General features: G+C 40.0%; 3 protein-coding genes across 5 annotated transcripts; 2 read left to right on the top strand and 1 right to left on the bottom strand.

The window, feature by feature from the left end:
* Nucleotides 1-13,593: 13,593 nt before the first annotated feature.
* Nucleotides 13,594-34,493, bottom strand: RNASEH1 (ribonuclease H1). Its single transcript, XM_081330301.1, has 8 exons — nucleotides 34,164-34,493; nucleotides 28,409-28,530; nucleotides 26,161-26,346; nucleotides 22,346-22,445; nucleotides 21,210-21,264; nucleotides 18,124-18,208; nucleotides 14,045-14,169; nucleotides 13,594-13,743 (listed from the first exon to the last, which is right to left on the bottom strand). The coding sequence occupies exons 1-8, from the start codon at nucleotides 34,286-34,288 to the stop codon at nucleotides 13,657-13,659; spliced, it is 885 nt and encodes a 294-aa protein (XP_081186427.1). The 5' UTR covers nucleotides 34,289-34,493; the 3' UTR covers nucleotides 13,594-13,656.
* A 3,148-nt stretch (nucleotides 34,494-37,641) lies between these two features.
* Nucleotides 37,642-46,897, top strand: RPS7 (ribosomal protein S7). The gene is made up of 7 exons (XM_081341488.1): nucleotides 37,642-37,706; nucleotides 39,527-39,608; nucleotides 40,719-40,790; nucleotides 41,956-42,099; nucleotides 42,707-42,771; nucleotides 44,453-44,603; nucleotides 46,583-46,897. Exons 2-7 carry the CDS (start codon nucleotides 39,534-39,536, stop codon nucleotides 46,658-46,660), a joined length of 585 nt encoding a protein of 194 aa, XP_081197614.1. The 5' UTR covers nucleotides 37,642-37,706; nucleotides 39,527-39,533; the 3' UTR covers nucleotides 46,661-46,897.
* A 1,497-nt stretch (nucleotides 46,898-48,394) lies between these two features.
* Nucleotides 48,395-67,265, top strand: COLEC11 (collectin subfamily member 11). 3 transcript variants are annotated; one of them, XM_081314863.1, is made up of 7 exons: nucleotides 48,395-48,420; nucleotides 54,082-54,231; nucleotides 61,967-62,038; nucleotides 63,157-63,228; nucleotides 64,746-64,799; nucleotides 65,781-65,876; nucleotides 66,027-67,265. In XM_081314863.1, the coding sequence occupies exons 2-7, from the start codon at nucleotides 54,102-54,104 to the stop codon at nucleotides 66,434-66,436; spliced, it is 834 nt and encodes a 277-aa protein (XP_081170989.1). In that variant the 5' UTR covers nucleotides 48,395-48,420; nucleotides 54,082-54,101; the 3' UTR covers nucleotides 66,437-67,265. The 3 variants fall into 3 exon arrangements, with proteins under 3 accessions (XP_081170989.1, XP_081170988.1, XP_081170987.1); XM_081314862.1 differs by lacking the exon at nucleotides 48,395-48,420 and having other exon boundaries at nucleotides 53,332-54,231; nucleotides 66,045-67,265; XM_081314861.1 differs by lacking the exon at nucleotides 48,395-48,420 and having other exon boundaries at nucleotides 53,332-54,231.
* The last annotated feature ends 4,568 nt before the right edge of the window (nucleotides 67,266-71,833 follow it).

Here is a 71,833-nt window from a genome sequence, read left to right as displayed (position 1 = left end):
TACGGTCGCAAGTCCGGGTTTTAGCATTTCGGATCACTTTTCCCCTCCCCGCAACATTTATTTATTTATTTATTTATTTATTTATTTATTATATTTTTATACCGCCCTTCTCCCGAAGGACTCAGGGCGGTGTACAGGGCAATAAATACAAAACAGGATACAAAAGTTAAAAACGATTAAATAAATGCCCAAGGTTAAAACAATAATTAAAACGTATTTAAAACATCCCATCACGAGTTGTCTTGTTTGGCCTTCGCTTTGTGAGGTCTGCTGCGGGAGGGGAGGGGTTCACCTCATGAGGCGTGTTACCTCCTGCAGTTGCTTCTTTTGAGGGCTCCTTGAGAACAGGTAGTCCTCGGCTTACGACCACAACTGAGCCCAAAATTTCCGTTGCTAAGCGAGACAGTTCTTGTCTATGGAGATTCTCAATCATCTAGGTCAGGGTTCTTCAAACTTGGCCCTTTTGTGACTGGTGGACTTCAACTCCCAGAATTCCTCACCCAGGCATGCTGGCTGAGGAATTCTGGGAGTTGAAGTCCACCAGTCACAAAAGGGCCAAGTTTGAAGACCCCCTGATCTAGGTCATGGTTGTCTCAAAGGTGCTTTTTCAAGAGGCAACTGGACTTTCTCGTTTTTTTTCTTTGAAGACGTTTCGCTTCTCATTCAAGAAGCTTCTTCAGAAGAAATGCTGAAGAGATTTCTTGGATGAGAAACAAAACGTCTTCAAAGAAAAAACGAGAAAGTCCAGTTGCCTCCTGAAAAAACACCTTTGGGACAATGTTAAGTGAATTTTGCCCCATTTTACAACCTCTCTTGTCATATAGTTGGTAAATGAATCACTGCAGTTGTTAAGGTAGTTACATGGTTGTTACCTGAACCTGCCTTCCCCACTGGCTGTTTGTCAGAAGGTCGCAAAAGATGATCACAGGACCCCAGGACACTGCAACTGTCATTATTATGAGTCAATTGCCAAGCATCTGAATTTTAAACCATGTGACCATGCAGATGTTACAATGGTCGTAAGTGTGAAAAATGGTCAGAAGTCACTTTTTTTCAGGGCCGTTGCAACTTTGAATGGCCACTAAATGGAACTGTTGTAACTCAAGGTCTACATATAATTTTTTTAAAAAAAACAAAATTAAAATGAAGCAAGTAGAATTGGGCACAGTTATATAAGAGACGCGCGGTGGCTCAGTGGGATAGGACGCTGAGCTTGTCGATCAGAAGACTGGCAGTTTGGCGGGTCGAATCCCAAGTGCCGCGTAGCAGAGTGAGCGCCTGTTACTCGTCCCAGCTTCTGCCAACCTAGCAGTTCGAAAGCACGTAAAAATGCAAGTAGAAAAATAGGGACCACTCCGGTGGGAAGGTAACAGCGTTCCGTGTGCCTTTGGCGTCTAGTCATGCCAGCCACATGACCACGGAGACGTCCTCGGACAAGCGCTGGCTCTTCGGCTTTGAAACGGAGATGAGCACTGGCCCCTAGAGTTGGAAACGACTAGCACGCATGTGCGGGGGAACCTTTACCTTTACCTTTATATATGATTACCCAACATCTTTTCAGTTCCAGACCTGGCTGTGAGAGATAACATTCGCCAGGTCCCTCCCAGCTAACAGATTTCCCCATCTGGCAAAGCAGGATTCCAGTGGAAGTTCTCAGGCAAGCAGAGGGGGGAAAAGAGATGCCTGGAAAAGGTTTTCTCTGATGCAAAAAGAGACAACACCAGGCACTGAACGAGGGAGACTTCTAAGCCCCAAGAAAAAGATTTTTCTTTCCCAAAAGATGGAGAGACACTTAGTTCCTTTCTTCCTGCAAAGAACTGAAGAGCAGAAGGTAAGGGATGAAGGAAGAATGTAGGCTGTTTAAATTAGCGAAGGGCACAAAATGCATTTTGAAACTCTTCCACAACTGTTTGTTGAGGGCAATTCTTACAAACTTCTCCATAGCAGAAAAGAGTTCCCTAATAATTTCTCAACAGCAGGATTCCCCCTTAGGTGCCAAGAGTACCACCTCTACTGAAAAAGCCTCTTGGGAAGCATTCCACGTGGTGGCTTCCCTTGAGAATTCAGAGATGTGTGCACAACAGTGGAGCTGCAAACTATTGGAATGACAAATGGACAATGGACGGTAGGATGATCAAACATAGTCCTGGGCCGCCTTGTATGGTAACTCAGGATGGACAACTTTTGAGCAGTTGTGGATCCCAGCCCAACCTCCCAACCTTTTGGATTACTAAAGGAAGCAATAAGGATGTGGCTGAAAATATTCAGCATGTTGGACAGCACCACTTGAGAATGGAGAATGGCTTTAAACGGGCAACCTTCTCCCCTTTTTGTTCTTCAAACCATCCGTCCTAGGAACCCAAAATTACAGCAAAATCACTGAACTTCAGCAAAGTCTTTTTGGACTGTTTGGGAAGGTTACAAGTAGGAGTGGTTTGCCTTCCAGTGGTTTCTCATTCCAATGTCTATCCTTTCAAAATAAATGTCCCCCCCCCTTGACCATTTTGCTGCCAAAGTTCAAGTGATACATGTCTATAGAGGTTCTCAGTCATCCAGGTCATAGTTATCCCAAAGATGCTTTTTCACGAAGCAACTGAACTTTTTTCTTCAGCTCTGAGAAGCGAAACATCTTCAAAGAAAAACAAGAAAGTCCAGTTGTCTCGTGAAAAAGCAACTTTGATTCAAATGATATACGATACTCTCAGAGTGTTTTCTTGCTGATGCTATTTCAAGCCTTTTGGGTGACACACTTTTAACAAAAGAATAAATGGAGCAAACAGATTCTAAGAAAAGCAACAAGAATAATCAAGGAACTGGAAATTAAATCTCATACTGGGGGAACTAAGTCTATTTAACCTTGAGAAAAGATGACTGAGCAAAAAGATGCAAAAGTACTTTCAAGTATCTGAAGGGGCATTAGACAGAAGAAAAGCTTTTTTTGTTTGTTTGTTTAAGAATGAGAGTATGGAAGAATGGATTTAAATTATAGGCAAGCCTTCTGGCTAAATGTTAGGGAAAGACTAAGAAAGCAGTTCCACAGAGGGGATGAAAATCAAAATTTATCTGGTGAAATGAGCTGCAGTTCATAAATGCTTCTGCTTTTTAATAAAATTAGTTAACTTGAAAAGATGGCACCAGACTCTTGGCTACCACAGAATAACGCAGCTGTCTTCCTACCTGATGGTGTTGTGTTCTCCCTTATTAGATACGTTTAAGCGTACACATTATGTAAAGACCTACGGTATCTCTCTCGGGAAGCAATGGTGCTAGAGAAGGTGGAAGGAAAGAGAAAAGGGTGACCAGGAGCAAGATGGATGGACTAAGTTACCATGGCAAGGATGAACTTTTGGAAGATTTGAAGTGCCAGGTAAGGGAGAAGGTTAGAAGCCCTTCTTGAAGGGACTGAATTTATTTATTTAGCGTATGGCTGTTCACACACAGAATTAAAAGCACTTCATATTTACAAGTTAGAACAGTTAAAACAATTTTTTTTAAAAAAGAAGCAATTATAAAACCTAAGAGGAAAAGAGAAATAACATTTCAGAGTTTAATGTCGAGTTTGGAGATCCAGTCAGTAGCTGCCATTGTTACGCAGAGGAAGTCCTTAAAATCTCCTGGGTATCTTCTATTAGTGCATTTCCTCACTATATGTTGGATAGTCTGTCGGGGAGCCCCGCAATCACATTGTGCTGAAGGTGTCTTTCCCCATTTATACAGAGAATCGGCACACACCCGATGAGTCATTCTAATTCTATTGTATGTCGCCCATATGTGTCAGGGTGACTGAAAACACAATGAAACAGCACAGAAAATACTTTACCCATTATGTACTCCCACCTTATTTCTGTTCTTAGCCAACCTTGAACCAAACTTGGAAATCCTTGAATCTCCACAAGGCACGTTTCTGTTACAACTAGGACTTCTTAAATATGTTTAGGGAGGGAGATTCATTTTGGGCATCCATAGTAGCAAATAAACTCTGCTTTGTTCTGTGAGGCTTTCCTCTGATTGAGTTGACATACTATATTCCCTATTCCCCAATATTTACATACAATAGAAGCTAAGGTCTGCAACCTTTTAAGTGCTGTAGGCTTTCACAAGGAAAGCAAGGGTGGAGGCTAGAAGCGGGCCAAGAGACAGAAGCCGGGTAGCTGTGATGCCAGAGGATGGGATCAGATTGCATCCCTTTGCCGAGGAGAACGCCGAGGAGAACGAGGAGAAGGGTGCATGTCAATGTTTGTGTCTGTTTGATTCCACTTCACATAAGCAGCCAAGCAGAAAGCTGGTTTTCATCTTGGGTCTCTTTCCAGAGGAAAATTTGGGTAGCATTATTGCCTTTTCATCTAGCAGGGAAGAAATGGAGCATGTTGCCAGTCTGTGTAGAACCCCAAGAATTTATTGTGCTTAAGGCTCAAGATACACGCTTCGCCTTGAACATTAAATTCCAGACAGACACCGCTCACAGCTGGAGCCTAAGGAAACACCAAATGTTGCATCTCCATTGTGTTTGCTTCTTTCTCAATTATTTTTAATTTAGCTCCCCTCTTGCTTATGGATTTCCAAGCATATGTCAAGCACAGCTTGCCACGTATCAAATGGTTTTTAGTTTGCGGGTGCATCCAAAACTGACACAGGGCAGCATCAGAAAGCAATCAGCAGGATTTTCCTAAACTTGCCTGCTCTCACGGATGCCTCCAGGCCTGCATTTCCTCCAGTTCCCAGGACTGCAGGAAATGCACCTCACGAAGTGCTCCAGCAAATCAATTCTGAGTCAGATGCTGCTCTAGGCAAAACTGAAGGAATTTCTTCTAAGCTTAAGCAGGCCAGTAGGCTGTCTGGAAAAGACAGATAGGCAGAGAGAAAATGAGTTCTAAAGGTGCAGGTAATGGAAGACTTTGTTAAATGGCTCAGCTCTTGCTGGAAGATGGGATTGAGTAGCTGAGCAACAGCTGTCAGCATTAGGCTATCTGATTTTTCTTCTAGTCTGGTAGCTCGAGCGGTGAAAGTTAAATGGTGCAAGTAGTGAGACTTTTAGGCCAAGAGTTTTAGAAATATAAATATTATTTGAAATTTAGCTTTGACAAAATCCAGAATCTTACAGCTCTTGTGAAAATTGATGCACTTATCACGGCATCAGCTTTTTGGGTCTAAAGCCCACGATATAACGTGCCTGAGAGTTAACAGGTAAATGGGTGATTGCCAATGATGCCTATTCTCGAATGAAATGGAGACTTTGGTGGAATGAATTTCCTTCTTTTCCCTACAGCTCCCATATATCTGTCCAAAAATGGCTCCAAACTGTAAAGGAAATAGTCGGAACAGATACAGGTACAAGAGGAAGAGAAGTATTCATTTATTTCTATTCTATATGATCAGATTTCACTTGGACTACAGGTAGTCTTGGACTTATGGGAACACAACTTAGCCTCCACTGGGCTGTGGGAATGGTTGGCGAGTGCACGCACTCACCCCCCACTCATGCTAGTGCTGCCATGAAGGGGCTAACTGCCACGTGGGCACTAATGGCCCTATTTGTGCATGCACGTGGGCGCTAGCGGCTCTGTTTGTGCATGCACGTTTAGGTTAGCATTGCCTCCCTTTCCCTCCTGGCTGCCAAACGGGAAAGATTCGGGACCTCTGTTCTAGAAGACAGAAACAATGGTCAGAGTTACAATGGAGTTCATTTTGCTTGGGCATCAATAACAATTTCATATTGATAAATCCTGTACAGCAGTGCAACAGGCTGTCTGAAGAGGTGATGAACCCTCAAGGCTCAAGTAGGCTGGATGGCCATCCATTGGTAAGTCCAAAGAAGTGGGTCCCTGTACTGGAATTGGAATAGATTGCATTCAGAATCCATCCTTGTCCTTATACATTGTCATTTACATGCAGGTGTTTACTCCAAAATAAGTTCTATGAGAATACAATTTACTCCATTTTTTCATTCATAGTATTAATATATAATTTATTTCAGTTGCAACTTCTAGAGATGTGCACATAAAATAATAAAATACTATCCTCAAATTTACAAAAGCAATCTGACGAAGTCCACTTGTTGCCTATTGTCCAGTCCCAGTGGTGACAGTCCCAAATGCTGTGCTGAACAGCATTGGCTTTCCTAAATGATAACAAGATGGGCCCCAATACAATCCTTTCTTGCAGAACTTCCCATCACATATCATCCAAAATAAGGAAGAAGGTGTGTTGAATATGTTCGTTCATCTTGAGTTATTTGTGACAATAATAAAGGTAAGATTACAAATAAAAAATGAGTAAATAAACAATCTGTTCTTCCATTTGTAGAAGGCACACTTAGCATCCATGCTATTAATAACTTAGCTGTAGTAGGGACTTGACTAGTCTTGTGCAGATGATGTGCAAAATGTTGTAAACCTAAAGCCATTTCCATATGCATTCCCTGCTTCTTTCATACCTGTTGTAGTTATTTATGCTTGTCCCATGAGATACAACCTCTCTTACTAACTACTTCATGGGTCCTTCAATCATTGGCAGCCAACATTAGTTGTTGTTAAAATAGACTGTGATGGTGGTTTACAATTGGTTATATTTTTCCTGTGCAAGAAAACAAGAAATCACTCAAAAATCCTTTGGTCCTTTTAAAAAATGTAAACCTTTGAACGAATCCCCTAAGAATGTAAACATGCATACTCTTTTTAGCACTTTTGGGGCTCCCTTTGCCGAGTTGTTCACAGATATGGAAGATATGCGATAACAGTAAAATATTTTTTTCTTTTATTGGCAAAAGATTTTATGTATGCTAAAAAAGTGAATGCTGTCTCATCTGAAAGATTAAAGAAGCTTTGGTTCTGCTAAAACACAACATTAAAAGTATGCAGAGATTTTCATCCATCCATCCTGATCATAACACACTGAGTTGGAAGTGAGTCCAAATATTTATTCATTTATTTAAAAGATTTGTATAGCTGCCTATCTTAAACAACTCTGAGCGACGCACAAACAATAAAAACATTTTTTTTATTTTGATCAATAGCCAGTCAAGTATGCAATGATTCTACCAAGCTTGGAAGTACATAAAGAATTCTTATTAAATTAGGAATAAAATAAAAATGAAATGCAAGTACTAGTTAGATCAGGGTTCTTCAAACTTGGCCCTTTGATGACTTGTAGACTTCAACTCCCAGAATTCCTCAGCCAGGCACGCTGGCTAAGGAATTCTGGAAGTTGAAGTCCACAAGTCATCAAAGGGCCAAGTTTGAAGAACCCTGAGTTAGATTATACAGTATTGCTATTATACAACTAAAATTGTATAATTTGAGGGGAAATTAGCATTTAGTTGGAGTGAAGCAAAGAGGACTAAATATGGTCTATTTGCAATTAGCATATCTTATCTCTAAAACCCTGGTCTTGTTCTTTTGTTTAGGACTCCAGCAGACCAGGAGTGACACTAAAGCAACCATGCTCAAAAGGGAGTGGGTGGGGGAGGGGAGCTGTCAATGTTTACATATGAAATCCACTCCAGTGTTGTTGCTAAGGCAGTTCTACTTCTGTCATAGGCATGAAAACTGGCTGGGTGACCTTGGGCCAGTCAGTCTCTCTCTCAGTCCAACTCACCTCACAGGGTTGTGGTGGTGGTGAAAATAGGAGGATGAAGGTGTGTTGGGTATGTTCACCTCCTTGAGCTGCATCTTGGAGGGCCAGGTGGATTTAATTTGGAAACAGAAGACCTGGTGGCATGGATGGATCAAAGAAGGCAAATTATTGACCGCAAACTCCTCCTGTTTTAATGGCTATTAAGGAATAGAAGGGGACTGAGCTTGAATCACACTGTTACATCTACCATTTGATTGATTGATTTCTCCACTTATATGACTATCCATCTCAAAATCATGGCTTAGGGTTACTAACAATATTTTAAAATAGCATAAACCATTAAAAAAAAGAAACAACAGACATATAAACTCAACTAGGGTAAAAACGATCTCACTGACAAATCAACATAAGCATTTGATGGACAGCCACATCTTCTGAGACCCAGACCGGTGATATTTTGCCTTTTCGGACACCCCCCCCTCCCCAAAGATAAAGGGGCAGCAGAAGGAAGATTTGTAGACTAAGATAAGCAATAACATGACACCGGGCTGGATTATTTGAGAGACCGCCTGTCTCCAGGGACATCTACCCATCCCATCAGGTCCAGCAGAAGAGACTTGGAGCGAGTACAACTAGAGAGTGTCATCTGAAAGGACCCAGAAGGATGGTCTTCTCTGCTGATACACCCACCTCTAGAACATAATTCTATAAAACATCATTCCCTCTGAGGTCAGGCTCACCCTGATCCTGCTTTTCTTCCAGGAGAACATGAAGACCTGCCTGTGATGGCTCCCTTGGGTGCTGGCTCAGACGATGAGGAAGAGGTGGTTCTGGGGACATCCGAGAGGGACTATGGAGAGCACCAGGGGGATATAGAAGACTCCATGGTAGTCAGATGGTTGAGGCAAAGCAGTCTGACAAATGTTGGGGTAATCTAGGAAAGAGCAGCCAGACAAACAGCCGGCTATGCAGTCTGGAGTAAGGGAGCACCTGCAGCCGGTCAGCACAGAAAACCAACTGGTTGCAAGGTCTGGAGAAGAGGCATAACAGCAGTCGGTCAGCAGATGACGAGGAGTTGTCACTGCACATGCGCACACACATGCACACACACACACACCCCACTCGATCTAAGGTCACAGAGAGCTGAGCGGAGGTCGGCACAATGAAGGTTGCCAAGGCTACTTGTGAGGAGGCAGTCTCCCCTCCTAAAGAAGCACACCAGTTGGCACCTATTTACCTCAGTGTTTGAATCTGGCGGTTGTCAGAGACAGCTGTCCATAATCCAACTAACTGGGGAATACTCTTGACTCGTTGCCTTGAACTTGTGGAGATTGTGTTGCTTTTGTCATACCTTGGAACCGCTGGAGTTAGGCTGCTTCGACCCTGGCAAGGATATTATGTGGCATTGGGAAGTGGCTATGGGCCAGCAGGAGTAGCCAGCAGGTGCTCCGAAGTGCCAACAGTCAGAGAATGCTATGGAATATGAGATACCTGTGACCTCATATTCTGAAGTGGGGCTCCTTGAGAGAAAAAGTGGCAGGGGCAACTTACTGGAATGACTTGCAACATCCCTGCTGGCTTTCCCATTGACTTTACTTGTGGGAAGCTGGCAAGGAAGGTTGCAAATGGTGATCATGTGACTGTAGCTCACTGCAACATTGTAATCGTGAGCCAGGTACCTGGGATGCAATCATTGACCAGGGAGATGCTGCAATGCCACCACAAGTCCTCCTTATTTGCTGCCTTCGTAATTTTGAGCAATAGCTGAACTGTTCAAAACTGTATTGATAGTCCCCATTTAACCACCATGGAGGAATGTTGTCCATAGGGTCGCGATGGGTCGGACACGACTTCGCAGCTAACAACAACAACAATTTAACCACCATTGGGACCAGCAACTCCATACGTGACATGGTCATTAAGCGACATCGGTGACTGATATGTGGGTCACAATCTCACTTCTGCTAGGGCCACGAAGCCTTTGCCCAGTTGTTAAAGCAAGACATCACATGACTTTGACTTGCGCTTTTACAGCCAGTTCGTCCATTGATTCTGCTTGTTAGAAGCTTGCTGTGAAGCGTGTAAATGGTGATCACATGTGGGATGTCAGTCATAAACACCCACCGGTTTTGCATACTATTTAAATCTCCACCATGTGACTTCAAGGACACTGCTCCTATTGTATGAGGACCTGTAGTCAAGTTACTTTTTCAGCACCATCATAACTTTGAACAATGCTACGTAAGGCAGTTGTTAAGTGAGGACTCGCTATACTGTTCTTGAATAAATGTGCTCTCCTGGTGACTTGTGTTGTATAGTTTTTTAAAATAGCTTAAATTTGTCTTTAACCTTGGTATTGTTGGTATGGTTATTTTATTTTCTTGTTTGTTTTGGTAGCGTTGATGCTTTAATTGTAAGCTTCTTTGGGACTGTAAGACTCTATAACCAGAGCCATGAAGGTGGGATGAGTGGTTATAGCAGGGGTGTCAAACTCAATTTCATTGAGGGCCGCATCAGCATTGCGGTTGCCCTCAGGGGGCCAGGTGGGTATAGCAAGGGTGGGCGTGGCCTACTGGGTGGGCATGGCTAGAGTGCGTATGGCCTACTGGGTGGGCATGGCCAGCTATACATCATTCGCATCAAGGGTGCCTATGGGGGCCTGGGCAGGAATGGGACAGATCTGAGGGTCTCTGGCAGGAGGAGGGTCTCTGGGCCAGGGCCAAGGCAGTGGGGGCCGTTCCCTCACTGTTTCCAGGATGGTTTCGCGGGCCACATGAAACCACTTCGCGGGCCACATCCGGACCCCGGGCCTTGTGTTTGACATGTCTGGGTTATAGGAATGGAATACCAATGTAACTGCCACAACTGAAGCTAGATTTCTAAGTTTTTTTCACTATTTGCACCCTCATCTGACCAATTGTCTTGCTCAAGTTTTCAAAGTACGATGAAATGCTTATTATGCACTTGACTTTTCTCAACGTTAAGCTTGTGTGATATTAGCTGAAATAACTCCTACCCTTTCCAGTTCCTAAGTAAATAAAAAGGTATTTGGCAAGCGAGTGGAAAAAAAAATATTGTTTTTGCAACTGCCTGAAGAAAATAATCCCTGCAACCTATCACAACTTACCTACTTTAAGACTAATCCATTAATGGCTGTATTTCTCCTGCTCCCAGTTTGGAAAACACCCCCCCCCAAAAAAAAAACCCAAAAAACAAGCCCTATCCTCAGCAGAAGAGAAGGAACTAGGAGGGAGGGCGGCCATGCATGAAAATATCTGTTGTAAATTCTGTACTATCCCTTCTCAGGGAGATCAGCAAATGACTTTTGGCCTCTTCAGTTCAAGGAGAGGCCCATCAGCAGAAGTACACTCTGATGGATGAAGGGGATATGAAAGAGGTCTGGTTGAGAGGGGTCATTAATAACCTTAAGAGAACCAGTTCACCATCAAAGTCAAATTGCAAGGCATTTTACAAGAGTATACTGCTTCAACCTACTTCCAGCCTAGCTCTACTCTTATTTCCATATAAAATCTGCCTATTGCTCAGTTAGCCATGCATAACAGGTTTCTAAATTCACTAATTTTTACCCAATATTTATGTAACAAAGTGAAACCAGAAAACGTGTCCCCCAATCACTTTCCCAGATCCTTCAGAAGCACGCTGAACTATTCAGAATAAAATGGCTGTTTGTTATCACAGGGATATGGCATTTCAGCTTGTATTTTTGCACTCCTTTCAGAGCAAAATCAAGGGAATCTTATCAAATTTGGACAAACCTGTCTCATAATGGGGTCTATAACTTCTTTTTAAAAGCTGTAATCTGCTAAAATGGCTCTGTGATTAAACTACTATTGTATGGCCGTAAAGTCTACAGCATATAATGATCTGTTTTGTGCAAGCATATAGAGTACAGCAACCTTGTTTTATAATCCTGGAGAATCAATACATATTTAATTTAGAAATGTTGGCTTATTAAAGCAACATACTCCAGACAAAACTCCAGAGCAGGGGTGTCAAACTGCCGGCCCACAGGCCAGACGCGTCACGAGGAAACCACGCCCACCCCATTGCCGGCAATGGGGGAAAAGTTCCGATACGTCACACGACATCGCGAGTTTGACATGTCTGCTCTAGAGTATCTTACACCAAAAGATGGCTTATGGCTTTCCAAAGGACATGCATTCATGCAGTGATAGGCTCAAGCATTTCTCAAATTGATCATTCTCCTTCTGAAATAAATACATTTTGATGTAAATATTTTACATTTTTACATATAAGTACAAAATTTGAATCTCCCTGGACAGATCATCAAGAATCTCCATTATGAGAGCTTAAATATGTGCACCATGAAGGCAGATGGTGAAAAGTGACCATTCTAGTTTTCTGTGATGGTGTAAGGCAGCTCAACTAGAGCACCAAATCTTGCTTACCTATCCCATCTCCTTAGAAGGCATAACAGGCACATGTTCCAACTCTACAACCTATAATAATCAATCATTATAAGAATAGATGCTATCTTCCTACGCAGATTGTTTTCTGTCAGAGTGTGAATGGAGCAGTGTGAATTTTGGAGGAAAAAGGATATGAGTAGAGTAAATAATAAAACACACCCAGTGTGTTTTAACTTTCTGGACTTGGACCTACTTGATCTAAATTCAAATCCATCCTCAGTTACTGAAAATCATAGTGTGGTTGGAGGCCAATCATCCCCATTTACCTCACTACGTAGAGTTTTTGAGGGGTGGGGATGAAAAGTAGAAATTTTTATGTTAAGTCACTTGAAACTCCTTGATAAATAGTGGAATATGCATGTAAATAGCAAACAGGTTTATTGTTCCAGCATTATATATTAGGTATGCCAGCACCAATGATTATTTTATTTATATAAATAACAAAGCAATCTGCTCCAAAAGTATAAACATCTGAATATACTTTGAACATTGTCTTACATACAGAGTTTGCACCATATTACGTAAGGTTATCATGATTTAGTGATTTTGAATTGTGCTGTACTTTGCTTTCTGTATATTTGTACAGACAATAAAATCAAAATTAAAAAATCCCTTAAGAACATATTGTTGTCCAATGTTTGTGTGTGTGTGTGTGTGTGTGTGTGTTTTTTCTGAGGTTTTCGCGGGTGTTTGTATGTAGATCTTTGGCCATTTGGGTTTTTCCCCACGTAGAATTGGAGGTATCAGGGCAACGTTTCGACGAAATCTCATCCGTCATCCTCAGGCTGGTGACTCACAAAGTTTGACTCAATTCAAACTTTGCAAGGGTTTTTTTTGTGAGCAGTTTGAATTGATTGATTGAACTTTTTGAGTCTCACTATTTTTTCCGGAACTGCACATGGTGGAGGAGGACTGAGAGACGCAGGAGACGGCTCTGGCCAATGAGCTGCAAATGTTGCTGGGCTCTACCAGCCCACGTGCACTTGCCTCCTACTGAGCAGGTGCTCAGCCGGGCCGGCGCCAAGGTGGTGGGGGCCGGACCTTGGTAATTTCCAGGAGAGTTGTGCGGGCCGGATTCGATCGTATGGCGGGCCGTTTGTGGCCCGCGGGCCTTGTGTTTGACATGTCTGCTCTATCGCGTTTAAGCTGTACTGCGCCTGCGCGGTAGGACTTTCTTCATTCGCAGCCCATCCGGATGACGTGTCACGCTGGGAGCTGCATCTTCTGTGAATGGCGATCCCGGAAGCACCGAAGCCTCGGCCGCGCGCAAGTCCTCGGTAAGTTCTTTTTTTTGTTGTTCACTGGAGTATAAGCCGAAGTGGATTTTTCAGCCCAAAAAGTGGGCTGAAAAATTCGGCTTATACTCAAGTATATACGGTATATATATTCCCAATATTATGCTGTTTTACATAACTAATATGATGCAAACATTCAACTCTTGGACACAGATTGAGAAATGGAAGAGATGCTCTGACAACATATAGGATACATAAAAAGCATTTACATTCTTCACCATTTAAGCCAAATATCGGTCTCATTTATTCTAAAACATATGGAGAGTCAACAAAAATTAAGTTAAAACAAGCTTAATCTTTATTCTTATCACTAAGTGGAGTATTTGGGTTATAAAATGCTAAGATAATGATTTTCCAGCTCCTTCTTTTGCTAATCGATCAGCTGCTTCATTTCCAGGAAAGCCAGCATGACCGGGAACATGCATCTGTTGATAATAAGAGTCCAAATTAATTACTCCCGACATATAACAATATGTGTTCTACAACTATCTGCTATATTCACTTATCTTCCTCTATGCCTTATGGTGCAGCATTCATAACAGAGGGTCCAAAGGAATATACTAAATGGCTTGGTACAGTACATGAACCCAGCTGCAGATTTCAAATAAATCTCTTTCCTCTGGGTTGACATAACCCATTTTACACGTTGCTATTCATCAGAGTTACGTTAATCAGCAATCTGTGAATTTCTTTAAAACTTCAGTCAGTTTTTAGAAGATCACTTACCCACTGGATGTCCATGCCTTCTGAAAGCTTAGCAAGCCTTTCAAAATCTTCCCTGTTTGTTACTTGTTTTCCTGCACTGGTTTTCCAACCGTTAGTCTTCCAGTTTGGAATCCAGCTTGTCACACCTACCAAAAAAGTGATTGCTACTGTAAGACTGCAATTTGGATGACTGCTTCAGAACTTCTGGGGCTATCTGCTGAAATTCTCCTCTGCCTCTCCATCTGAAACAATCCCATGTGACTGAGCTGATCCAAGAGGCGAACCATTTGATAAACCAAGCTGGTCAGTAGATAGTCCCTAATATTGGCTCAAGCCAGTTTGTAACTGCAATCCAGACAAATCATATACATTCTACTTGATTTGTGATCTTCTATCATTTAGTTAGTGGGACGCGGTGGCTCAGTATGTCACTGAATGTCAGACCATAGAGTAGGACTGAATGAAGGCAAATTGAAACGTGACAAATCCTGACAGGTGATAATGCCTGGCGAATCTCAGGCCAGGGTGGTGGTGAGGGTGGGAAGTGGGGCAGGAGGCAGAGAGAGAAAGAGAAACAATAGCAGTAGCCTCCATTCATCCCAATTCTACTGTCAACAACATATATCTTCACAAAAGACTATTTGCTGCTTTTAACTAAATGGAAACACAAAATACACATTTATAAATAGTATTTAAAGATATCTTATACGACAACCCAAACCGTATCTTTAGGAAATGGCAATATTTATTTATTTATTTATTGATGGGATTTATATCCCGCCCTATCTCCCGAAGGACTCAGGGCGGCTAACAACAAAACATATAATAAGTACAGAAATCAAGGTAAAAATAAAATTGAAATCAGCTGTGCAATAAATTAAAATTAAAGAATTAAAAAATAAATTAAAAATTCTAAATATAAATTAATTAAAATGCCTGTCAGTCCAGGTCAGCCTGGTGGAACAGGAGTGTTTTGAGGCCGTGGCGAAAGGATTGGAGGTTTTGGGCCATCCGAAGCTCAGGGGGGAGCTGATTCCATAGGGCTGGCGCTCCCACAGAGAAGGCCCTCCCCCTGGGGGTCGCCAGCCGACATTGCCTAGCTGACGGTACCCTGAGGAGGCCTTCTCTGTGTGAGCGTACTGGACGATGGGAATTTGTTCCCGGCAGCAGATGGTCCTGCAAGTATCCCGGACCTAAGCCATGTAGGGCTTTAAAGGTAAGTACCAGCACCTTAAATCTCACCCGGAGGGCAACTGGTAGCCAATGCAGCTCACGCAGGAGGGGTGTAATATGGGAGTATCGGGGTGCTCCCATCACAACCCGTGCAGCTGCATTCTGCACCAGCTGAAGCCTCCGGGTGGTCTTCAAGGGCAGCCCCATGTAGAGAGCATTACAGTAATCAATACGGGAGGTAACGAGTGCGTGGGTGACTGTACGTAGGGCATCTCGGTCCAAAAAGGGGCGCAATTGGTATATAAGACGAATCTGTGCAAATGCCCCCCTAGCCACGACTCCAATATGATCTTCAAAACTGAGTCGTGAATCTAGGAGGACGCCCAGATTGCATGCTCTATCAATGGGAGGTAACATCTCTCCTCCTATAGTCAGAGATGGAACCTCTTGGACTAAACGAGATGACGGTATGTACAGCCACTCAGTCTTGGCCGGGTTGAGTCGAAGCCTGTTTTCTCCCATCCAAATCTGTACCGCTTCCAGGCAACGGGACATCACATCAAGGGCATCACTGGGTTGGTTCGGGGTGGAGATGAATAGCTGGGTATCATCAGCATATTGATGATATTTCACCCCGAAGCTACGGATGATCTCTCCCAGCGGCTTCATATAGATGTTGAACAGGAGGGGCGAGAGCACCGAACCCTGAGGCACTCCACAACTAAGAGGCCTAGGGCTTGACCTCTGCCCTCCTGCCAACACCGTCTGCGAACGGTCCGAGAGGTAGGAGGAGAACCACCGCAGAACGGTGCCTCCCACTCCCAGCCCCTCAAGACGACGCAGTAAGATACCATGGTCGATGGTATCAAAAGCCGCTGATAGATCTAATAGGACCAGGACAGAAGAATAACCTCTATCTCGGGCCCGCCAGAGATCATTCACCAGTGCGACCAATGCCGTCTCCGTGCTGTGCCCGGGTCTGAAACCCGATTGGTACGGATCTAGATATTCAGCTTCTTCCAGGTTCAAAGGGAGCTGTCGTGCCACCACGCTCTCAACGACCTTCGCAAGGAAGCGAAGGTTGGAGACAGGACGGAAGTTGTTTAAAACAGCTGGGTCCAATGCCGGTTTCTTGAGGAGGGGCCTTACCACCGCCTCTTCCTCAACTTACAACAGTTTGTTTAGTGACCATTCAAAATTACAACAGCACAAAAAAATGTGACATAAGACAGTTTCTCACGGTGACGACCTTTACAGCACCCCCATGATCATGTGATCAAAATTCAGATGCTTGGCGCCTGGCTCATATTTATGACCGTTTGCTGTGTCCCAAGGTCACGTGATCCCCTTTTGCGACCTTCTGAAAAGCAAAGTCAGCGGGGGATCCTGATTCACTTAACAACTGTGGCGAGAAAGATCGTAAAATGGGGCAAAACTCACAAATGTCTCACTTAACAACAGAAATTTTGGGCTCAATTGTCGTAAGTCGAGAACTACCTGTATACAGTTGAAGTTAAAAGTAAAAAAAAGGTAAAAACTTCCTCAGGTCCAGCTTAAAATCTGGTGGCTAGATGGAGAAGTCCATCAAAAGCTGTTAGGATAGAAATATAATTTTTACCTTTATCCGTGCAATAAACTTAAACTTAGGTGTAACACCAGTCTGGAAACTATCAATCAATTTCTCTGTTCTGAACTCAAGGACTAATATGAGCGTTAATACTGCCAATCAAATTCTTGAATAATCTGAACTACTGCAAAAGGAATCTGGACTGTCTAAAGTTGCAAAAATGGCAGAATACTCAATCAAAACCTCTTGATTTTACAATTTGGACTAAATGCATCAGCAGCAACTGATTCCTAAATTACAAACAGCATTGAGTTTGGTTTTGATTAATGGTCTTAACAATAATAAATGTTTTTTTTACAAAATTAAGACAATTCAACGAAGGATTTTTTTCTGTAATCATTAGACACCCCAAAGAATGGTTTAAAATAATTGTCTGTCAAATCCACTGTGCCAGAAAGACAAAGGAGATGTCTTTCTCATTTAATATAGGCTTGTTCCGTTTTGGTGTAATATTCAGAAATCTATTAATAGAGTTTTGGATACAGCAATACACTTTAAAAGCACGGGTATGTTTCTTATTTATATATCAAAATTTGGTATTTAACATTACATGTATAAATAAATAACGGAGACTAGCCAAAACCAATTAATTATTCTTTTACAATATTGATATTTGTTTTCTGTTGATGAACTAGCTCTCTGATCACACAATGGAAACACTGATTTAATACTACTTTCCACGGTCAAGATTTAATGCTATATTTACATGCAGAGCCGTGCACTTTTTTACAGCAATATTCAATGACAAGGGAATACTTGCATAACTATACATTCTGTTTCATCGTATTTTACTAGTATCTGCAATCTCACTTTGCTGGCGGGGGTGGTGGTGGTTGTACAGGAAGAAGAGCTGCATGTTTAAATACAAGTAAAGGAGGGCCTGGGTCTGCTTGAGGAAGCAATGCAGCTCATTAGAATCTGCTCCTCAAAAGATTGCAGAGGTTTTGTACATAGCCCACCATCTTGGTCCAAATATAAAAAGACACTACAGCAAGGGCTCTCTAAGTATGACAACATCATACAGAAAATTTCATCAAGGCAATCAACCATAGCATACTACATTTCAGACCCCATCTCCTTGTGAGAATATTATATATTCTTTCTCTTTTGATTTATGTTGACGTGTTTTAAAAAAAACAAGGAGAAAAATAATTTCAAACATTTTTAATTGCAGAAAAACTAGTTTAATGGACATCAATCATGTTTGGTAGGACAAGAGAATGCATGCCTTCTGTAACCTGTTATCATTTTAAGAGGCGATTTCACCTTACATCCATTTGTCAGCAACCAAAATGCTTACCGTTAATGGTGAATTTGCTGTCAGTATAGATTGCCAGTTTTGTGATATTTTGACTCTTTGCTTGTTCTATTGCCTTGCAAGCTGCCTGAAGAAAACATTTAGAGAACATACTTCAGGAGTGAAGAAGCTGAATAAATACTGATTTTAGTTTTAGAACTGTAACCCACAAAATTGCTGCGACTCAATTGCAGTACAGGACATTTTATCTACAGATATGTGCAAGTTCCCTCTGAAGGATTCTGATACAAGAGAAAGTTTGTAGCTCAGGGTTGAACTGCAGATGTAAGCCATGTTTGACTATTTACCGTGACATTTATTTCACATAAATATTTCATTGGCTCTTACATCTTAAGTGTGACTAGACATGAATTATCTTGCTGGAGATGGATGAAATGAATGTTTGTGTGACTACTAGAATTCAAATTCCAAGAAATTGTAGTTTTATTTCAACAACAACAAACACATCAGTGGACTAGATCACACTCAAAGCATTAAGAATGATCCACTCCTGTGGTAAAATTCCCACCCCAGGGCCTACCTGAATAAAATCATTTTTTTTGAACACCTGTGGGGAAATGAAGATAACATTTTAGATCTGAAAAGGGGCCTTGAACCACTTGTTTGCAGCTCTTTTAAACAACATGCATCTTGTTTTAGGAATTGTGCAGCAGCTGTGAAAGGCCATGTCATCCCAGGAAAAGATTACACTGATTTAAGATGTTGCAAACAAATGCTCTATTTGTATATCCACATCCATTTTCCCCCCTTGACTTTAAAGCACAGCACAATCATAATGAGGCAGAACCACTGAAACCTCTCTAGCCTCAAAATGTCTGAGAGAAGCCAGTAAAAATGTCCTTTCTTATGTTTCTCTACTATATCTCTTAAGTGGCAGGACAGAAGGATTTCCAGGACCCTTAAAGCCTGGAATGTGTTCTTTCAAACAGCCCAATTCCATGTTGTCTGATTTTTGTAGGAGAAAACCAACCCTCTGAATTGCGCCCGTTAAGAAACCTTGGGCTATTTGGCACTGAGCCTCGGACAATAGCCTTGGCAACCAGATGAAATTGGCTGGTTGCTTTTCAACAGTAGCTGCCCACAGAAAATATTTCATTAATCCAATTAAAGTACTTGTTCGCATGGCCAGCTCTAACATCTCCAAAGACAACTTCACTGGGCACATTAGTCTATAACCACAACCGAGCTAACGCCATACTGAACCTTCAGTATAAAAATCAATAGCTGTAAAACATAGCATGGATTGGGAATGTACCTGGACAGTAATTTCAGGTGCAGAGATACTGAGTAGTTCACAGGAAAGGCCTTCCACAGGCTGATGCTAGTTTCTCACACAGTTTTAACTGAGTCTGTTTGATATCCATGATTCATGCGTGTTGGGTATAAAAGCTTTCCAAAGCTATCCCAGGACGTGCACATGCCATGGAAGAACACTGCAGACATATTTACTGGCATCTATCCCAGGAAGCCTTGCCTGCTTATTTCTCTAAGTATTTGCTTTTCATAACGCTTACCATGATCACACTAGCTTTCAGCTCTTCTTTCTTGGAAACCTCTCAGAGACATTAAAGGAGTGAAAGCTTAAGAAATATACTAGAGCCTTGGTGGGCTAATGCCTCCTTAAGTAAACACCAGCTGCCTGCAATTAGTGTAGATTCGAGTCCCACCAGGCTCAAGGTTGACTCAGCCTTCCATCCTTCCGAGGTAGGTAAAATGAGGACCCAGATTGTTGGGGGCAATTAAGCTGACTTTGTAATAATGCCGCTTGGGGTGTGTGTGAAAGCCCTAATAAGCAGGCATATACATAGAATGAAGGCTACTGCTAAGCTTGTAAGCCGCCCTGAGTCTTCGGAGTAGGGCGGGATATAAATGGAATTTAAAAAAAAAAGACTACAAGCTGGAGCTTTTAGCATAAAAGGCTAGATACATATTCTCCTGTTCCACCTTCAGACGTGACTACGATATTTGAAGAACTGCAAGTCAGTGGAACATTTAATATTGGGCCTCTTCCATAAAAAAGGTGCATCGTACTGCAAAACCTCTACAAATAATTTTATCCAGCAGTAGTAGATATATGTTTGAGAGCAAAATTGAATCCTTCCCCAGACTTGGGACTTCAGACAGATAGCTCAGAAATAACCCACAATTAATGCTCCTGAAAGTTAAACAGAAATCTAAGCCTAAGAGGAGCACATCCACTTTGAGATTTAGTTCTTGGCAAAAATTGCCACCAAACGAGAGTAAATCGACCAAGATTATCTGCCTCATTCAGATCCCTTGGAGCTCAAATGGGACTATACCAGGGGTAGGCTCTTTTATGACTCATGGACTTCAACTCCCAGAATTCCTGAGCCAGCATGGCTCAGCTTGGAAACCTCTCCCTTTCCCCTCAGCGTGGCTGGCTCAGGAATTCTGGGAGTTGAAGTCCACGAGTCATACAAAAGCCAAGTGTGCCTACCCCTGGACTATACCCTTCTGATTAGCATAAAAGTGAAATATTGAGGCTTGGCAGGAAATGCTCCGATAACTAGACAGTCCTCACTTAATGAATCTAAATGGGACCAGAACTTGTACTGCTGAACGATGTAGTCATTAAAGTGAGGACCCGAGGTGCCCATAATGATTTATGATGACATTTTCACAGCAGGACTCTGTGGGTGGTTAAACTTTGGGTTATCATGTCTTGTGACTTCCCGCCAGCTTCCCCACGGACTTTGTTAGAGGCCAACAGGGAAGGTCTGAAATGGTGATCATGTGACCACAGGACACCCCCCCCAAATGGTCAGAAATGTCACCTAATTGCCAAGTGCCCAAATTCTGATCATGACCAGAGACAATGCGACAATGGCAACCACAAGGAAAGGTCACAAGTGAACAATTACTGAATGAGTGGTCATTAAACAAAGACGACATGTACAGTAGACATTAATAGTGAGGATTTCCATTTTATAGCAGGGCAGATCAATCCATTGTAGATGGAACAAATATCAGACTATATTCCTAACAAAAATAAATAATTAGCATGGCCTTGTTGCAGAAGTTTTAAAATTAATTCACTCATTGCTTACATGTATTTCAGCCCTTTGATTTGTCTGCCGTCCATGAAGTCTTTCACTATTATTTCTGTCGAAGACAATATACAGCAAAATTATTGAAAATAGCATTAAGTCAAAGTATGATTTCATACAAAAATGGGTGCAGTATAAATGGTGTCTTAGACTAATGTATATAATTACTTCAATACAGATAGTCCACGCTTAATGATGGCTAACTGGGACTTGGCAACTTCCTAAGTGATACAGTCATAAATCGAAAAATCATGTGACTGTACCAACTTATGATGGCAGTTCCAGTTGCAATTGTTAAGTGAATCGCACGCAGTCATTAAGTGAGATGTCACGTGACCATGGCTTACAACTTCCTGAGGGCTTCCACATTTACTTTGGTTGTGGGAAGCCAAGATTGGAAATAGCAACCAGATAATAAGAGAACAACAGAATAATAGAGTTGGAAGGGACCTTGGAGGTCTTCTAGTCCAACCCTCTGCTCAGGCAGGAAACCCTACCATTTCAGACAAACCAGAAGACCGCACGATACTGTGACCATCATAAATACAATCAAATGATTGCAGGGGCACTGTGATGGCTGCAACCTCAAGAATTGGCTGTTAAGTCCCCTAATTCACCGCTGTTGTAACTTCAAAATGAACGAGTAATCATTAAATGAGAACTACCAGTACTCACTTGATTTACATACTAATAATTTGGGCATAGGTAAAATGGTTGTACTCATGGACAGTTTGCAGCCAATAGTACCCACTTGTTAAATGTATGGCAACTGCCAAAAAAAGCAGGTGTGCAGAATTTCTATAGGTTTGACAGATATGTTCTGCTTTGCATGACAAAAGTTTGCATTTCAAAAGTAGGTGTGACCAGGGTCTGCTTTGGACAGGTGTCACTTTATTTACTTCTTTGCTCTGAAAACTGCCCTGCCAATTTGCCTCAAACTTTCACAACGACCAGCCGTGAATCAAATGACAGTAAAAAGGTTGTCCAAAGATCTTCTTAGCCTCTCTATCTAAACATCACATCCACTCCTCTTTAGAGTTCATCGTGCACGATATGCTCGTAAAGCTATAGTAGAGATCACACGATGCCTTGCCAAAACTTCTCCTAGCAGATATAAAGAAAAACAGCTTACTCACAGAGGATGATCAGGTCCCCAATATACACCTGTTCCAGCACGTGCTGCCTGGCGTCCATTACTTGAACAACATCCATCCGTATAAACAACTATATAATCTCCTAAAAAGGCAGATTTGCATTAGAACAGCACAAGACAATGTCAAATTCCTAAACAATTTAAACAAGATTGTTTCTGGAAACTGCATTTAAATACAGATAATAAAACTAATTCAGAGTATGATATTTTAGCCAGTTTTAGCAAACCGTTTGTATTATCTAAGCACACCAAAACTGAAAACTGTAGCTGATAAAATTGCCAATGCTAAAGTAAATAATTCTGGGGGAACAGGCCTATTGGAATTATCACGAATATTCTTTTATATGTGGAAGAAAGTACCTAAAGCTGGAGTCTCCTCACAACAGCAGGCAAGATCAAATACATCTCACTATCGTTATAAAAGAGAGAGAGAAAAAGGAAAAAGTTTCATCAAGAAAACACAAGATCCACCCTCTATGCATAGAAAGAAAAGTATCTCCATACTTCCATTTCAAACAGTGGAAGATGGTAACTGCGGCTAGGACTAATCAACATGGTTTCAATCAAGTAGGAACTTACACCCAGCACATCACACACTACTGAAAACTTCCCGCTGAAGTTAACATTAGCCAAAGCTTGCAATGCAAAAGGAAGAGAAAATGGATCACGTAGCTAAATGATTAAAGGTAAAGGTAAAGGTTCCCCCACAAATGCGTGCTAGTCGTTTCCGACTCTAGGGGCCGGTGCTCATCTCCATTTCAAAGTCGAAGAGCCAGCGCTTGTCCGAGGACGTCTCCGTGGTCATGTGGCCGGCATGACTAGACGCCAAAGGCGCACGGAACGCTGTTACCTTCCCACCGTAGTGGTCCCTATTTTTCTACTTGCATTTTTACGTGCTTTCGAACTGCTAGGTTGGCAGAAGCTGGGACGAGTAACAGGCGCTCACTGTTACGCGGCACTCGGGATTCGACCTGCCAAACTGCCGACCATCTGATCGACAAGCTCAGCGTCCTAGCCCACTGAGCCACCGCGTCCCAGCTAAATGATTAGAGGAACGTTATTAGCAATGGCTACACTCTAGCGGAATGGACTATGATTCTGCTGTGACAAGAGCAAGCAGAGGTTCACAGCAAGTTCAGGAAGATGATTCCAGGATGATTATGGTAGACATTCTGTACCCCAACAATGAACTTGAAACAATGTCAAAAAATCTTTATAGAATATGCCAATCTTTTCTCTAGTCTCCTATACTGGATGAGACGAGGCAAAGGAAGCCACAACTGCCACCAATCAACCATAGATGAGGGATTAATTTAAATTCCTACAGAATTAAGAAAAAAACAAATAGCCTGCTTCAAGACGACAAGGTTACTAGTTCCAGAATATATCAGACTGAAGCAATAAAAAATTGCTATCCTATTTTGTAGGGTAGAAACTGAAGAGCGCTTTACAAAGTGTCTTATATGGAGTAGTAACCAATGCCTTAGAAGCCACATGAACTTTTCAGGAGTGAAACCTATGAATGGTAGAAGTAGGAAAGTCAGTGAAAATCACTAATTCTTGGTAAGATCACATCTATAGTGAAAACCTATTAGGCCACAGTCTGGCAAGCATGCTCAGAAACTAGGAGGAGGAGAAGGGAGGGAGGGATAAGACATAAAAAATAATATCTGCCTAAATCCAATAGCAGAACTCCATGGGTAAGAGGATCAAAATCCCATCTTTAATGGAAGAGAAATCAGAAGCTCTTCATTCCAGAGGACCGTTCGCTCTTATCCTCAAATCCCCACAAATTGGGTTTGCGATGCCACGCTGAATGGCATCGCACAGCAGACATCGATCAATTCAGGCCAATGTTAAGCTGAATCTGGGGCATTACAGAGGGAAACCCACCTAGGAAGATGGCCACAGCTCCTGCAAAAATAGCTGGATTGCAGGACAAAGCCCCAGGGCTGGCGGTCCCAGCCTCTGGAATGCTTGTCTGATTCCAGAGTAGAAACTGTCCCCTTTGATGCCTTAGAAACATCTATTCTGCAAGAAGGAAAATGGAAAGTAGGAATGTCTTAACCTGTAAAAAGCAGGCCTGGAGTGAAATGGGACATCTCGGAGCCACTTCGGCCTGGACAAATCGCCATGGGAAACTCACAGTGGGACATACTGCCACGCTCCTCACAGCACCTCCCTTCATGGGAAGCGATGGTCAACCACAGCGTCTCAACGGGCCACGTCTCTGAATCTGGCATCATACTGCTGCAACTGGCTGGTTGGGTCGCAGTGTGTCCACTATGCACATCTGTCTATCGGTGCGTGTGTGTGTGTGTTGAAAAGTGAGGTGAGAAAGCCTTCAAGAGAAGGGAGGCAACCCCTCTCCATGAAAGGCGGGCTAAGCGGGAATCACGGACAGTTGCTAAATGGCTGTCGCTGTCCCTGCTTGCCCATCTTCCCACCCTGGAACAGTCACTGTCCAGTGCAGCAGACTGAAGAAGAGGTCTGCAACAGTGAGACTGGAACAGATGCCCACAGGGAAAAAAGAAACAGCTGAATGCAGATCAGGCAGAATGCCTCCCCGGCAGGCAGGACATGCCTCTCATGCATGGGTAGCAACTGCAAACAGCCCGCGAAGCAGACACGCTCCGACCTGACTGACCAGCCACTCCCCCCAGGAGGCTGGACCCGGATCGGAAGACGTGGTCCATGGCAACCACGCAGCTGACAGCTGCCTCCTGCCAAGGGAGGTGCTGCAGGGGGGTGCGGCCAAGTTGTTGCACGGCGAGTTTCCCGTGGCGTTGTCCCACGCGGAGATGGCTCTGGCAAGATCGCAGAACCGAGATGTCGTAGACCTGGCCTGGAAAACTAGCTCAGAGGGTTCCTCTCCCCTGTGGTTTTTGTCAAGCCTGCTAAAGTAGAAGAAATGCGTAATTCAGCTTTGGATAACTTCCCTCCATTGCTGGAAAACAATATGTAAATTTATAATTGGATAAAATTCCTTCCCCTCAAATCCATTTTCAAAGCCTATTCCTTCCTCCCCTTCCCCCAAGCTTTTCATTTTGCTCCAATTCTGTAGTCTGAATTGCCAGGTGGGAGAGGCTACATTCCAGAGGGCCAAGAGGCAGCAAAGTTTAGATACTTTGATGGGGGAAAGAGGATCAAGAAAGCTCTTCCCCTAGAACTTCTGTCTATGGCAGGGGTCTTCAAACTTGGCCTTTTGATGACTTGTGGACTTCAGCTCCCAGAATTCCTCAGCCAGCATGGTTGGCTGAGGAATTCTGGGAGTTGAAGTCCACAAGTCCTCAAAGGGCCACGTTTGAAGACCCCTGGTCTATGATGAGGAGCAATAAAGGAAACTGCTTAGAAATAATTGACATCAATATTGCCAAGCTAAAGCAACTACTTACATAATTAAAGCATACTCTGAGAAGTTCTACCAAACTGTTTAAACTTCATTGCCTCTTGGCCCTCTGGAACGTAGCCTCTTCCTCCTGGGAATCCAGACTACATTCTATCACACATACCCAACAGTCATGGTTAAGCAAATGTTGCCCCTTATTTGCTTGTTTGATCCATAGCTAGCTTTATTTTTCCCCCATCTTCCCAGTATTCATTTTAGATACTTATAGAACTTGCAATATTCAAACCTCAAATTCTTATTAACCCTTACAGCTATTAGGCATAGAAGCAATACTCTAGTGACAAATTTCTGTAAGAGTAAAGACATACAGTTTTTCATCAAAAGAAAAAAAATATCATACAAAACAGATTCAAAGGCATTATAACACGTTGCAGAAAGAGAGGAGTTACCCATGTATACGAATTCATTCTTATTTGCTGGAGGAGTATAAGGAACATCTGTGTATTTTATACGCTTATTTGTACATTTGTTCTCTGAAAGCTCTTCGTGTGGTCTTTTGTGTGATCTTGCATTATTTGACACAGATGTAGCCTTGTTAATGCAATAGCTATGATTGTTCTGCTTTTCACCAAGGCCTTAGGAAAAAAAGAAAGAAAATGATACCACTATCAAATTGATAGTGTAATGTTCATATTGAAGAACATCACTGGAGCTCCCAACATTTTAATCAGTTTAATTCACACATCCAAAGGTCTTTTCACATGAAACTTTCCTTATTTAATATTTGTGCAAATCTCCTCAAATTTACAAAAAAATTTTTTTAAAAAAACCTTTTTAAAATATAGAATAACTTTAGGAAAAATAATTCACATATACAGTATTAAGAGATGATCCTTTCTTTATCAATTTATTAATCCAAAGGTGAAAGGTAACACAGATGGTATTTATATCTAACAGAAAAAATATGCAGGATTTTATAACTAAAAGAGGGGATTTGATTAACAGCAATGATTTGAGCATTAACATCAAAAAGTAGCATCGCACATAGTGCAAGCAACTTGGTCACTAGAACCACACTTAATTTTGATGCCGAGTTGATACTACTGATATTGCAATTCTCTGGTAAAAACAGAACAGATTTTATTTATTACCCAAGGGTGTTTTGGGGTTTTACATTGGCTAAACAGAACATACTGTACAAATGGCTGGAAATGCCAATGACTGTGAAAGCCTAAAAAGCATCGATGCCTTTAAGGATTATTTATATAAGATTAAATTATTTTTGCTGCTCATACTGTCTGGACTCCCTTGGTTTTTGGAGGAGCTTTGAGAGATGAAATGGTGGTAGAGACAAAGAATGAACTTGACCAAGGTAGAGAAAGCAGCTTTGTGAAGGATTACCTCACGGTAATCCACTCTCTGCATCAATAGATTACCAGCCAGTGTCTTACCGGTTCACTCACTGCTGTATAAGTAGGGACTAAGAATATCTGTAAGGCCACTCTATGGATTATTCTACGCATCTGTTGGAAAAAGTAGTTTGGAATCACTCTGAGATGAATGGCAGCTGTGTAGATCCCAGGGAGGTGTCTAACACATTGTCTAGCCCAGGGGTGTCCAACTGCTGGCCCGCGGGCCGGACGCGTCATCAGGAAACCGCGCCCACCCCATTGCTGGCAATGGAGAAAAAGCTCCGATACGTCGCGTGACGTCACGAGTTTGACATGTCTGGTTAGCCCTATCATCTAGGAAGAATTGGAACCTGTCAGTCCTGAAAGAGTAGACGTGTCCTTGGGGCTGTGCGATCACTTGTGTTTTTGGCCTATGCCTCCTGGTTGGACAAGCTTCCCCCACCAAAGATGACACATGGTTGAGTCCATACAACAGTGATCTGTGAGAGGGACTGGTTCTACCAGCTTTGAAGGAGGTAGTGATGTAGCCTTTCCTCAAGAAACTATTGCTCAATTTAGCAGAGTCCAGCACCCATTCGTTTTCATCCAATCTTCTTAGGGAGGGCTGCAGATAGGTCAGTGCAAGATCTTTCCTGCTACGGTTATTTCTCAGCTTCTTTTATTTTCTTCAGATTTTGCATTTTACTAATAACAACCATAATATAAACGTCATTAGAAAAGCTCCAGATTTTAGAGTAATGGGATATTAGGGATCAATACTTGGCACGTGGACTATCAAAGTTCAAAGGCAAAAACCTAGAAGAGGAAGAATTACCCCTCTCTTATTGCCACTGCTATACTTGTATATTTCTATTCTAACCTCTCCAGCTACTGTGCGTTTTCTCATTAAGCAGAGGAAAATTATCACTGTAGTATTACATTTTTCAGACGACTTTGGCTATTAGAAAGCATAGCATGATTGAAAAACTCTTATTCTTTCAGCTGTAACTTATTTTTGTTATAAAGCTTTACCTATCAATTCTATTTTAAAAAGCAAGGTAACTTTAAGACTCATTAATGACTGCAATAATTTTGATTTAAAATAACAACTGGACTGGACTGCCTATATGAAGAAATAAATACAGCTGACATTTCTGGAGGCACAACCAGTTCATTGGAGTTGTGAATTTCATTTGAATACACAGTTCATCCTACTTACTTCATTACATCTAGCATATTATCTTTAATTATCAGAAAGCTATTTCTATATTTCTGCTATTCAAATTTAGAAAGTTGCATAGTATACCTGTTGAAGAAATTGATGATTCTGCTGACTCTTCATTTATAAAAGCCCAAGCTTCTTTCTCTGTTGCAAACTTCTTGTAGCTGGCATACTGATATTTATCAACTTGTTCTTTACATTCATTCCTGTCAAAATACAGTGGAAAAAGAGCAGCATATTGTTTAGATTACAATATCACAAATTCCTTAAATAGAAAATGTTAGCTTCTTTTGAGGTTTTCTTTAGATTTTAAAATTGACTTTAATGTTTTTATTTTAGTACTGTGTGAAATGAAAACAGAATTGGAGAAATTTCTTCTATGGATTTGCTTAATTTATTTACAGTTCATTACTTTGCATACCACAAAGCAACATGTCATTCAGTTGACAAAAGGAATATGATAGAGATAGGGGAAGCCCTAGAAGATAATTTCTTACTTTTAAAGCTGCCTATCACGCCAGGTTTCTTCTCCCCTTCCACAAATGTGTTTTCACAAATAGTCAATATAAATCTATTTATGAGTGTTTTATTTTCTTAATTTTTTACACAGCCCATCTCACTAAGTGACTTGGGTCTTGCAACCTATCTACACATATTTATTTATTTATTTGGTTTATATACCGCCCTATTCCCAAAGGACTCAGGGCGGTTTACAAGGCAAAATTTAAAAACAATCCAATATAAAATTAAAATAAATTAAAATAAATTAAATTAAGTCTAGCCACAAAAATTAAATCACAATTTAAAAACATTAAACCCCTCAGTCCAGACCAGATAGCTCAAAGAGCCAGGTTTTTAGGTCCCGGCGAAATGAACGAAGGTCGGGGGCAGTCCAGAGTTCCGTTGGCAGTTGATTCCATAGGGCAGGCGCGCCCACAGAGAACGCCCTCCCCGTGGATCGCCCGTCAGCAATCCTTGACCGGCGGTACCCTGAGGAGGCCCTCCCTGTAGGAGCGCACAGGACGATGGGAAATTGACGCTGGCAGTAGGTGCTCCCTTAGATAAGCCGGGCCCATGCCATTTAGGGTTTTATAGGTCATCACCAGCACCTTGAATCTCACCCGGAGCGCAACTGGATATGGCGTATTCATGAAATCACCTTGGCTATTTCTCATCTATAGGATGAGATTTTTCAGTCCCAAAACATATTCCCTTGAAACTGAATCTCAGTAAACTTAGTTACTGTAATTTCCATGTAAATCTTTATATTCCTTAGTTGGAAACACCATCTTCTCTTGTTAATTAGTATAATGTCTTTGTATGGTTACTTAAGATTGAAGGATATGACTGACTCCAAACTATCTGGTGAACTTAATAGCTCAGTATTGAATATGGCACTAAGTGACTTCACTGTTCTTATAGTTCAATGTTAATAGCAACTGATGCCTATTTAACAGCCTATCATCTTCCTCAAGAAATATATTGCCTTTATGCCTGACTGCTCACTTACTGAGATGGGCAACCATAGAAATAATTGAGTGGACAAATTAAGCATGGATGTCTTAATAGGTTTGGGGATCTCAAGAAAGTGGTGAATTAGTGAAATAGCTGTATTGCCTATAATAACTCTCTGCTACTCTGTTATTAGTAGTCCTGATAGGTACTTTCAATTGTAGAGTGTTTATTTTTTTAATGACTGCTTTTATTGTCCACCACCCAGAATTATGCTGGGTGAGATAGGCAACTGTATAATACATAATAAGTTGCAACTGTAATTATTTGATTGACACAGTGACACTTTGGGGAACAGAATCAAAGAGTATGAAATAATGCATTCAATTTAGCAGCTACTAAGATTGTTGGCCGAGCAGGGACAAAAACAGCCAAAGAAATAACTGAGGCCTGGGAAATGAGCCCCTGGTCAGTCAACAGGAGTGCTGATTTACAACCAGCTTACCAGGTACTTAGGAAACAGTGACACAAAAAAACAACACTCAACAACTTAATAGCCAGACATCAACATCCCCATTAACTACTAAAAGCACCATATAAATACTGTGCATACTATGCCCAGTGCACATATTCTGGAGACAAGAGAAATTCCCTTAGGATGTGCTCCATCACAAGTCTGAAAGCAGAATAAACCTCTGATCCCGGTGACTGACTTAGGTGACTGGATCCTGCAACATTTATTCTGGGACACATATATTTGCTTTCACTTGCAACTGTGAAATAAATCTTTTTGTTGTTGTTAGTTGCGAAGTCGTGTCCGACCCATCGCGACCCTATGGACAATGTTCCTCCAGGCCTTCCTGTCCTCTACCATCTTCTGGAGTCCATCTAGGCTCACACATACTGCTTCAGTGACTCCATCCAGCCACCTCATTCTCTGTCGTCCCCTTCTTCTATTGCCCTCAATCTTTCCCAGCATTAGGCTCTTCTCCAGTGAGTCCTTCCTTCTCATTAAGTGGCCAAAGTATTTGAGTTTTAGCTTCAGGATCTGGCCTTCTAAAGAGCAGTCAGGGTTGATCTCCTCTAGGACTGACCGGTTTGATCGCCTTGCAGTCCAAGGGACTCGCAGGAGTCTTCTCCAGCACCATAGTTCAAAGGCCTCAATTCTTTGGCGCTCAGCCTTTCTGATGGTCCAACTTTCACTGCCATACATTGCAACTGGGAAGACCATAGCCTTGACTATACGCACTTTTGTTGGCAGGGTGATGTCTCTGCTTTTTAGTGTGCTGTCTAGATTTGCCATGGCTTTCCTCCCCAGGAGCAAGCGTCTTTTAATTTCTTGGCTACAGTCCCCATCTGCAGTGATCTTGGAGCCCAGGAAAATAAAATCTGTCACTACCTCCATTTCTTCCCCATCTATTTGCCAGGAGTTGAGAGGGCCGGATGCCATGATCTTGGTTTTCTTAATGTTTAGTTTCAACCCCAGTTTTGCACTCTCCTTCTTCACCTGCAACAAGAGGCTCTTTAGTTCTTCTTCACTTTCTGCCATTAGAGTGGTATCATCTGCATATCTTAGGTTGTTGATGTTTCTTCCGGCAATCTTAATTCCAACTTTTGATTCATCTAGCCCTGCCTTTCTCATGATGTGCTCTGCATATAAGTTAAATAGGCAAGGCGACAGTATACAGCCTTGCCGGACTCCTTTCCCAATTTTGAACCAATCAGTGGTTCCGTGTCCAGTTCTCACTGTTGCTTCTTGACCCGCATATAGATTTCTCAAGAGACAAATAAGATGGTCTGGTATGCCCATCTCTTTAAGGACTTGCCAGAGTTTGTTATGATCCACACAATCAAAGGCTTTAGCATAGTCAATGAAGCAGAAGTAGATGTTTTTCTGGAACTCTCTAGCTTTCTCCATGATCCAGCGTATGTTAGCAATTTGATCTCTAGTTCCTCTGCCTCTTCGAAATCCTGCCTGTACTTCTGGTAGTTCTCGATCCACATACTGCTGGAGTCTAGCTTGTAGAATTTTAAGCATAACTTTACTAGCATGAGAAATGAGTGCAATGGTGCGATAGTTTGAACATTCTTTGGCACTGCCTTTCTTTGGAATTGGAATGTAAACTGATCTTTTCCAATCCTGTGGCCACTGTTGAGTTTTCCAAATTTGCTGGCAAATTGAGTGTAGCACTTTTACTGCATCGTCTTTTAAGATTTTGAATAGCTCAGCTGGAATACTGTCACCTCCACTAGCTTTGTTGTTGCTCAGCTTTTCTAAGGCCCACTTCACTTCACATTCTAGGATGTCTGGCTCGAGGTCAGTGACCACCTCATTGTGATTATCAGGGACGTTAAGCTCATTCTTGTATAGTTCTTCTGTGTAATTTTGCCACCTCTTCTTAATCTCTTCTGCCTCTGTTAGGTCCCTGCCATTTTGGTCCTTTATGATGCCCATTTTTGCATGAAACGTTCCTTTCATCTCTCCAATTTTCTTGAAAAGATCTCTGGTCCTCCCTATTCTATTGTTTTCTTCTATTTCTTTGCATTGTTCATTTAAGAAGGCATTCTTATCTCTTCTAGCTATTCTTTGGAATTCTGCATTTAATTGGGCGTATCTTTCTTTTTCTCCTTTGCCTTTCGCTTCCCTCCTTTCCTCAGCTATTTGCAAAGCTTCCTCAGACAGCCATTTTGCTTTCTTGCATTTCTTTTTCTTTGGGATGGTTTTGGTTGCTACCTGTTGTACAATGTCGCGAACCTCTGTCCATAGTTCTTCAGGCACTCTGTCTATCAGATCTAATTCCTTAAATCTATTTGTCACCTCTACTGTATATTCAACAGGGATATGATTTAATTCATACCTGACTGGCCTAGCGCTTTTCCCTACTTTCTTTAATTTAAGCCTAAACTTTGCAACAAGAAGCTCATGGTCTGAGCCACAGTCAGCTCCTGGTCTTGTTTTTACTGACTGTATAGAGCTTCTCCATCTTTGGCTGCAGAGCATATAGTCAGTCTGATTTCTGTGTTGACCGTCTGGTGATGTCCATGTGTAAAGCCGTCTCTTGGGTTGTTGGAAAAGAGTGTTTGCTATGACCATCGTATTCTCTTGACAAAATTCTATCAGCCTGTGCCCTGCTTCATTTTGTACTCCAAGGCCAAACTTGCCTGTTATTCCCGTTATCTTTTGGCTTCCTACTTTAGCATTCCAATCCCCCATGATGATAAGGACATCATTTTTGGGTGTTAGTTCTATAAGGTGCTGTAGGGCTTCATAGAACCGGTCAATTTCATCCTCTTCAGCACTGGTGGTTGGGGCATAGACTTGGACTACTGTGATATTGAATGGTTTGCCTTGGATTCGAACTGAGATCATTCTGTCATTTTGAGGATTGTATCCCAGTACTGCTTTTCCTATTTTTTTATTGACTATGAAGGCTACTCCATTTCTTCTGAGGGATTCTTGCCCGCAGTAGTATACCTGATGGTCATCTGAATTAAATTCACCCATTCCTGTCCATTTTAGTTCGCTGATACCTAAGATATCAATGTTTAGTCTTGTCATCTCTTGTTTGACCACGTCCAGCTTTCCTTGATTCATGGATCTTACATTCCAGGTTCCTATGGAGAAAAAATCTTTACAGCATCGGACTTTCCTTTCACCACCAGACATATCCACAGCTGAGCGTCCTTTCGGCTTTGGCCCAGTCGCTTCATTCTTTCTGGCGCTACTAGTACTAGTCCTCTGCTCTTCCCCAGTAGCATATTGGACGCCTTCCGACCTGAGGGGCTCATCTTCCAGCGTCATATCGTTTTGCCTTTTAGTACTGTCCATAGGGTTTTCATGGCAAAGATACTGGAGTGGTTTGCCATTTCCTTCTCCAGTGGATCACGTTTTGTCAGAACTCTCTGCTATGACCTTTCCGTCTTGGGTGGCCCTGCACGGCATAGCTCATAGCTTCATTGAATTACGCAAGCCCCTTCGCCACGACAAGGCAGTAATCCATGAAGGGGAAATAAATCTTATATATGGTTTATTAAAATAAATAAATAAAAAATATATCGTTTAAGAAGCTTTTAAGGGAAGATCCAGAATCAAGGCTACCTCCTCTCCTCTCTCAACTGGCTGAACTCTACTTCTCAGAGGGCTCTTCGAAAGATAAGAGGGAGGGGGAAAGTAAAGGCTTCAAAGGTGTCGCAACTAAGGGATCCTTGCTTTAAAGCAGGGGTCTTCAAACTTGGACCTTTTATGACTTGTGGAATTCAACTCCCAGAATTCTGGGAGTTGAAGTCCACAAGTCATAAAAGGGCCAAGTTTGAAGACCCCTGCTTTAAAGGGATGAGAGAGAGAACGAAACATTACGGGGCGGGAGAAAGATGCGCAGCTACTCACCAGGTGGCATACACTCCTATTTTCCTACCTCTCCGCACCGCGTAGAACATGCTGCCGCTGCCGAGGGCTCCAGAACTGGCGGGCAAAAATGGATGAACGAGCAGAGCTAGAATCCGGCGCCACATAATAACTAGCCCTGCCGCCTCCTCCTCCCGCTCCCTCCCATCTGCACCGCCGCCTCCCCTTCTCAATCTCGAGTGTCGACCGAACCCAGAATCCACGCTTCCGGATGACGAGGTAATCGAGAGCCGTCGAGCAGGTACGCCGCAGCTGTGCGGGACCGAGAACCGGAGACACAAATCAATTGGAGAGCACCACTTCCGGTTTTCGAGCTGAACTCACGTGACCACGAGTCCAGCATCAACTGAGAATGGACGTCTCACCCGGAAGGCGCTACAATAGAGAAGCCTTCCAGTGGAAACCGGAAGCACGCCCTCTCCCGTCTCTATGACCTCGCCTAAGAAAGTTTAAGTCAGACAACGTCAAGAACGAAAGTAGTTTGTGCACATGCGCCACCGCGTTTTGGTTTTTTTTTTTCCTTCCAGTTTCTGCCTCGGAAAACGCAAAGCCTCAAGCGAGCTGTCCGTGGCGCATGCGCGAATTTTTGGCGTTTGTTTTGAAGGCGGGAAACCGACTCAGATTTTCATGCTCGTAGATTGAAATGATCACCATTTAATCCCCATTACATTCAGACGGCAGTAGGAATAGTTGACCTCGACCTGATTTTTTAAAAAAACGTAATTGATTTAAATTGAAATTACAAGAGTTAAGTGATTTCAATTTTAAGCAGGATTTATTTACAAGGCTTACGCTGGATTCTGTTTAGTTTTTTTTTAATCCCATTTATATCCCGCCCTTCTCCGAAGACTCAGGGCGGCTTACAATCTAAGCACAATGTGCTTAGCAATAGCCTTCATTCTATGTATATGCCTGCTTATTAGGGCTTTCGGCCCACCCCAAGCGGCATTATTACAAAGTCAGCTTAATTGCCCCCAACAATCTGGGTCCTCATTTTACCTACCTCGGAAGGATGGAAGGCTGTCAACCTTGAGCCTGGTGGGATGCGAACCTGCACTAATTGCAGGCAGCTGGTGTTACTTAAGGAGGCATTAGCCCACTGCTCCACCAAGGCTATTAGTTCTTAAGCAATCGAGTAGCATCTGACCGAGTTGGTATCTTCTATAATTTGTGACAGAAATTTTGTAAACCACTTGTTACAAATTGACAAGGAGTAAATTAAAAACCCCTACTATACTTTTTTTCCAAAAAAAACCCAAGATAATGAATCTCCTGTTTATTGTGAAGCTATGTAAGGTAATTAGTTGTGCAATCTTTCACATGGGGAAGTTTTAAGAAATTCCTTTCTAAAGTAATTTAAGGAGAAATTATTTTCTAAAATTAATACATAAATTTACTGGGACAGAGAAATGCAAGACAGTCAAAAATTATGTAGGACTCCAAATAAAATGTTCTAAAATACTGGATAGTGCTATTTGATGATCTGGGTTGGCATAACTTTTTCTTTTACATAATCCCTATTGTTTCCTAGGCAAGTTGATTTATCTGGTCTTTCCTGTTCGTGGTGTTTAGCAAATGGATGGAAAAGAATTACAAAATCTAGAAATCAATTTTTCAACTAAAATAGATTACTTGAGTTCAAATTCAAGCACCTCTGAAAGCTGACTAGCAAACTAATGTTTCCATACAAGAGGAGCTTATAGCAATATTGGATTTGTTTTATTCAGTTTATCTGGCTGCCCATCTCATCGAAGCAAAACAAAGTTTAAAGCAATATAAATATCTTTAAAAAGGCATAGAACACATAATAAAAATAGGTTAAGATAGCATCCAGAATAAACCCAGGGTGTTCAGAGCTTGGTTCTTGCAGACATTTCATTACCAGTGTTTTGTCATTGGGAAGTAGGGTTTATTGGGTTTACATATAAGTTTGTCCTATCAGATGTTACCAACTTGTAATAAATTGTTTGCAAGAAGAAAACCAAGCTCAGAGAACACTGAAAACCTAGCAATTTAATCCTATTAGTATAGTCTTCACTGTTGTAAAATTTGATTTTCCTACTCATTCGTCTTATGTGTTTGTTCTCAGATAAACTTGACTCAGGTTGACTTAGCCTTCCATCCTTCCGAGGTAGGTAAAGTGAGGACCCAGACTGTTGGGGGCAATAAGCTGACTTTGTAATAATGCCGCTTGGGGGGGGCAAAAGCCCTAATAAGCAGGCATATACATAGAATGAAGGCTACTGCTAAGCACATTTGTTTGTGCTTTAGATTGTAAGCGGCCCTGAGTCTTCGGAGAAGGGCGGGATATAAATGGGATTAAAAAAAAACCAATTTGAAAACACTTACAAAAAAGCCATTTATAAAACTGCATTTTTAAATTTCAAAAATGGCTGTTTTTCCCCCCACCCTCAATGTTGGAATACAATGCAAAAGGAAAAAGGCAAGGCTTTTCTCACGTTCTGTTTTAGCGTTCCAGTTCCAAACAAACACTCCCAATTTCCCCTCTCCTTCAATTTCTCTTTTTGTCCCGCCTAATAAAGAACCTAGATGAATACTACCACAAAGAAGAGGGAGCCAAGCTATTCTCCAAAGCACCTGAAAGCAGGACAAGAAGCAACGGATGGAAACTAGTCAAGGAGAGAAGCAACCTAGAACTAAGGAGAAACTTCCTGACAGTTAGAACAATTAACCAGTGGAACAACCTGCCTCCAGAGGTGGTGAATGCTCCAACACTGGAGGTTTTTAAGAAGAGACTGGACAGCCATTTGTCTGAAATGGTATAGGGTTTCCTGCCTGAGCAGGGGTTGGACTAGATGACCTCCAAGGTCCCTTCCAACTTTATATTATTAATTATTATTATTATTATTATTATTATTATTATTATTATTGTTATTATTAATTACTTAAGTTTGCATGCTACGTTGTGCCTTTAAAGGGGCTAATAAAAGGCATGGTTGCCATATAAATATTTTAAAAAGGAATATACACGGAACGTATTTGTGTATATGACAACCAGCTTGAAACGGATCCTCGCTCCCCTGCTGCTTTTTTATTTTTTATTTTTAAAGCGGCCACAGCCGGACTTTTTCCCCAGGAGGCTTGCCGAAGCCCCTCAGCGGGCAAGATGACCTTCCCTCCGGAGTTTACTCCCGGAGTAAACTCACTGGAGAAGAGCCTAACGCTGGGAAAGATTGAGGGCAAGAGAAGAAGGGGACGACAGAGAATGAGGTGGCTGGATGGAGTCACTGGAGCAGTAGGCGTGAGCTTAAATGGACTCCAGAAGATGGTAGAGGACAGGAAGGTCTGGAGGAACGTTGTCCATAGGGTCGCGATGGGTCGGACACGACTTCGCAACTAACAACAACAACAGCAGCAAACTTCACGAAGGCGGAAATCTTCCGCCTTCCAGGTTTCCCATTGACCCTTTCGGAGAGTAAGAAGGCGGAGTCAAACCTTCCCGCACCGGGCATGAGCGGTGTTCTCGCGAGAGCTCTTCCTTTTTCTAGGCCGGCGCTGAAAGTGGTGGGTATGAGCGACTGGGGCCTGGCGGGAGGTGATGGCGTGTTTTTTTTTCCTCGGAGGGTCTGGTGATACGGCCTCGAGTTGGCGGAAATCTGCTTTTCTAAGCCGAGCGCCTCGGGATGCGTCCGATTCGCCCTTTCTTAGTTCTCGATGGCTGCTTGCACCAGGAAAGGAGCTTGGATCTTCTTGGGTTGGGGGGGGGACGCTATGGGAGGGGGGAAAAATCCGGGAAGACGGAAGGAAGGAAAGAACTACAAAATGTCCGATGTTGCGTTTTAATGGCACTTTGGGCTCAAGTAGATCTCAAATTGGCCGAGGCTTCCGGGTTCGGGCGCTTGTTAAGCCTCGTGAGCTGGTGGCAGGGGTAGGCAAGCTCGGCTCTTTTAGGACTCGTGGACTTCAACTCCCAGAATTCCTGAGCCAGCCAAGCTGGCTCAGGAATTCTGGGAGTTGAAGTCCACGAGTCCTAAAAGAGCCGAGCTTGCCTACCCCTGAGCTGGTGAATTCAGCCTTCGTTGGGATCCCAGCAGCGTTACCCAGCAGGCAAGATTTTGCCTCTTTCTGCGGCGTGGCTTTTTTCTACAAAAATAGGCTGTTTTCACCCCGCCTGTTCTTGCCCGGCCACGTTTTTTTTCAGTAGCAAATGGCTCTTCTTGCTTCTCGCGGATGGCACGCGGTTGGATGAACTTAACAAGCTTTGGGCATACGTGTTCTGGTGAGATGCTGATGCAAATCAGCCAACTTTGCTAAGGGGGTCTTGGCATTTAACACGAGGTTAATTGCCACGTTGCCTACCTTGCGCTTCCCATATCCTGAGTAACCACCGGATCACTGTTTGAAGTTGATTTCTTTTTTCCCTATAGGGCAAATTCTATTCCAATCGGTAGAAAGCTGCTGTCGTATTTATATGTGTGTGACTTAGTGTCTGGCTCTAGAGCAGGGGTCTTCAAACTTGGCCCTTTTATGACTTGTGGACTTCAACTCCCAGAATTCCTCAGCCAAGCACTCTGGCTGAGGAATTCTGGGAGTTGAAGTCCACAGGTCATAAAAGGGCCAAGTTTGAAGACCCCTGCTCTAGAGATTCTCGGTCATCCCAAGTTATGGTTGTCCCCAAGTTGCTTTTTCTAAAGGCAACTGGATCTTGTTTTTTTTTTTTCCTTGAAGACGTCTCGCTTCAGTTCACCTTCTGAACTGAAGGAGCTTCTGGGATGGGAAGAAAACATCTTTGAGATCATCTGGAGTCAAATCAAAATGCTGTGGGCATTGATTGATCAGGGTAGCATTGTACGATCTGATTTTTAAGAGGGTATTTGGAAAGGATGCGATTGACCACCTCGTAGGTGTGGAATGTTTCACAGTGACTGCTCTGAGAAGATGCTGTTAATCCAGGCATTGTGCTTTATGTGGGTGTGTGAAGGGCTGTGCGTAAATAAGGGTATCGTGTACTTTGCAATTTGTATTGGCTATGTACAATACCCTTATGAGGTAGGCTACTCTCGTAAGCTTTTACTTGTATGAAAACTGCAGTTCAGAAATAATTGTTGAGCAGATGGTTTAACTTAGATTTTCTTTTACTAGATCCTATATCCTTAAATACTTAACTGCTGTGTGTGTGTGTAGTGTGTGTGTAAGCCGCCCTGAGTCTTCGGAGAAGGGGGGGATATAAATGGAATTAAAATAAAATAAATATATTTGTTTATGTTGTAGATTACAGTCTGCAGGTTTAGTTAAAAATTAATCACACAGTACTATCATGGGCATTTCCTTAACTTTTGGGAGGGACATTTTTTATTCTGTACTATTTTTATTTTTGGATGTAGAAAGGCCATGTTTAGTTCGAGCGCAAAGATTGTGAAGCCCAATGGCGAAAAGCCAGATGAATTTGAATCTGGCATCTCCCAGGTACGTGCCCTTTTTGTTTGATAACAGTTGAAAATTTTAGGCTGAAAGAAATAAGAGCAGTGTTAAAATATGACTAATAAGGTGGTTAGTGTTATGGATTTGTAATGTTTTGTGATAAATATTGGTAGCCTAAATCAGGGCTTTTCAACCTTTTCACCCATTGTACCACTTTTAGGATATGGCAACATCCGAGTACCGCTAGTCGCCTAGCAAGGTGTCAAAAACTTGACCAAAAAAAAAGGAAAAAAGTGATGAAGTACAGGTAGTCCTCGACTTACAACAGTTCATTTAGTGACTGAAGTTACAATGGCACTGGAAAAAGTGCCCCCCCAAGCCACAGCCAAACAAGATACCTGCCTGCCCACCTGGTGGCACTCTTCCTCCTGTCCGAGGTTTTCATTGTTGTGAGCATTTCTGTTGAGGATTGGCAGTGGGAGTGGTGTATTTGGTTTTTATTTCCCCCCCCCTCCCCGCTGGGTGGTTGCAGAAGGTTTTGGTCACTTCACATGACCCTGGGACACTGTGACCGTCATAAATATGAATCAGTTGCCAAGCATCTGAATGTAAATCACAAGATCCTGGAGATGCTGCAACATTCCAGCTGATTGGTGCTTCTTCTGGGCTCAGCAGAAGCACCAGGATCAGTGCCAAGTTCCAGCTGGAGCCTGGCGCTTCCGCTGAGCCCTGACAGCCCTGCAGCTCCAGCCATCTCTCGCTCAGGCTTGTGTGTGCTACCACCGGTTCAGCTAATTCCCCTCCCCTGCTACCATTTTTCTAGGATGGTCGTGTGCCACCTGCCAGGTGCCAATGTACCACAGGTGGTACTCGTACCACTGGTTGAAAAGCCCTGGCCTAAATGAATATGCTGTTGGAAAATTTAGTAATGATTTTATGGTTGAAATATTTTAAATGGAAATGGAAGTCATCTTACGTATTTTAGTGTATTTCAGAGGAACCTCTGCTGATCGCTTCTGGAATAGGTTCCAGACCTTTCAACTAAATTTGTAGCTCATCTAAGTATTTTAATCAAAATGCCATGGTTATATAATTATTTGTGAAAAGTGAAACATACAAAGCAGAAAAACAAGTGATTAATAATCTTCTCTTAAGGCTCTCTTGGAGTTGGAGATGAATTCTGATTTAAAGGCTCAGCTGAGAGAACTGAATATCACAGCAGCAAAGGTAATATGTAAACTTTGGTTGGGATTATATACTGCTCAAAAAAATAAAGGGAACACAAACAACACAATGTACTGTATTTAATAGTAGGATGTCTTATCTTGTGTTCCCTTTATTTTTTTGAGCAGCATATGTTTTGTATGCATCTAGTATTTTATTTCATATAATTCATATAACATTTAGGTTTAATCCAAGAACTTCCTCTTGCCCTTTGGACCCCAAATATCCCAGACAGTTGAGTAGGATGCAGGAGATTTAGTATATTGAGATATAATGCGCATTATAGTTACCCCTTCCATACCATTGATTTACTTTTATCATCGAAACCTGGAAATTGCTGTAGTCTTGGATAAACTCCAATATAGGCATTCTCACATGAGTTGGCCTCAATAGAATATGGAATTTTGTTGATACAGAAATTCCTTTGTTCAAAATAAAACTTCTTAAGAGTCTTCAGTATGTTCCTAAAACACCTTGGGTACAGTAACTGCAGTCACAAAATTGTAGAAGGTACTTATGTTTTGATTTGCAATCAGTATATTTGATTACATGTCTACATTTTTAAAAAAAATCTTGTGTGGAAATCAGATACGTTAGCTGAATCAGCCTATTTTCTTGCTGTGTGTAATTTTTACATCAAAAATTTGAAGATTTGTACCTTTCAGGTGCAATTTAAATGCTTTCAAAAAACGAACACTAATTATTTTATACTAGATATTGATACATTTGGTAGATTTTTCTCTTCTAGGGAGGGGAAAAAAATCTGCAAACTCCATATGGTGTTAGGAAGGGCATCAAGTACGCCCAGCTCCATCCAGTTGCCTTGATTCTTCCCTGAATTACGGAATTACAGGTTCATAAAAAGGGAGTTACTAGGTATTGATAAATGTAATTCCCTTGCTATAAAACCCAAGAGGTAAAATGATTATTTTCATTAAGTTGGATTTGATCAGTGATGCATCCACAATTTCTCTCCTGATATTTCCATAGGAATTTCTCAGAATTTATTGCTCAAGAAGATGTGACTGCCAGATTACACTTTTGCCTGTAGAAATTCCAAAAATTAAGATACCTTTGGATCTTTTGTGCCTATGGAAATAAAATGCTAGTTTTGTACTTTTAAAATGTAAATCATGTTCATCCCCAGTTCTGCTTTTTTCCCCCTTAGGAGATTGAAGTGGGTGGTGGTAGAAAAGCAATCATCATTTTTGTACCAGTTCCCCAGCTGAAATCTTTTCAGAAGATTCAGGTGCGGCTAGTTCGTGAGCTGGAGAAAAAATTCAGTGGAAAACATGTGGTCTTCATTGCCCAGGTAGGTGTTTGTCATAAATATTTGAATCTTTGGATTTTAAAAAACAAAGTGTGATTTGTGAAGTCAGTCAGTTCACTTATGAAATTTGTAGTCTACTATGGTTGCTCGGCTAGTGCTAGAACTGGGTCTTACTTTCAATTATTTATGCTTTATATCAGACATGTCAAACACAAGGCCCGGGGGCCAGATCTGGCCCGCAAAGTGGTTTCATGTGGCCCGCGAAGCCATCCTGGAAACAGTGAGGGAACAGCCCCCACTGCCTTGGCCCTGACCCAGAGACCCTCCTTCTGTCAGAGACCCTCAGATCTGTCCCACTCCTGCCCAGGCCCCCATAGGCACCCTTGATGCGAATGATGTAGAGCTGGCCACGCCCACCCAGTAGGCCATACGCACTCTAGCCACGCCCACCCTGGCCATACCCACCCGGTCCCCTGAGGGCAACCGCAATGGTGATGCAGCCCTCAATGAAATTGAGTTTGACACCCCTGCTTTATATTGTACTGAAAGTCTGTTTTAGGCTCACAAAAAGACTGTAAAAGCCCATTGTAAAAGTGCCTGTCTACACTGTATAAGAAAAATGCTTATAGATATGCTGTTATTTTAACAGAGAAGAATTTTACCCAAGCCTACAAGAAAAAGCCGCACAAAAAACAAGCAGAAGCGTCCCAGGAGGTAATGTTATGTTTTGAGAGGAAACAAAAATATTTCGGTACAACTGTGTTCAAGTCCTTCCATGCTATTTATAAGTTAATGTGATTCAGTGCTTGGAAATTTGAGACAGTTTTAATGGCAACAGTACAATTTTATTTGGTTATTTGCTGGGTCTCGAGTGTGAATGGTCTGTAGCGTGTTGTAGCACATGGTTTGCATGCAGGGAAATGTTAGGGCTAATCTATAATAATTTGCATAGGGATCCTAAATAATGACAAAGGCGTCTGCCTAAGCCAATAGAAATCAGTTGTCATTTGGAGCAAATGGTATTGGATTACAGGTTTTCTCAACTTCCTAGCAGTCCTGACTGCATTTGGATGCTTGGCAACTAGGTCACAACCATTTGCAGTATCCCACGGTCATGTGACTGATTTATGGGGGTGGGTTTTGCTGGAAACTGAAAGTGTTTGCTAACTGTTACTTAAAATTATTAGATGCAACATTCTTTTCTTGTACTCTATGCCAGTGTTTCTCAACCGTAGCAATGGATAGGGCAGGGGTAGGCAACCTCGGCTCTTTTATGACTCATGGACTTCAACTCCCAGAATTCCTGAGTCAGCATAGCTGAGTCATAAAAGAGCCGAGGTTGCCTACCCCTGGGATAGGGTATTATGCCTCTTCTCTCCACTCATCCTGACAAGCTGTAGATGAGCTTCTGGAATCAAATATTCTCAACCTAATTGCATTCTGGTTGGGGACAATAAGAGTGCTAATCAAGTAAACTCTGTAATTTTGCTGTATACTGCCCAGAGTCACTTTCTTATGAAATGGCCAGCTACATAAATTAGATGGACAGACCTGCGAATTGAGAGATTAGATAAAGATTGCTGTTCTGGGAAATTGTTATTTTGAGTTATATGTAGCATTTCTGCATTTTATATTATTAACACAGTATGGATACTACAGAAGGCTGCAAACCTTCCAAGTATATTGTATTAAAAAGGCTGACTTGAACATTATGTCCAACCAGACGGATATATTATCATTTTGCTCTTAGGGCCTTCTGTTTGGTAGCAGTGCAAATATATATTCTCCTTCTGGTTCTGCGAAGCACTGATTATCCTCCCGCAGGCTGAAGCAACTTTAGAAAGTAATAATAGTCCTGTCTGAACTAAGGCTAATGGCTTGTTGCATTGTTTATAAGCCAAGTTTATTGGCAAGAAATTTAGTCTTGAGCCATAAGCTCAGTTTTAGCAACACAATACTTTAGGTTTCTTTTAGGCACTCCAGATGGAAATAGTTCTATTTGATCCAAGAGTCTTCATACATTTTAAGCTAATGTTTTGCAGGGTTATATAGTTTATTGTTTTATGTAAATTTAGCCATTTCGATTCTGATCCTGGATATTTCATTTGTAATTTCATTGTGTTCTTTGAAAGCACATATCAAGCAAGGCTATAGGTACAATTTACCTTGTTAGTGGTAAACAGGCAAGAATAGCCAATTGTCTCACTCAAATGTATTTGCTACTTAAAAATTATTTAAATTTAATCTTACTGTTTAGGTAATGCAGTATCTCTCGGGAGTCAGAATGTCTGATTTTAAACATAACCAGTTTTCATTTTTAAACTGAATGATTCCTTAGTAGAAGTTGTATAAAATTGAAGGCACTGTAGCAAATATTTGATTCTCTTCTGTTTAGCCGTACGCTTACCGCAGTGCACGATGCCATTCTTGAAGACTTGGTTTTCCCCAGTGAAATTGTGGGCAAGAGAATCCGTGTAAAACTGGATGGCAGCCGGCTTATAAAGGTCCATTTAGACAAAGCGCAACAGAACAATGTTGAACACAAGGTAAGAAAGAGGAGGAGTTTGCCTTTATTCAGATAAACTTTAGATAAATGGATAAAGCAGACTGCGGTAGATCATTTGATGAGGTTGATGCATTTGAAAATTAAAAGTTGGAAATGATCAAAGGACAGATTAATGTAAACTTGGTCCTGTGATTGAATGTTCTTGGAATTGCTGAAATATGGTGCCCGCAGAACTTGCAAACGTTGAGGGTTTTTTTTCCTTTTTGATCAAAATGAGTGACACAAAACATTATTTAGACTATGTAAGGAATAGAGGTACGTTATGGCTTATGTTAGGGACGCGGTGGCTCAGTGGGTTAGGACGCTGAGCTTGTCGATTAGAAGGTCGGCAGTTTGGCGGGTCGAATCCCGAGTGCCGCGTAGCAGAGTGAGCGCCTGTTACTCGTCCCAGCTTCTGCCAACCTAGCAGTTCGAAAGCATGTAAAAATGCAAGTAGAAAAATAGGGACCGCTCCAGTGGGAAGGTAACAGCGTTCCGTGCGCCTTTGGCGTCTAGTCATGCCGGCCACATGACCACAGAGATGTCCTCGGACAAGCGCTGGCTCTTCGGCTTTGAAACGGAGATGAGCACCGGCCCCTAGAGTCGGAAACGACTAGCACGCATGTGCGGGGGAACCTTTACCTTTACCTTTATGGCTTATGTTATAGGGATATGTGGAATCTGATGATATGGGAACAGATCCGTCTAGAAAATTCTGTAATGTTTAATTTTCTGCCAGACATCTTCCAAACAATGCCATTAGTTTAGCCTTGAAACAGGCCTACCAGTAGTCTTCAACTTATGACACCAATTGGACCTGGAATTTCTGTTGTAAGCCAAGTTGGACCCAATTTTACAAAACTGTTACGACAATTGTTAAACAAATCATGTAGTCCTGGGACCGAATTCAAAGTCATTGACCAGTGAGCATGTTGCAAGTTGTGATCACATGACTGCTACAGCCGGTCGTAAATGGGAGCCTGTTGCCAAGTGCTCGAAATTGCAATCACATCAGTATTGGGGTGATGGTGCCACAGTCACAAGAACAGGTTGCAAATCACCACAAATAATAAAAATCCTCTGCATAATCTATCATATCTGTGTAATGAGGTCTGAGAGTAGTCTCTATTTTAACGGATACTCATAGTACACATTCCCCCAGTTCACAAATACTCTACAACAGCGGCTCCCTTTTCTATACCCCGCACGCCTAGAACGCTTCTGATGTATTCTCGCACCCCTTACAAAAGTTCAAAATAACAAATTATGCATATCCTTTATAATTTTGAAGTTTTCACACACTCCTGGAATATCATCTCGCACCCCCGGTTGGGTGCCCCTGCTCTACAAGAGTTACCCATAGGGTGAAACTTGAATTGATGGGAAAAAAGGAGGGAAATTCTGCTTTGTCCTGTCTTCAGATCTTGACGTTGTGTATAAGGTTATTGTTAATTGTCTGAGATTCAGTAAATGGTTTAGGTTATCAGCTTGAATTGTCAACTCTCATTGGCTTTTTTATTTGAATGTATTAATGTTGTTTAGAGGTAGAGATACCTTCAAGCTTGATTCTTAGTGAATACCTGGACACATTTTATTTTCTTGGCAAGTTACAGAAGTGTCTTGTTATTTCTGCTTTGTATTTTTTGGCTATTTTAAATTTATTTCATGGTATAGCTGACATCCCTGAGTCTTCCTGGTGGTTTCATCATTTTAAATACCAAACAGGTTCCACTATAGTCAATATTGATTCTGTGCTGCCACCTCTCGTGGCTTAGTTTTATCTTGTGCCAAATGTGTTGTTCCTATAAATGTTCAGTGATGTATAAATTAATTTTAGAGTATAAGCTTTTAAAAAATGTATACGGTAATACCATATATATTTCTTTAATTTTAGAATCGATATAGTCTTCTTTCCAGTATAGTTTGCCTTCTTTAGCGTCAAGTATCATTTTTGCTGATGTTTGGTTATTCTGTTTGCAGGTTGAAACATTTTCTGGTGTATACAAGAAGCTGACGGGCAAAGATGTTGTGTTTGAGTTTCCAGAATTTCAGCTGTAAAGTGCAAAAACTGTGTGAATTAATAAAAGTTAATTCTTCATATTTTTTAATGTCATGCTTTTTTAAAAGTATGAAACTAAAATTTTATACATTTGGTTGTTGATGAAAAGATGACATAAGCAACAAATTTATAGCTGTTCAAAGTACATAATTGAAAATCATGATTACAATTAGTTCTACTGTTGACATCAATATATTGTGGTACCTATTGAATAATAAAATTCTGGGTTTCATTTGTCCTATTGAGTGATGACAGCCAAAGAACTACTATGATACTTCCCTTAAAACTTCAAAAACCTATCTTTTAAGTATCCCAAAAGTGGAGGTAAAAGAGTTAAATTATACTGAAAATTAAAACATACATCTAAATACTGAATCCTGAAAATTAATATTCCAGGATTCTGTAATGAAAGGACCTGAAACGTTTGGTTTAGTGTAAAACCCAACAAATTCATTATGTCTTGGTTTGCCACCAATAAATGTCACCTAGACATTTCTAATTATTTGGCTATGCCAAATGTTTTTAATGTCCTCTAGAAGAATACTAAAGCAATTTGGACTAAAGCAACCTGTTACATTTACCATAATGCTTCAATAATCTTTTTGGGTTATAGGACAGGTATGTTTTCCCAGATTAATCATGCGAACATTTTTAGAGATGTGAAAGAATAGTTGAAGTTAAGTAGGGTGTCATTAAACAGTTTTTGAATTGATTTTCCTAAAAAGAGTAAAACTTCAACCCTACATCCATTGCCTGCTAAGTTTGGGACTTCTGAGTGGATACCTGCATGGCTATAATGTAAAGCATTTAAGGCAGCAATCCCCAAACTTTCCAGCTTGGACCGGTAGGGGATGGTTCCGTGCAGATGGTGGCATGCACACAACTCCATTTGCACAAATGGTGCTTGCATGTGCCCACCACTTGAACAAATGGAGCTGTGTGCTCGCCTGCTGTTTGCATAGACCGGTTCCAAACAGGCTGCAGCTAAACAAACTGCATTTGAATTCTCATAATTGCAGATTATTTTGGTCTGTTTTTTATCCATTTGCCCTCAATGATCAAAGGACTACATTTGTGTATGTGTGCATATGGAGGTTTAAAATGGAAAAGGAAAGATATATTGCAAAATGAATTTGTCCTCGTTCCCAGAACCATTGCCAAAAGAAACTGCAAGCTCAGTCGACTGATATGTTTTTAGACTTCATGGGAACTGCTGGAGATGGCGTGAGCAACATATAAAAAGCATAACTTCAAGTTTTTTCCCCATTAAAATGATTTGAAACAACAAAATTATAAAATGGGCCAAATTTTGCCACTTCGTCGGATCGTTAACTGTTACTGACTACAGTAGCATAGTCTTAATACACTACAGATAAAATTCTTGATGGCATTGTGGGAAGTTTTGTTTTCTGCCTAACGTTTTAATTATTCTTCTGGGAACAGCATAGAACCCAAGAGTCTGCTACATAGTATTCACTTGACCTTGCCATTTTTATAAAAACCTCAAGGCATGAAATCAAGAATCTACATAAAAACATGAATTCTTGACCCATGGAAGATTTGAGTAATTTTGTACTCTGCCTTCATTTGGCTCAGTCTATGAAACAAAAATACTCAGGTCCAGTTCTCTCTTGACTATGTTTTTCTTCTGAAACCTGTATTTTGTCAGATCCTTTGCTATAGTTGCATATTAAAAGTTTTTTCTCTACATAGGAGCGGGGTTGAATGCAATGCCTAGTTGCTTTTATACTTTACAGAGGTAGTTATCATGAAATTTTTCAGAAATGGTACAATTTCATTTTCACTTAGCAGATTTTAAATCATGGAGATTTCAACATTCTGGACAATTGTTTTTAAAAAGAAATTTCCCCTACCAAAAACGATGCTGTAGTGCTTTCTTCAATTTGCCCAAGTTACTGTTTATATATATTTTTTAGCATTGGCCAATATATGCCATAAGCCTTTCTAATAATTTTTCACTTAACATTTTGTAAAAAAATTTAATTTGAAGGCCGCAGAGTATTTTACAGTGGAAAATTAAAATGCAAGGTTGAACTTGTTCGTGTTCTAGGTATCAAATTCTCTAACCTGTGGCAACTTTCTAATTCATAGAGTGCCCTGTGCCTCTATGACTGAAGTAATTTCTATTTATTAGAAAACCCAAATAATTGCCAAAGTGGATTCTTGAATAGTTCAGGTGCAAAAGACATTGACATTCATATTCTGTCATTTCCAATGGAGAACCAACTGCAGTATCAAAATCTGTGGACATCAGTTTCAAAGGCAGCTTCTACCTGGTTTGGCTGCAACCTTTTCCTCACTCTTCAGAGATAATAGCCCAAATAGCTGCTGAAAGATGAGGCCTAATAAGACATTTCATTCAGTATTCAGGAATAATGAAAACCAATGACTTGCTGAGGACAAGGAAAAAGTGGGATCTCATTTCCAGTAGTAGCTTCTCATAGACATTGCTTCATGAAGAGAAAGAGGCGAGCATTCATTTGCTCTGGGAATAGATAACCCTTAGAAAAAACAACCCCACTTAATTCTGCTTTTTAAAACAAGCGTTAAGGGAAATGACAAAGCTACATGAATTTTTAAGTTCATATTTGGAAACTGAACTTGAAACAATAGCTATTGACTGACTTTATCTGTACTGAAATAGATGAAATTTTTAAATGCCAAGATTCCCTTGAGTGGAACACAAGTCTAGGTGAATGCGTGGACACCATTGTCAGTTTTCTTCAGCATGAAGAAAATTCCCACTGTTTTCTTCTACAATGTTTTATCAATTTCTCAGAGTAGGTTGTGGCTCTGAAATTCCCTAGTGGCCTCCCATTGAAACACTATCCCAGTCTTCTCTCTGTTTTTTTCAAAATCAGCCAAGGTCAATTAGGTGCTACAAGTCTGCTGTGGCATGTCATTCATTGTACACAAGTGTAGAAATTGTTAGGGAAGTTTTGCCACATGGGTTTAAGATACAAGACGGGGATGAACAAGGATGTCTAATTTATTTCTAATTTAAACACCTTTATAGATTTTAGATAGGAATTTTGCAGCTTATCTCAGTAAATTTAGAGGACACTTGTTTGTGGTAAGTAATATTAAGGTAGACTGGCAATCTTTTTGTGGGTGTTCCCATAAACAGTTGGGCTTGCAGGATCCACAGTGGAGACATGGGATATTGCTATAATACAGGTTTGAGGCAGAATTCTGGACTGATCTTAGTGGGCTTTGACAATTTTTTAAAAAAAAAACTTTTAAGGCTGTTTTAGGACAGGTAATAGTTGAAATTTTCCTATTTCAATATTGGAAGAAAGAAACACCACCATTTTTCAGTAATGTTAGTAGGGAATCAAGAAAATAAGCGGAGACTTAATACTGCCTACCCTGGGGAAGCATAAAATAACAAGAACTTGCTGAGGACTTTCTATCCCAGGGTCTTTCTATCCCAGGCTGATGTTGAAAAGGGAATAATGCAATTCTTCTATTTTCTAATGTAGTCTCTGCCAGCCTAGGGCAGGGGAAGGCAACCTCGGCTCTTTTATGACTCATGGACTTCAACTCCCAGAATTCCTGAGTCAGCTATGCTGACTCAGGAATTCTGGGAGTTGAAGTCCATGAGTCATAAAAGAGCCGAGGTTGCCTAGCCCTGGCCTAGGGGCACTTTACTGAGGCTTTGTACTGCAGGCTGTCGAGGGACAATGAGGTTTTTCTGAAATAGTCCATGAACTCATCCACGTTTCCTGCAGAAGGAGGTCCTACTATCCAGGGTTGTGCCAATTTAGTATAGGTATGTTACTGGATTAAAAATATCTGCATATAATGAGCTAACATGTTAAAAGAAGGAGCTGTGCAGAATCTTTCTGTCCATGAGGTTATTCTCGACTCTAGCCAAAGCTGCACCAGCTAGAATTCACCCACTCCTTACGTGTAACACTAATGTTTCTGGCATATATTAGCTCTGGAACCTTACGGTCTTTCTGAATATCCATGCTCAAAACCCAAGTAAGGCACTTAGGAAGACCTTTGCTCTACTAGGATCCTATTCACATGGCCGCTGTCAAGAGACTAGACATGAAAGAGTTAACAAAGGGGCTTCTTTTCATGGGAAGGCGAGAGAAGCAAAAAAGAGAAGTGTCCTGCATTCCCAAAAATGTGCCCTGCCAAAGCCAGTCGTTTATATCATGGGTCGTTGCCACGTTCCCACACATTTTGCTCCTAATTAACGTCCTGCTGGACAGCTGAGCTGTTTCAAACAGGAAGCTGTTTATAGATAACGCTTGCAAACAGTTGGGCCTGATTTGCTGAATGTCGAAGAGCAGGAGTTGAGCCCGCTTCAAATTAAAACCTATCGGATTTTTGTAAATAGTAGCAATGAGGTCCATCTGTGGTGCCGTGCCCTTTCAGTCAGCAGCTCAGCTACAACGCCTCTTCTCTCAGCAAATCTAAGGTAGGTGATGCTAAGATGCTTGTGCCAGCCAAACCCCTAGCTTAAAAGAGAGTAGGCGGCATAACATTTCTTTTTCATGGAAGCTGGATAAAGAGGAGACTACTGACTTTCAGATCAGGACTGAGTTGGGATCAGTCTGGAATTGTTGCAGTGTAGGTCATCTAATACCATAGAATACAGACCAGCTCATGTCTTTACATTTAAAAAGCTATTAAACATTTGAAATTGATTTATATAGTGTTCAAGATTGCATAGGAGTATATTTTTTATTTTATGCTGTGCTATTATAAATGTTCTTTCTTTGTACAGTGTGTATCAGAAAAAAAACAGCAAGGGTGGGGGTGGGGGTTTGAGGAGCTATTTAAGAGACAGATAAAATGCTACAAAAGCGCAAAGCAACTTGTACAATATCTGGAATTGAAAAGTTCAGTTCTAGTTCTTCCCTCTCATGTGTCCCCCACATTGCTAAGAAATATAGAATATGAATTATAAAGTGTTGGTTGAAGAATATGGAATATAGTAGTCTAAATTTAATTTTTCCTCTCAAGCAGCTACTAGAGAACTGGAGCATCCTTCCCTAAACCAGTCCTCTTCAAGTAGGCAAACCATAAAATTATCACTTCCAACTAGGCTATAATTTATAGTCTTTAACTTTTAACCCTGACCTCAAATATGTGACTGTACTTTGTGATCACTCAGGATTGAATGTGAGATACACATTCTCACAAACAAGTTTATTGTACTATATTATTATTGCTAACTAATTTTTGGAATTGTTCCCCCTGCTTTAGAAAAAAAATGGGGACCAATATATTGGTGCAGTTAGCTAAAATTAAGTGCTATTTTTAAATAAGTCTATTCCAGGGAAAGGAACAAAACAGGAAGGCTAAATCTAAAAGACAAAAACAGAAGGTGAAAAAGCTTTGAAAATAGTGAAAAATGCAAATAGATGGGTTGGCAGAGTAGGAAAATGTTATGGAGATAAAGAAAAGCAAAAGAATCAGAAATCAGACTATCAGAGAAAAGGATGAATTCAAAATATTGCAATTATTTCTGTAGGCATTGAGAATTGTCTGACTGTTTTCCTTCTAAGGCAAACAAATTTGCACAATGGATTATGTATTTCCCACCTTCTGAACTCTTTTCAGTCCACAAAAGGGCAAATAGTATGGAAAGGAATAATTTACAGAGAAAATAGAATTCTTTGTTTCTTCCCATATCCTCTTTATTCTATTTATCCTCTTACAGATTTATTTATTAAATTTATTAAATACATAAATTTATTAAAGCAAAATTCCAATAATTACATTAAACATTTCAAGACACTGTCCAAAACACAGGTAGATTCTGATTTCCCGATTATATGGAGCTGTATGTCTACAAACATCTGTTTGTGCTTGGAGACTTGCTGAATTGGTCAATTCTGATAGGCACAACCATGTATTTTCACAACCCTCCTGACATGTTGCATAGAGTATGATGGCTAGTTCAATACATATGAAAGGCTGATGTTAGGAAAGATCCAGCTGCTCTGAAAGTCTATTACAATTGATAAAATTCACTAACCTGAGAAAAGAAGAGATTAAGCAGTAGCTAATTTTAAAAAAGCAAAATTCAAAAAGAAGGAAGAGTTGCTTCTTATCTTTGTCAGCTACCCCATGCTGGTTTATTTTATTTTTAATATTAAAGGCTGTTGGGTTCTTGCACCATGAAAGTTAGCTTGCTGAATAATGAGTGATACACAGCAGCTTAATCCATGCTGATCCTTATTTAACATTGCTTTCTTGGTTTGCAAGACGAACATTCAACCATAAATGAATGATATGCACTCAATGATACATTAATTACAAGGTTCAGTTAATGTACTAGTTAGACTAAAGTGTGGTTAGTTTCTACTTCAGCATATTGTACAAACCAAATTATTATTGGAATGATATATTTATACTATTCTACACACCCTAACCCACACATAAAATATTTCAACAGAAATTAAAGTCAGTAGTAGATCAAATTTTAGCTGTGATACTAGTTTAGCAGTGCCAGAATGTAGGTATTATATCATTTGGAGCTTTACTGAGAAGTAATTGTATTGCCCACAAGTTTATATGCCATCCTTGAAAATCCCAAACTAAGCTCTTGATGTCCTGTTCCTAGAAGAAGATAGTTCAGTAATATTACAAAATTACAAGTGTGTTATAGAATTTGAGAACAGAGGACAGAAAGGAGAGTTCCTATATTTTCCCCCAGCGCCTACAGTGCTCTTATCTTTGTGGCATGCTATGTGAACTAATCAAGATTAGTAGAAGTAACTGAAAACTGAGCTGTGTGTTGGCATTTTTTTCTTGCACAACTCTATAGACATAGGTACTTTTGCTTGTCGAAACCAAGAACGATCTTAGTGATTATTTTTTCCTTAGTTGACTAAAAAATTAAAGGAAAAGGCTATTTTATACATTTTCCCATCCAATCATCTGGACTTGGGATTTTTCCCAAAGATGCTTGTTTTCCTTTCAATTGAATTTTTTCAGCAGCGTGGAAATATGTTCATGACTTCCCCAGGGAACATTTATGTAGATCATTCTCATCATGTACTAAACTGGGTTTTTCTTTCCAATCTTTTTTTGGGAGTATATATGAAGGGCCATTCCTTTTTTTTTTCCTGGGGATTTTGAACAAGTATACCAAAGCAAACTCTTTTTCGTTGGTTTAAATATGGATTATGAGATCTAGGGGGAAATATATTTATGTTGCAAACGCTCTGCTGAAAGCTGAGTGTCCCTTCCCAATAAAATATATTATCAAAAGATAGCAAGAATCTTTGCAACATAGCTAGCAAACTATCATATATTAAAGATATATTTTAATACACTGTAAAGATTATTGTGCCCTTAGAAGATAGTGAACACATTAGAATTCTCCAGTCTTTAGAATCCCTATTAATGGTTTATTCATTTTTCCTCCCTTTAGGAGTAAGGGACAAGCTCATAATGAAGAGTGATCTGGTTTTCTTTGTCTCTGTAATTAGCCTTGCATTCCTGTCTCTGCCAAGATCTGGATATGCTCAGCATATTGCAGAGGAATCCTGCTCTGTTCAGATTCTGGTTCCAGGCCTCAAAGGTAATATGCGTATCTTTTCCTATAAATGTCAGGCATTCCTTCTTCGTTTTTATTGTTCTGATGGCATTCTAGTAATTATTACCGGGCTTGCATTCTCTTAATGAAATAGGCCAACTTTTCTCTTAAGCTTTTCCTAGCTTGTGGCAATTGGCCTATAATAATGAAACAGCCATTTGAGCTGCAGCTTAAGCAAACAATCATAGAAGGCTTTGAATGGTTATAAACAATCCTTCCACAGAGTTCCCAATAAACAGCCAAACAAATCTTATTTGCTATGCTAAGTATATCTAATTTTCTTGGATACTGGCCCTGGAGATATTTTCTGCTTGTCTATTTTTAGTTCCTCACTTACAAAATTTCATTTTCTTAGAACATACCTGCACACCAACAAAAAAACTAACAAATACTTTATAAGAGAATGGGTCTAATTTGCATAAACAGAACGTAGAATTTGGAGGATGGTAACCGGCCTTATTTCTCTTATTTCTTATATCCTTATTTATAAATTTTGGCTGGTTTGTTGCCATTCTTGACTTTTTATCATGAAAATAGGAATCACCAACAGTGTAAACAAATGGTAGTTTAATTTCAATAAAGTTGGGAAGCCTTATGATACAAAATAAAAATGAAAGACAACATGACACCCTCATACATTTGATGGTCAATTCTAGGAGAAATAGAAACCATTTGGGAATAAAGCTTTTTATTCTTGTTCTTTTTACCGAAGATCTTAAAGAAAACTGTCATTTATGGTATACTGCCTCTGATTTTGAGATAATTGTTGAAATATTAAAGGGACTACTGGAATTAGTAAAATCATCAGATGTCTTATCAATTCAAATATATCTGAATGATTGCTACTATAGTTGCCTCAAGTTGGTGTTAACAGCCTCTGTTAATTTTTCATTTCACAGTATTCCAATAATGTAGATTTGGGGGTGGGCTAGTGTGGTTCATATTTTCTTTTGACTATAATTGTATTCTTGTTAACTGTTTAGTGAGCTTATTCTCCATTGTACTGCTTATTACTTTATTTGCTCAATGAATTGGATGAAATAAATTAATTTTCTGAAGAAACTCATGCCACAATAAAACTTCGTTTAAAATGCTATGGTGCCTCTTACTGCTTTAAAGTCATCTTCATGAATTCATCCTAAAAGATGGAATGATAGTTGGGTCAGTTTTGCTAGAAATAGCTCCCTGTCTCCAAAATGTATTCTTGAATTGAATCCAAGCAGTGTAATTATAATACATATCCAAAACATTCCAAGTCAAAGTGTCCACGCCTGTTTCTTGTATTTTGTTGTTTTAGAATTATTCATGCAATTAAAAATTACCAGCATTTTTTTTGCACTCATAAAAAACAACGGATTGACCTAGAGTTTATTTAAAGTAACTGAAAAGACGTCTGCTTGTTTTATGCTTGAGAAGGGAGATGGGATGCTTGCTTTTGATTTAAATGTTTCAGAGAGTGAGAAAAGTGCTTTGTCTCCTTTAGATACCATACTTATTTTTTAAATTTTTTAAAAGTATCCTCTATATCAGATCTTTGCAATTTGGATATTATGTAGTAATCACCATGGTCTCCCCATCCAACTTATTCAGGACACCTAGGGTAAAAGATAAAGGAAGGGTAGCTTCCCATAGTCCTTTTATTTCCAGTGGCCAGAATACTCTATATCAGACATGTCAAACTCGTGATGTGTGACGTCGCACGACGTATTGGAACTTTTTCCTCATTGCTGGCAATGGAGTGGACACAGTTTCCTTGTGATGCATCTGGCCCGTGGGCCGGCAGTTTGACACCCCTGCTCTATATATACATTCTGCTCAAAAAGATTCTGCTCAAGCTATTTCGAGTTTTTATTTGCAGAACACAGCCAATTTGAAACATCCCAATGGAACAATTTGTGGAGGATTCTTTTGTGCTAGGGTTAAACACAATATTTTCATGTACATCCCTATTATTAAATCATTGTAGATATATATATATATATGAACTGTCCAGTGTGACTACAGCCTGTTCGATGGCCTTCAATATAGGCTGAAAACAGGAAATAAAGATTTGCCCCATGTTTGGGGCCTAGCAAGGTAATCTAAATAGTTAACATTTGACACATATCTCCCCTTGCAGAAAGCTAACAGAGCGAGAGAGATCCTGTGGCTCAAGAGGTAAATACACTGCCTAATGTGCAATCAGCCCAGGTTCGAATCTCAGAAGGGTATGGCTGACTGATGAAGACTAATGAGTCAGAAATGCATTTCAGTCTCCCTTAATTCTTTGTTAGTAATTTACACAAATATACGAACTGTCCAGTGTGACTACAGCCTGTTTGATGGCCTTCAAGATAGGCTGAAAACAGGAAATAAAGATTTGCCCCATGTTTGGGGCCTAGCAAGGTAATCTAAATAGTTAACATTTGACATATATATATATATATATATATATATATATATATATATATATATATATATATATATATATATATATATATGTATATGTGTGTGTGTGTGTGTGTGTGTGTGTGTGTGTGTGTGTGTGTGTGTGTATGTATATGTATATGTATATGTATGTATGTAGCTTTTGGCGTATTCGGGTCTTTTCCCGTGTAGGATTGAGAGTTAGGGTTAGGTAAGCGTGATTGGAGCTGCCGTCTCTCTATAAATACTGGTGGGGATGTGTGGGGTGCTGGCTTTGTTGCTGTAAGCAGATTGGTTGGCTGTGATGTTACATCACGCTTCGCTCGCACAAGCACGAAACCGAAGACACCAGCCTGAAGATGACGAGTGGGACCTCGTCGAAATGTTGCCAAGACACCCTCAATCCTACACAGGAAAAGACCCGAATACCCCAAGATCTACATATATGTATGTATGTATATATATATATATATATATATATATATATATATATATATATATATATATATATATATATATATATATATATATATATATATATGTGTGTGTGTGTGTGTGTGTGTGTGTGTGTGTGTGTGTGTGTGTGTAAATTACTAACAAAGAATTCTTTGTTAGTAATTTACACAAATATATGAATTGTCCGGTGTGACTACTGCCTGTTTGATAGCCTTCAAGATAGGCTGAAAACAGGAAATAAAGATTTGCCCCATGTTTGGGGCCTAGCAAGGTAATCTAAATAGTTAACATTTGAAATATATATATATATATATATATACACACACACACATATATATATATAATCACAAGTGCTTATTTTTTTATCAGCAACGTATTGTCTGGGTTCTAACATTTACCTTACTAATACCTGTTAAATTCCTTTCTCTCTACCTCATTTTTCTACCCCCCCCAAGAAAGAAATATTCTTGGAAATATTTAAAAGGCAGAAACCACCCCCCCCACACACACACAGGTCTCTCTGTCCCAAATAGAAACCAAGTCTGCAGGAATGCAGATGTGATAATCTTGTCAGAAAGACTGGAGTTGGGAAACTGAGATTAGGAAGAAAGATCCCTAGAATCCACAAACCCTCACAGCAAAAATCTAAGAGTCATCAGCCACAGCCCCAGGAAAGCAGGATATAGCCTTTGGGACATAATAGGATTAACCCACCACCATCAGAATACCAGAAAGGCACACTCAGGCTCAGGTCAAAGTTCATGCCACAGGTACAACTCCAAACAAAAGGCTCCAGAGGGTATAAAAACCCACTCCCTACATGTGCTCACTCTCTTTTCTTCCAGAGCCATCTTCCTGTCTGGCTCTCCTCTTCAAAAACTGCAACCTTCTTTCTAAAGCAGTCGCCATGTTGTTTATTCCCGGCTTGGACTGAACCATGATGAAGACTTTTCCTTCAACAATTTGCAAATAAACTAAGTTAGGATTTATTTTCCTAATTTTCTCATACAGCTATTTTAAGGATACAATAACCTTAAATCCTGAACTGAACATTTATCATTGTGAGGAAGCTTGGAATACTGAAAAAAGGAAATAAAACAGAAATTGACCAATGGAACATAATTGCTTTTCTCAGTTGTAAAATTGACTCTGGTTTACTTAACACAATATATTTTACAAATCTTGACTAATGTATAGGTGCCAGTGTTACCTGTGTCTGAATTGGGTGGCCACATACATTTGTTTAATAGGTAAATAAATAAAAAATGAGTTCAGCCTATAAGCCATGTTGTGCTTATTTGTAATCTGAACCCAAGAAGAGACTGGATAGTCACTTGTCTGAAAGGGTATAGTTTCTCCTGCTTGAGCAGGGGTCTGGATTAGAAGACCTCCAATGTCCTATTCTATTCTATTCTATTCTATTCTATTCTATTCTATTCTATTCTATTCTATTCTATTCTATTCTATTCTATTCTATTCTATTCTATTCTATTCTATTCTATTCTATTCTATTCTATTCTATTCTATTGTTCCATAAGGCCTGGGTTAGAACAAGACATGAATGTAGTCATTGTTTTCTTCACTCCTTTTCATTGAAGTGTTGTATGTATGATGGGAAAGCATGGACACATTTTTTTAAAAGCAATAGTTAGATTAACAAAGTCCCAATAGATAAGAAGTGCCAGAAACCTGGACAATTGATTGGTTTTTGTATCCCTTTACTAAGCTGGGGGAGGCCAGAGACTTAGTCTTCAAAAGGAAAGCTTAAAAATGCTCATATCTTTCTATATCTCCAATATCTTTATTGCTAACCTCTCTATTTCAGTGTCTGAATCCTTCTATACAGCATCTTTCTCTCTCTTTAGAACTACTTGTTTTCTACAATTCTGTCTTTTTTTTATTTCTGCTTTCTATCTCTGACCTATTGAAGTATTTTTTTTTACAACTTTCCCACTTTTTCTTCCTGGTGGGGCTTCTTCATTCTTTTCCTATCTTTCCGAATATTTGCTCCATCGGAGGGAAATGACTCACAGAGTGTTTACCTCATGCCACTATGAGGGAAGGAAACAAACATATCTCTCCCCAGCTTTCTCAGCTGCTGCCTACTTTCCTGTTACGTCTTCTCATGTGTGTTGTTTAACTTTTAGGTTCCCCTTTTACTTTGACTCCTGGGCTTTGGTTCCATTTATTCAGCCAATGGCAGCCATCCTATCTTCCCTCTTTCTTGCCTTGTTCCAATGCTGCTGTTTGATTGGCAGCTGGATTGCCCTGAAGACGGGGGAGGGAGAAGGAGGAAGGAGCACAGGTGCTTCACCTGCTTCAGCAGTCTGTCCTTGGCTTTCTGGAATGCCGCCTCCTCAGTGGAAAACACTGATTTCTATACACTCCCATTGTCTCGATCTTTCTGAAAGATAATGTCAAAGAAAGAATATGGCTTCTTATAGAAGAAAAAAAATGGACAATATTAAATTGGGGTGTTTTATGTGTTTGCTTGATAATGAAATTTCATATGCTGTTTCTTATTGGCCCAGTCTTTGCATCTTGACCCCTTCTTTGGAAATCACATTGGAAGTGGTGCACCTTCAATTTCTCTATTGATCTGCAAAATTAAAACTTTAATTAGAAAAGCTGCACTGCTTTGCTCAGTCTGCCCGAACAATTGGCAGTGTTTTGCACAAAGAAAGTCTGCTAAAATATACCACATCAGGGTTAAGAATTATGCATGATTCTTGAGTTCTAACAATAATTGCTCTTTGATCAAGGAAATGGGAACACTGAGATATAAAACTAAAAAAAAAAGAAAGCCTGAAGGAAAAAGCAACTCCAAATTTGTTCATGCTTCAGCATAGTCTCTAATTAGAAGCTGTAATAATGGTGAGGGTGATTGATGAAGAAATGAAGTGAAGCACAAAATGGCCTACCTACGAAGACTGCAGCTAATGTAAAATCTCTAAAAAGTCATCAGTGTCTGAGCTAAGCTGTCAGGGCGGATATCTCCCTGGCTTAGATGTACACTAATGAGATATAGAGTCTTTCATCTGTTGGCTGAAATCCAATGTGTCCTTGACTTCTGTGCAGTTTGAATCTTAGTATTGCAGACCAATCATATTTCTTCTGGGAGGTGTTAGGAGCAGTTTCTGAGAGGACTAAGAAGTTGAACCAAAGAGCCTCCGCATCTGGAATAGCCATGTGTCTGAGATGCTATTATCAAAATCTAGATAGCATGATAGATATTGCTATTCCTGGCAATAAATGTGTAGTGCTGGGAAAGAGAGCAGCTCTACTCTACTATTTCTTCCTTGCTTTTAGCTACACATTTACACTTTCTATGGCAACCAGCTATCCTCAGTAAGGTGAAGGAGGCACTCATATTAACAGTGTTGAACCTTTTGTTGAAGGATAATTCATACTTACCTCAGACAATAACCTTGGATAGACTCTGATTACTTGTTAAAAGTGACCTTGACTATTGCACTCCATGCCCAGCACATTCCTTATATTGTCACTCCTAAGGAGAAAATTAGATTTAATTAGTATATCTGAAGGTATTTCAAGGACCTTCACTGTTTTGTTGTGAAGGATGTTATACTCCTTAACTTATTCTATACTGTATTATAGGTCACGGAACCTGATGGCTTAACATTTTTAAAGAAAAAATTAACAGAACGGACTCTGAGTAAATGCAGAGGATCTGATCAGTAATAATCAGCTATGATTAATTGCAATAGGCTTGCTTAGATAAATGATAGTCTGATGGTCATTCTGTGATCATATAGTGATGTTGCTTACCCCTGAAAAGACACATTTGGAAAGAGTGGCTTATTATCTGAAAAAAAAAATAATAGCTACTAGCTCAGTAATGGTGGAGGTCCTTGAAGTATCTTCAGATACTCTAACTCAGGGGTGTCAAACTCAATTTCATTGAGGGCCGCATCAGCATTGTGGTTGCCCTCAGGGGGCCAGGTGGGTGTGGCCTACTGGGGTGGGCGTGGCCTACTGGGTGGGCGTGGCTAGAGTGCATATGGCCTAGTGGGTGGGCGTGGCCAGCTTTACATCGTTCGCATCAAGGGTGCCTATGGGGGCCTGGGCAGGAGTGGGACAGATCTGAGGGTCTCTGGCAGAAGGAGGGTCTCCGGGCCAGGGCCAAGGCAGTGGGGGCCGTTCCCTCACTGTTTCCAGGATGGCTTCGCAGGCCACATGAAACCACTTCGCGGGCCGGATATGGCCCCGGGCCTTGTGTTTGACATGTCTGCTCTAACTAAATCTAATCTTCTCCTTAGAGGAGAAAATATAAAGAATGGTATGGGTATGGAGTGCAATAGTAGGTCACTTTTAGCAAGTAACCAGGTCTATCCAAGGTTATTGTCTGAAGTAAGGATGAATGAGTTCTTCACCCTAAAGTTCAGCACTGTTAATATGATTGCATCCTTTATGTGAAAAACTTGGACAATCAACAAGGTAGCAGGAAAGAGGGACAGAGAACTTTGATTTTTTTTCTTGCCATCTAGTTTCTTCAGACCAAACCAAAACTACTTTCCCCCTTCTATTAGTTATTTGCATATAACTTTCTCTTAGGCTTGCTTTTTGAAACCCCTGTTATCTTTCCATTGTCTATAAAGTTTGAAGTTCTGTAGCAAAAAAACTATTTTTTCTGTTTTTCCTCTTTTTTTAAAAAAATTCTAAATATAAATATTGATAGAGATCAAGTGCTGAAACAATGAGAAGAACACCACATACAGAGAGGACAAACAATATGAATGATGCTGTCATTTTCATTACAAAAATTGAATTCTGAACATAATACCACTGAATTTTGAATAATTTGTTTGGTTTTATCTTATGTCTTATTACATAATAGGGGAAAATGGAGAAAAGGGGGAAAAAGGTGCTCCAGGCCGCCCTGGACGAGTTGGACCTCCAGGGGAAAAAGGTAAATCTCATTTTAAAAATTGATTAAGCATTGGATTAACATTACTTAATAATAAATGGAGAATATACTTTTTGTATATATTTTCTTCATGTCATAGTTGCATATATAGGTTTGTACCTAATTAAACTCAGTCTTATAAATTTTTGATTTATTAAAACTAGCATCCCTGTGGAATGGTTTGAGAATTACTGTATATTGGGTTGATTGAGTTTTGTAATGGAAAATACAAAATACTGAAGCATTTAAATCTGTTCCTCTTCTTTTGGTGCCTAGAATTGGGAAAGTGTACCCAGCAATGGGAGGGGGAGGGAGTGGACAAGCTAACAGCAGCCCCAAATGACCCAAAATTGCTGATCAGACCTCACCCTGATTGCAATAGAACCTCATTACTTTGAAAGATGCCAGATTCTACCCCAGATAATAATTTTGTTTCTGGAGAAGAGGAAAAAATACTGCTTGAAAGAGTGAAAGAGTTAAGAATCACACTGTCATCTGGAAATACTCTTTGTTTTTTTGTAAATTGCAATTCCATATTTACCCTTATCTCCAGAGGGAGAATATTCCAAGGCTCAGGTGCTATAGCAGAAAAGGCATATCTTCTGGGCTCAGCTAGCATTCTTTAGGCAATGGGACCCAAAACATGCCCATCCAGCCTGACCAGATTGGATGAATAGGGGAAAAACATCTCTCAAGTAAAAATTTCCAAAATCAGCATTGCAATTCTAATTTGTTGTCTCTGAAGCTTTAAGCTCTGAGAAAATGACACAAGCCAATAATAAAGATGGATTTATTTTATCTGGAGCTTTTTTTGTTTATAAACACATGCTGGTGTGCAGTATTTTCTTCCTTGAATTACTATTACCATGTTAACCTTTTCTCTTTAGCATGTATACTCTAAGCAACTATGATGCACTCTCCCTGTGGACCATGATAACTGGAAGTAATTCTTTCAACACACATTCTTCCATTTCTTTTTATCCTTCCTTTGCACATTCTGTTCCTTTCAGCTTTAACTAGTTAGCTTTAATTAAGACATGCTATAAAATAGACAGATAAGGTGTTAGAAATTCATAAAAACAGAAGGCCTTTTAATTTGTCTTTGATTTTTTATATTATAGGAGAAGTGGGAGACAAAGGGGAGAAAGGTAGCATGGGGCGACATGGAAAAGTTGGTCCCATAGGCTCAAAAGGTATATTTTTCTTCATTCTGTGTTAAGCTTTGAACAATATATCAACTTTAATTTTTACTAATGATATATATTTAGATATTTTTACAGAATAAACTTTAAAAACTAACTTAAAAGTCACATGTAAGGCTTAGATATTCGATAAATGTATGAATTTGGGTTTCTTGATACAGGTCAGAGAAAATTATAAATATTATTTCTTCCTAACTAACTGATTCATTAATTGTGTTAACCAGTATATTTTAAATCAGTATCAGGAAAAATTTAATACATTGATAAAGGCTTATTGTCATATCCTTCAGCACTTATTTTTATGATGCTGTCATCTCATGTGCAGTTCCAGATTTGTGTGCTATCATACTTCAACATTTAAATTAAGCCCACAAAGTACCTTATCTGCACCCAGCGCAGATAATAAATTACTGGAGTCCTCCCAGCTTCACTCCATTGGGGGTTTACCCAGCATTATGCTCTGTAATGAGATGGGAGCCAAGCCCTTTTTGGCTCCCAGCTCATTATTACAATTCTGGTACAGCTAGGGAAATATATGGGATAATGCAAGGGTAAGATTTGATTGCCGCTCCGGACCTATCCTTGTATTCTCATGTATGTTAATACAATACTTAGAATAGCCCACTTCTCTCTCTTCTTTTTCCTTGTGAGCAAGTGTGAAAGGGAGATGGGGCTGGCACTTTTAAGAACACTGTCACCAGGACACTTACTTGTTGGCAGGTAATATGATTGGGTAAAGGTATTGGAACTGCCATCCCCATCTGCTAAAATAAGCTGGAGGGAGCCTGCCTTTCTCAGTGGCATCTTCTGCCAGATCTTATTCACTCTTTCATCCAGGAAGAGCCCCCATTTCCCATTTCCTCCAGTATGGAGAAAGATGTTTGGAGAGGAAAACCCTCAGGAACTGGAGATGAAGGAAACCAGGGAGAATATCTCCGGAGATTTTCTGAGTTGCCAATGATATTTGGATTTGAATTCTCACTCTGCACTTGGACACTTCCAGGTTGCCGTTTAAGATATCCATTCATATTCTTCTAAAAATTATTTCTCTCTCTCTCTCTCTCTCTCTGTGTGTGTGCATGTGTGTATGTGTACTTCTAGTATGCTTGCATCACATATGCCACTGCCAATGGCATTTTGATAGGATACTTGAAAAGACCACAGAGGTAGCAAGTTTAAAGAGTAAATAAACAGTATTATTAATAGTATCATTAAACAATTATTAATCATTCATGGTATTGATGCTAGGGACGCACTAAAAAGTTCTGAAGCATCTTAAATTTTATTCCCTTAGTTGCAGGAATGCATTTTCTTCAAGAAATTGACAGATGTCATTCAATAAAATTACATTACGTTTATTTTGATTTTGAAACACATTTATGTATAAATTTGATTTCATTAGGCATTACTTTTCCAGTTATGTATTGTAAAGATAATATCCAAGCTTGATAATGTATTGATAATGAATAAAATCTCATTTTCTGAGAAGCTGAATTGTTTTTTCTTAGGACAAAAAGGAGATAATGGAGATATAGGTCCACCTGGTCCTAATGGAGATCCAGGTAAATTATATTGGAACTGGCTGTACTATCTCTCAAAGTCCATTTTGCAATTTAATAACTCTTAAGTTATATGAATAATGTTAGTGTCTTATAGGTCGGCATAAGAAAATATGACATATTAGGAGTGTGTAATTTCTATTCATGTGCAAGTCCTCCCCCCATGTTCACTAATACATTTAGTCCTCAACTTATGACCATGACTGAGCCCAAAATTTATGTTGCTAAATGAGACATTTCTTGAGTTTTGCCCCATTTTACGACTGTTCTTGCCACAGTTGTTAAGTGAATCATTGCAGTTCTTAAATTAGTAACACGGTTGTTAAGTGAATCTGGCTTCCCCATTGACTTTGCTTATCAGAAAGTCACAAAAGTTGATCCCATAACACTGGAAAACTACAACCGTTATAAATACGAACCAGTTGCCAAGCATCTGAATTTTGATTGCGTGACCCTTGGGATGCTGGAACAGTTGTGTGAAAAATGTTCATAAGTCACGTTTATCAGTACCTTTGTAACTTTGAACAGTCACTAAACAAACTGTCGTAAGTCGAGGACTACCTGTACACTTGAACTAGTCTCTTGTTTTCACCATAGATTCCTATTATACAGGAAATCACAGGAAGGCATCTCAGTGAGAATGACCTAGTCCTAGCTTAAATCTGGTCACCTTGCATCAGAACAGGAAAGCCCTGCTTAAACACAGTTAACTGAGTTCTCTGTTCAGAAAAAAAAAGTTATTCCTGTGGTTCTTCTCCATGGGGAAGCCCGTGTGGAGAAGATTTGCGCTTGAAGCCAAAGTAGTGTAATCTAAATATGAATTCATGTGACTTTCAGGACTGCTTCTTGGCGAACACAGAGGAAAGAGTACTATAGTAATGCACTTATATCTGATTTATGGGCGTTTTGTCAACTTTGGTTGGGCTTGATGGAAAAAGAGTGTTCCATTAAGTAGGCCTTTGGACTGCTCTTATACTTTTTTAGGTATTCCTTGTGAATGTGGCCAACTACGAACAGCCATTGGTAAAATGGATAATCAAGTGACCCTGCTGACAACAGAGCTGAAGTTCATTAAAAAAGGTAGGGATGTTTATGGAAGCATATTCCCCCTCCTAAATATAAGACACTGTTTTCTTAAGAATCGGGCTTGCTTTTTAGTTGGTCAGCTGTGTCTGTCTTATATGGAATGCATTAAGTAGGTTTATAGAAATGCAAGTGGTCACTTTTCAGCACTGCCCTCCTCCGCAGCTGTTGCTGGTGTGCGGGAGACAGATAATAAGACGTACCTGCTGGTGAAAGAACAGAAGCGATATGTGGATGCCCAGCTCTACTGCCAAGGAAGAGGAGGGATCCTGAGCATGCCCAAGGATGAAGCCACCAATAATCTCATTGCTTCTTACATCAATCAAGCTGGCCTCAGCCGAGTTTTCATTGGCATTAATGACCTTGAGAAGGAAGGCAGCTTTGTCTACTCTGACCGATCCCCTATGCAGACCTTCAACAAGTGGAGCACTGGTGAACCAAATAATGCTTATGATGAGGAGGACTGTGTAGAAATGATCACCTCTGGGGGCTGGAATGATGTGGCTTGTCACATTACAATGAATTTTGTATGCGAATTTGACAAAGAAAATGTTTAATAAAGTTTCCCCCTGCCAGGCTCTCTACATGAATTTCTTTGGGGGAAGGTGAATAATTTCGGCAATCCAACTGTTATTGTAACCAGTACTTCAATTTCTAGATTGGTTTTATATGGTTTTTTTGTTTTGTTTATGAGATCCTTTGTATCAGTGTGTAAAACTATCCCAAGGTAGTTTTATCCTCATCCCTTCCTTTTATTCACATTTTTTTCAAGCAATCCCACCATCAACACACACACACACACACACACACACACACACAATTAAAAAGTTTTGTAAAATTTCTCTTTTGTGCAGGTCTTGAGTATGGACCTTTCCCTCTATACTTGTGAGTATAGTGGGGTACAGGTAAGAGAAAAGTAATGTAGGAAATAAAGCTTATTTATTAGATATGGCTATTTATAGTTACCCACTGTGGGGAAGGGAAGTAAAATTTCTCATGTGTTTACTTCACTCTTATTTGGCATTAGAGCTTGTTTTTTTATTAATTAAACCATTTTTGGTATTTTGGTTCTTAGAAAAATCTTTTTTTTTAGGATGACTTATAAGTAACTCCTCTTTTATCATTTCACCTGCAGATAACATAAACCCACAATATGTTCAATGCTTTTGTCTCAAAAAATTATATTTGTGTGTGCGTGTCAGTATATACAATGCAGGGAATCGCACTGTTTAGCTGTCCATGCCACAGGTAAAAGTGCAAAACATCTCTTGCATAGCTGAAGATATGTGGCTGACTAGGTAGGCTCATTCCTGTACAATACACAAAGAAGTATCTAACCATGTAGTAAACAGAAATCCACTAATTTTTGAAATGAAGACTCTTATATTTTTCAATAGGACTTTGTAAAAGTGCTTCCCAGATGATTACCGCTGCTGTAGATAGACTGTGATCTTTGATAAAAGTTGGCACATAGGAACATGAAATATTTTTAAAGAGCAGTGTCGAGAAGTTATTGAACAATGGTAGTAAAATGTAAATATCAAGAAAAGCAACAAAAGATGTTAATTTGTAAACTGACCCTAACCCTAATTACTCCTAAAGTGCTGGATTAGAATATGTTTAGAAATACATGGTGTTAGTATTGTACAGCTGTAAATATAATCTAGGTATTTCAAATATCAGTGTTTACACTTTAGAAGAAAAGAACAGAGATGACACAATTTGGATTCCTGAAATAAACACAGCCCACTTAGGCAGTGCTTAGCTGTTTGAAATTACTGGGCTTTAAACTTTGTTCTGTCCAGAAACCTATAAACTCTTGAGTCAAAAACCTCAATTTCTTCACTTTGGAGATGAATACAAGATGTACATCTCTTTTAGGATATTTTAAATAATATATCTGTGATTTCTTTTCTTTTTTACACAAAATACTTAAATTCTTTAAACAAGAAGTCATGTTGATGTGGTTTCATAAATACATCTTCAGGCAGAATAGTAATTTCTGAAAGTTAGCACACTAGTTCCTCATATTCTCTATTATGTTAAATATTTAATAGTTAAAATATTTGCAGCTGTAGATTTCCTGGACTGAATTAGTTTAAGTGAACAGTCCAAGTAGCATTTAATATTTTATAACTTGACAATAGGAAATTGAAAGAAGATTATAGAAAGTATAAAACTATTTTCATAGGTTTAGGGTAGCTGGCATGCTTATGTCTATGTATGTATAGTTTAGGTTAAAGAAATGAATTTAAGCAGATCTGTTACCCATGCAGTTTTATGATGATCAGGCTTGGGCTGCAAAATCTGGATGAGCAGAAGATGGCAGCAAAGACTTAATGTTTTTTTTTAATCTATAGGTTATTACGCAGTACAATAGTTGTAATTTTTGCATCCAAGGTCTGATAATATGAAAATTTTTAAATGGCTTTGCTTTATTCGTGCCATTGTAAGCAAGGAGAAGCTGAGTATCACCCATCCTGGTACTAAATCCTGCATTAATTTACCTAATGTTAACCATTACTCCACCTAAGACTAAGATTAGTTATAACTGTAAATTAACTCTTTGTGATGTTCTGTATCTGTAATTAGGATGACTGGGTTCTTAATCCCATGACAGAAGAACATTCAATTGAAAGCAACATGGTTCTTCCTGGATTACAACTGAGGAGGTGCATATGGGAAGACTGAAATTAAAATTAAATTTAGCATGTTTTTATTTCATCAGCACAAATAAATCCATATGAAGTCTGAGACAAATCCCAGCTGTAAGAACTGGATATTAATTTAATTGGCTTCTCAAGGTTGCTAGTATAGGAAGTAAACTGGGATATGTTTATTAATATGAATGAGGTACAAAATTAACTCCCGCATGCAAAGAAAACTTAAAACTGATTAACTGTCTCTGCTTGACTTTGGGGGAATCTAGAACCCTACAGCTTCCTTACTACAAACAGTACCAGTGGCTTATAGCACAAGGCAACAAGTCAGTTAATGATTTTTTAGACCTGTGTATGGATAACCAACTGCATATGTTTATTTAATAAATATAATTAATAAAGATGTTCAATTTGAATATTTACTATGACTGATTATAGGTATAGGTTTACTTTATTATGCTATATTAAACTTACCTACACAGAGCTACATTGTTATACATAACCTACATTGTTATGGCATTTCTAAATAAGTCATTGAATCAGCCTTAGTGAACTGCAGAGTACATTAGATGAACAAAACATTTTCAGTTAGCACAAGTCTTCCTTGCCTTCCACCCCACTATACCAATGAGCCCACACAGACTGTTTCAGTGTGTTGTTTATAGCTAGTAGTAAAGATGTTAAATAAGGACTTGGGGGATGACAAAAGCAGATTTGGTGAATGGGTGGATCTTCAGTTCTCAACTTATCTTACAAAGTGATTGTGAAATTTGAAGTTCTATGTACTAGTGCTCTTTAGTGCTTCAATTTCACTTCCCAAAAGGTGTTTCTGGGGATGTGAACATAATTAAAGGAGTTATATTTTTTTCCCCTGGATCATATGACAGTTGAAGAAGACAAAGTCCAAAAAAAGATTAAATTTCTTTAAAGAATTGCACACAAGATGCTCAATTGGTACTTCAATGTGCTCCAAGCTACTTTTTTTGGAACTGAATCTGAAATGCTTTATGGCCCACCCATGTACGCCATCTTGATTTCATATAGAGGAGGAAAGATATAAAGGACCAAAACATTTTTTTTAAAAAAATATGGGATACTGATCTCAAAAAAATCAAAATTTAAATGGCTAAAATATAATATTCACATACTTAGCATAATATACACAAACTGGCAAGAGATTCCACTAGATGATAATTAAGAAACTGAACACGTTTCTGAAAAACTTGTTAGCAACTAACACATGAGCAGACAATAATTTTATTTCTTGTATGTTTGCTTTCAAAATAATTATTAACATCTTATTCATAAGAGAATAAAACGTTTTACCTTATTTTATTGAGTTTTTCTTTTGCTCCCATTTATCTTTCTGAAAAAAGGTAAAATCTGATAATGTACCAGTAATAAATTTTTAAGAGAATTTACCTGTTAATTTATTTAGTATCAAAAAGTTTGACTTTTTCTTCTATGACAGAAGGTCCTATTTCCATATACGTATATTATACTTTCCATATAACAATTTCCTTTTTGTTCATATTGAACATTACAGTTTGGCAGCAAATCCAATCTTTACATGCAACGCTAGGATAACAACTTGTGAATTGTTCTAATTTTCTAATTATCCTTTTGGATCCACAGGGATGCAGAATGAATCTATGGAGACCTGAAAGCCCATGAATTACTGCAAATACTGTTGCAGAAAAAAGCATAGTTCAGACTATGATCACATAACACTGCACCACTTTTAAGTCTACAATGGTGGGCAGTCAAAGGGCTAAGAAGTTCCAAAGTGCAAGGAAAGGCTCTTTTACTGTCCAGGTCCACTTGGGAACCTGCATAACTCTCACATATATTGTTCTCTGGGTGCAGTTCTATAATCCAGCTGTCTGAAGATAGTTTCCACTATAATATTGAATTCTGATTGTTTTGACCATGACACATTCGTCAGAAGGGGATGCTGCTGCTTTTATCAGATTGATGAGACACGGTTCCCAGACTCCTGTTCCCAGACACCTGTTCCCAGACCCATACCTGTTTAAGAAAGGAGAGTCACTGCTTTCAAAGGTGCCAGGTCAAAATTTCTAGGACCCAGACGTCCTGGGGAATCCACACAAGTGAAAACCAAATTCTCTCTCTTGACTGACACTTTTCCAAACATGAGAATCAGATATTTGGTCTGAGTGGTAGGGAAAATGGAAGATTTTAACCCACAAATCAGCTGATCCTCAGCATTGGAGAAACAGTGGTTAAGATAATGAAGTTTGGTTTGAAAGAAATGGCCTTTTCCATTGTGTAAACCAGAATGATTCTGGGCCTGGAGAAGCAGCAGCATAACCTACCAGTTTTTCAATAGGTGCTCAGCTGATTCTAGTATCTCTGAAAGGTGTTCTAACACAGCTATCAGGAATTGGCAGTTAACCATAGTTCTCTGGCACATCAGCATTAGATCCCCTTGTGTACAATTCTCCTCACTTCAGATTGCACTATTTTTCTCAGCTATCGGAAGGATCTGCCACTAATACCTCTCCCGGTTGAATCAGCCCTGAATATGGAAATCATTGCATGCCATCCAACTTGAGCAATGTGCAATATAATCATTTATGTTGCCACACTGCCCTCTAGTGCCCTTGGGTGTGGAAACCAATAATTTTGGGTTTGCTTTATCACACGTAGTAGTGTGTAAAAAGCTTTGAAATGTGTCAAGGAACTTTCTGCCTCTTCATGGGAATGCTGATTGGGTGACTGCTGACTATTACCATCTCTACTGTATAAGTACATGAGAGAGGAATACTTACATCCCAGAGGATAGGCTCACTCACAATAGGCTCACTGAGCCCTTTCTTAAAAATGAAATCCGGTGGTGAGAAAAGAAAGGTTTTACACTTAGGCAAGAAAAACCAAATGTACAAGTACAGAATAAGTGGTACCAAGCTCAATGGCGGTAACTGCGAGAGGGAGCTATCTATGAGACAGCAGAGTACTGCAACCACCAAAAAAGCCAATGAAGTCCTAGGGTGCATTGAGAGAGGGATAGAATCAAGATCGTGGGAAGTGTTAATACTACTTTATATTGCCTTGGTAAGACCACACTTGGCATACTGCATCCAGTTTTGGTCACCATCATTATATGAAAAGATGTTGAGACTCTAGAAACAGTGCAGAGAAGAGCAACAAGAATGATTAGGGAGCTGAAGAACATATGAAGAACAGTTGCAGGATTAGGAGTGAAGGATCAAGAGGGAGTCAATCTATTCTCAAAGCACCTGAAGACAGGACAAGAAGCAGTGGAAGAAACTA

This window comes from Vipera berus (assembly GCF_964194415.1).
Source record: "Vipera berus genome assembly, chromosome: 1".
Classification (NCBI taxonomy): Eukaryota; Metazoa; Chordata; class Lepidosauria; order Squamata; family Viperidae; genus Vipera; species Vipera berus.
This window is presented reverse-complemented; position numbering and strand designations above follow the sequence as displayed.

Excerpts from the sequence above, each read along its gene's own strand:
- RNASEH1 (XM_081330301.1), bottom strand. The coding sequence starts at position 34,288 with ATGTGGCGCCGGATTCTAGCTCTGCTCGTTCATCCATTTTTGCCCGCC. Across the intron at positions 28,531-34,163 it reads ATAGGAGTGTATGCCACCTG|GAATGAATGTAAAGAACAAG; the intron begins GTGAGTAGCTGC and ends GTATTTTGACAG. Across the intron at positions 13,744-14,044 it reads AAGGCATGGACATCCAGTGG|ATGCATGTTCCCGGTCATGC; the intron begins GTAAGTGATCTT and ends TATTATCAACAG.
- RPS7 (XM_081341488.1), top strand. The coding sequence starts at position 39,534 with ATGTTTAGTTCGAGCGCAAAGATTGTGAAGCCCAATGGCGAAAAGCCA. Across the intron at positions 39,609-40,718 it reads TTGAATCTGGCATCTCCCAG|GCTCTCTTGGAGTTGGAGAT; the intron begins GTACGTGCCCTT and ends TCTTCTCTTAAG. Across the intron at positions 42,772-44,452 it reads AAGCAGAAGCGTCCCAGGAG|CCGTACGCTTACCGCAGTGC; the intron begins GTAATGTTATGT and ends TCTTCTGTTTAG.
- COLEC11 (XM_081314861.1), top strand. The coding sequence starts at position 54,054 with ATGGTTTATTCATTTTTCCTCCCTTTAGGAGTAAGGGACAAGCTCATA. Across the intron at positions 63,229-64,745 it reads TGGTCCCATAGGCTCAAAAG|GACAAAAAGGAGATAATGGA; the intron begins GTATATTTTTCT and ends GTTTTTTCTTAG. Across the intron at positions 64,800-65,780 it reads TGGTCCTAATGGAGATCCAG|GTATTCCTTGTGAATGTGGC; the intron begins GTAAATTATATT and ends ATACTTTTTTAG.